The 62,124-nt window shown below is 38.5% G+C and overlaps 5 protein-coding genes across 6 annotated transcripts; 3 read left to right on the forward strand and 2 right to left on the reverse strand.

The window, feature by feature from the left end:
• Positions 1-1,225: 1,225 nt before the first annotated feature.
• On the reverse strand, positions 1,226-4,084 carry LOC109239968 (vacuolar-processing enzyme-like). Its single transcript, XM_019406583.1, has 8 exons — positions 3,677-4,084; positions 3,288-3,444; positions 2,985-3,067; positions 2,649-2,866; positions 2,477-2,525; positions 2,069-2,302; positions 1,718-1,924; positions 1,226-1,617 (listed from the first exon to the last, which is right to left on the reverse strand). The coding sequence occupies exons 1-8, from the start codon at positions 3,860-3,862 to the stop codon at positions 1,480-1,482; spliced, it is 1,272 nt and encodes a 423-aa protein (XP_019262128.1). The 5' UTR covers positions 3,863-4,084; the 3' UTR covers positions 1,226-1,479.
• A 6,798-nt stretch (positions 4,085-10,882) lies between these two features.
• Positions 10,883-11,935, forward strand: LOC109239965. Its single transcript, XM_019406580.1, has one exon. It carries the CDS (start codon positions 10,883-10,885, stop codon positions 11,933-11,935), a length of 1,053 nt encoding a protein of 350 aa, XP_019262125.1.
• Positions 11,936-14,783: 2,848 nt separating this feature from the next.
• On the forward strand, positions 14,784-15,614 carry LOC109239966 (uncharacterized mitochondrial protein AtMg00810-like). Its single transcript, XM_019406581.1, has one exon. It carries the CDS (start codon positions 14,784-14,786, stop codon positions 15,612-15,614), a length of 831 nt encoding a protein of 276 aa, XP_019262126.1.
• A 10,012-nt stretch (positions 15,615-25,626) lies between these two features.
• On the forward strand, positions 25,627-33,652 carry LOC109239974. Of its 2 annotated transcripts, none has more exons than XM_019406589.1 (5): positions 25,627-25,709; positions 28,186-28,455; positions 28,808-28,913; positions 32,154-32,297; positions 33,080-33,652. In XM_019406589.1, exons 2-5 carry the CDS (start codon positions 28,199-28,201, stop codon positions 33,338-33,340), a joined length of 768 nt encoding a protein of 255 aa, XP_019262134.1. In that variant the 5' UTR covers positions 25,627-25,709; positions 28,186-28,198; the 3' UTR covers positions 33,341-33,652. The 2 variants fall into 2 exon arrangements, with proteins under 2 accessions (XP_019262134.1, XP_019262135.1); XM_019406590.1 differs by lacking the exon at positions 25,627-25,709 and adding an exon at positions 25,941-26,154.
• A 108-nt stretch (positions 33,653-33,760) lies between these two features.
• Positions 33,761-35,498, reverse strand: LOC109239973 (probable protein phosphatase 2C 72). The gene is made up of 5 exons (XM_019406588.1): positions 35,276-35,498; positions 34,885-35,196; positions 34,675-34,792; positions 34,351-34,574; positions 33,761-34,238 (listed from the first exon to the last, which is right to left on the reverse strand). The coding sequence occupies exons 1-5, from the start codon at positions 35,444-35,446 to the stop codon at positions 34,044-34,046; spliced, it is 1,020 nt and encodes a 339-aa protein (XP_019262133.1). The 5' UTR covers positions 35,447-35,498; the 3' UTR covers positions 33,761-34,043.
• Between the last annotated feature and the right edge of the window lie 26,626 nt (positions 35,499-62,124).

Below are 62,124 nucleotides of genomic sequence, written 5' to 3' on the forward strand. Positions count from 1 at the left end.
ATCATGTTTAAGTAGCTACATATTATTTCCGTTAAAATTTTTTTAGAATGGTCAATGAAAATCTGACGATTACATATCGTGCAAAGCTAAATCCAGAAAATCTATCTTCTTCAGTTACCGCAAAGCATGAAACTAGCAAGTTCCAATCTCATATTCTATTGTAAAGGCTTATCTCAAACACTAACTACAGTGAAGAGCAAGAACTGTGGTATTGAAGAAGAAGAAGAAGAAGAAGAAGAAGAAGAAGAAGAAGAGGAGGAGGAGGAGGAGAAGGGGAGGAGAAAGGGAAGCTGAAGTTTTTTAAAAAGTGAGTACGGGTGCAAACAGAAAGACAAAGCGGCTACAGGTTAAAAGGGGGCGCCCAAATAGGGCGCCCCGTGCAATTTTTACGATAATATGGTTCTTATCTGTATTTGACTCGTTTTTAAAAAGTTCATTATTCAATCCATTTTTTAGTGGATAATATAAGTGGTTAACTGTTTTCTTTTAACCATTTTACCACCCTATATTATATGATTGGTTCCTATACAATTAATGCATATCCAATCAATAAGTTTGGATTAAGTAGACGTATTGAAGGCTGAGAAAGTTCATAATTGTGGTTGGTATACGCATTTCTGCTTATACTGAATTCTTCTTTTGCGGCTTCAGCGTAGTCTAAAGTTGTGGTGGGATGGAAGGCATTTTCGTATGAAAATAAGGCACTTGCAATGCCCGGTTGGGCATAATTAAGATAAAGTTATGGCAGTTGCAATTCCGAGTGTTCGTTGGCCGTTGTTATAGTTGAATAACATATGCAAGTTTTGTCAATCCATTATCCATCGAAACTTGTGAAAAGTTAAAAAGATGGATAGAACAGAGGTAGTAAAAAGTCTTGTCAGTCCAGCAAAACTTATGAACAATTAAATAATACAGATAAATTTGCTATTCGACAGAACTTGAGAGCAATTTGTACAAGTTATGCCCGCCCGTCATAACTTGTGAACAAGTCAAGTTTTGCACATTCAGTGGAACTTTGTAGACAATTCGTCTACTTATGAATAAGACAGGTTTTGTCAATTTGGCAAGATTTGTTTACCAAAGTTACGTGTCGAGGCTATTTACACAAATTTTTAAATTACTCCAATTGTTTCTGGCTTATGTTCCTACCTTTTCTCTTACCCTTTGTGATAATTACATGACGGTTTGTCAAATGTGAAAAAGGCAAAACATTCATACTTTCTCAATGACAATTCAAGACTTTTTGTGTCTTGGCTTATTTCTTCATTCATGATTTCGATTCAAATTCGTTCAGATAAAAAGGACAAGTTACATATCCGAACACTTCAGAAGTTCCTATTTGACTTATTAACCGAGACTGGACAAGATGTGCTTATATTCTCATTGTTGCTATCTATTCAAAGTGAAATGTTGCAGCCATGACAGAAACTGGCCAAACATATACTTATTGATCTCTTTGCCGAGAGTACCCTCTACTAATTAACCTGAACATGCTTGTGCAGTTGCAGCAACCATCTCCTCACTCTCAATTCCAGCATTGCATATGTTGGCGATACCACGTATATGTTTCTTCCCATACGCGGTTAATTTTCCACAATGTGCCTCGAATGTCTTGACCTATTCATGAGAAAAGACTTGTCACATTCTCAACAAACGAACTAACAGAGAAATTCAAGTAAAGTACCACAAAATATTAATAATTAGGCTGACTACTTACATAGGATTTAAGGCAATCCCAATTGTCAACAAGTGGTTGTCCAGCAGGTCGAACACTCTGCAGCACCTCATTACCTTTTTCGACTCCAAACAAAAGCTCTCCAAGACGTTTTACACTGTTGTCCACTTGATTTCTCATTGATATAGCTTCATTAAGCTTCCGATTAGCTTCAAATTCCTCGTTAGATCCTTCAGGAGCACCTTGGTACTGCCAACATTAAGAAAGAATGAATCATAATTTCTCTTTTTCTATCTTGAAATACGTGCAACACACATACCAAGTGACCAGTTAATATGAATCGGAATCAATCATGTGGGCAAGGAAGAAAATTCCACATCAGAAACAACATACTTTGGATGTCAAGTAGAAAAGTTCAGTGTCACGTTGGTTCACATTTTCTGAGGATGTCAAGAATGACGCGGCATCCATGGGACTGGGAGCAGATGCCATGGGACTGGGAGCTTGACTATGGCTTGTGGAAACAGAACCCATATACTGGAAAAGAGCATCAACACTTAACTCCATATCACCATATTGCATGACATGGGAACCATATGTTAGGTTGGCTGCAGTTCTATTTGCAATCTGAGCATGTCCATATAATGAAATCATTAGTTTTCCTTTAGAACAGGCAATACAAGAAAGCATAAATCAATATAGCATAAAGTATTTGAACCTGTGACAATATTATGATCTTCAAGTTTTTGAACAAGTTGCTTACAAATATACATTAGTTGAAAGTATTACTAGCTCTCTTACCCTGTCATACTGGTTATCCAACGTTGTAGTTTGTCGATCTTGGACATCACTGTTCAGAGGTGCAAACAACAATAAGTTTGGGCATAATTAATGAAGATGATTTTAAATGTCACCTTTTAAGTTTAAATCCTAAATCAGACTCTCAAGGGGACAAGAATAAAGTTGTGCATGCCTGTCTTCCATCCAAGCAACACTGTACAAGTCTCCCAAGCAAACACCGTCAAACTCGGGAGGAGGACACTCAACTAAACAAGCACCACGGCCTAAACCACAATACGTTCCCCAACTGTTTTCATCTGGTTTTGATGCAGTCGTGACATAGATATTTAGACCTTCGGGAAGAAGACCATCAAACATGCTTCCAGACTCGCAAGCTTCCAAGTAAAATACCTGAAAATTTAAAAACATCATCCAACATAAAATTAGACTACAAGTTTCACTGGAATAAAAAAATTCGTGCCAACGAAACGATGGCCTTAAATAGTAAAGACCGGCATAAGATAGTTACCATTTTAGAATATGTCCCAGAAGCATGCTTCTTTTTCAACACGTTAATCAGATCGTTCGCATAGACAATTCCAGTTGGCATTGCTGGTAGTTGTAATAAAAGCATGAAACAAATACTTCGATTAGTTTCCAAACACCAGGTGATATTGAAGATAACAAAATGAGTGAATGATAATCCAAAAAATTGGGAATTCCCACAAGTAAAACTTCAATTTAGTATGTGAATCCATTGTGACAACAAAATATTAAACTAGGCAAAAGTTATGCAGAAAACAAAGAGAAATAATGTGAAGAAGCTACTTACAAACAATCCCAGGACCACCATGATCAGTATAATAGATGAAAATATTGTCATTTGGGCCACTGTCCAAAATTTTCCCACTACCCCCAGTGATACCACTTTTGTTGGCAAGTATAACATTGAAAAAATTGTCAGCATTCACATCTTCACCTACATAATCCTGCCTCAAGCAAAAATAAGCCCTCATAAGCAATTAAACATTACGCCGAGGGTTTATCGGAAATAGCCTCTCTGCCCTATCGGGGTAGAGGTAAGGTTTGCGTACACACTATCCTCCCCAGACCCCACTTAGTGGGACTTTACTGGGTCGTCGTTGTTGTTGTAAGCAATTAAACATTATTATCTTGGGGAAAAGTTTCAAGGAATTTATCTCGAAAAAGAGAAATACTAACCTTAGGAACACCTTGATAAACATCTTGACCATGTGGATTATTGATGAGGACTCCAGGTCTAGGGTTCTCTGTATTGTCAGCAATATCATCGTACATGAATACGATGATGTTTTCATCTTTCAGACCTCCTTTCTTCAGTAATTGGTATGCGTGACATACATCAGCCTGAAAAATAAGAAATAACATTCATATTTCTCTGGCAAAATAGTTTTTGTTTTTAATCTTTCCTATGATTTACGTATACTTGTTTTTGTTCTGTTTTACTATCTTTTAACGTAAGTTGATACAAGCAAAAGGTTTAGGAATATCTGGTTATTTGAAATTATTTCGGAATGATTAGTCCGAAATAAAAGATCAAAGATGAGATTTTTTTTTAAAAACGTTTTTCATACATATGGGGGGAGGGGGGAGGGGAAGACAATTGGGAAAGAGGATTACAAAGCGAGGCAAAAGCTAAATTTTCCAAGAAAATAAATTACTCATAGAATGACTACCTTTGGATTTTTTTAGTTGGGACACTTCGTTGTCACTATTAGTTTTTTACCCCGGTAATTGAAGTTTAGAAAAAAAAAATTCCACCACAATTTTAAAGTTCACTCACCAGGATTTTTTTCGTAGCCAGAATTTTAAATCATGCAACAATTTTGGTGATCGTCAGGATTTTGCCACAAATCCTGACTAATCACTAGAATTTTTCAGTATTACGGTTGAAAATTCTGGTAATCATTATAATTTATGGTGCTTCTAAATTCTGGCGCTGAAAATTCTGGTGATCATCATAATTTTTTGTACTTCAAAATTCTAGCGAGTGCTTCACAATTCTGACGAGCGTATTTTAAAATTCTGACGTGGGGGATATTTTCTGAAATAAAAATTTAATGGGATCAAAATATAAATAATGGTTTAAAAAAGTCCATCCAATATAATTTTTTTTTTTTTTTGTTTGTGAGAAGTTTCTTATCCTTTCTACTCTACGTGGTTTTATACATGGTCATTTTGCCGTTTGCTATACAAAAATAAATGAGGAAGGTAGGAGCTCTATCGGTATAAGGTCTCAACTCTCACTCAAGTCTAAAAATAAGCACGTTTTAGTTCAAACTTGTGAAGGAATGTTTAACAATTTGTAAAGTAAGTGATAATGTTATTTAACCACCATAATGACAAGTATAACATTACAACGCTTTGGAAAATTAATTATATTAACAAAAATTAGATAATTTGGAGGAAATATAGTTGGTATCGATGATAATAACCTGGTGCCTGTAGTTCCACCATCCATTGGAGCCAGCAACTAGGACAGCCCATTTGGTCCCTGTCGATTTTTCTGTTAAGAATCGAGTGATACTTCGACCTTCAACACTAGCCCAAATTGAGAGAAGAACGAGGAATACGACACATCTAATCATTGTATATATTTTGAGGTTAACCAAGAAATTAAAACACTCAAATAGGAAGGGATTACTGAGTTGTATGAATTGGTGTATGAGAAATTAAATTTATAGGAGTTCAAACTCCTCTAAGCCAACACTAGAGACATAGACAACGTAGATTTCAAAGGTTTAAAGAGCAAATAACTATAGGAATTCACGAAAGATGTACATGTCTAGACATTGACAAATATTGCAATATATTTATTCTCCTTCTTTTACATGAAACCTATCTAGTATATATTCTAGTTCACTTATGACAAGCTAAGTTTTCATGTCATTACGGCGATATATACTTATGTTTTCTTTTATTTTATTTTGGCGAAATACATAAACGGCCCCTTCAAGTTGTCCTCAACGGTCAAACAAACACTTCAAGTGACCCATTTACCATTTTGACACTTCAAGTGCCTATTAAGAGTATCAATTAAATACCCGAGTCCAACAAACTGTGCGAGTGAATTACACTTGCCAGTGACATGGAAAATAAACCAATTAAAAAATGACACGTATAATGTATAATAAAAACTTCACACATATAATTTAAAAAAACAATTAAAGAAAAAGAACCCTCTGTGTCACCCATCTTCTTCCTTGTTTCAAAGAGAAAATCCATTATCATAGTCTTACAGTAAAGATAGATTCCTAACATAAATTCCAACCACCATTGATTAATTAGAGTACAATCTAAATTTCCAATTTCCCTGGAGGATAGCACGGTAAGAAGAAGGTTTAACATCCCTTTTTTCAATTTCCGGCGCAGTTTCTGTTGACATGTGATTTTTTACCCTCCCCGAAATTTTACCCATTTTAGCATGTAAATATTTAGTTTAGGCCTAATATCGCCATTTCAACTAATTTTTACTATTTTACTTAATTTTATTACAAGAAAATAAAAAATTACAAAAAATAGGTTTATTAATATTTTATAGTCATTTTTAATCTTAAAAAAAATTACCAAAATAGTACCCTATCTTTATTTTTATAATCTTGAAAACAAAAAAAAAAATAATTTTATGTTTTATAGTTTAGTTCAATTAATTAAAATTAGTCTTATATTTTTATATTATAATTGTACATAATTTTAGAAGAAAGAATTAGTTTTAGGTTGGTTTATCCCGTTTTTATAAATCTTATAGTCCATTTTTTAGTCTTTGGCCCAAAATTCCTAACCCATAGTTCCTAGGCCCATACCCCTAACCTAATCCCTACCCTATATAATACTACCTACACCACAAACACACCCTACACACTAAAAATATACAATCAGGCAATACACAACAAGAAAAAGACGCCGACAATCTGAAAACAAACTGATCAGCGCCGCAATACCAGGAGACTCCCCCCCCCCTTTTTCCCCGCGTCATCTTCTCCAAATGACCCCCGATCTCTTCATCGACGATAAACACCAACAGACCCCATAACCCTCTTCACTCACACCCCTTCCCTATCGGTTCTGCCCCCTTTTTCAACCAAACGAGCAGCAACCATTTACTCCTCCCCATTTCTGATCTTCGTTCCACATTCTAGAGCAGTGCCGCTGAAGCTCGTCCCAAAGCGATCGTAGCTTCAGCCATGAAACTTCGTCCAACAGCTATGAAATCTGTTTGAAACCTCCGCGAAACAGTCCGGAAAGTAGCATCCAAACAGAGCAAATCAGAGGTGCCGATTCGAGGTCCGTTTGTTTTGAATTTTGTCGCGGTTCCGGCGAGCTTTGAGGTCTGGATCGTAGTTCTGTTCGAGTATTCCATTTTTGACCCGGTTGACAGTGATTAATTCCACTTCTACAAAGTTCAATGTGAGATTATTTCTTTCATTTTGTTTTGTTTTGCTACAATGTATGAATGCTTGGTTCTGTTACAATGTTTAGGAATGTTTTGTTTCTGATACAGTGTGTATTGTATTAATGTGTTGTTATTTTGATTTTGTTGAATATTTTCGATGGGTGTGGTCCGTTCTTCTTTTGGACTACTGCTATTTCAGTCGATCTTCTTGTCCTCGTTTATTTGTTCTGCGTTTTAAAGCTTTTGATTAAAACCTGCATGTTTGGGAGCTGTAGTTTGGCGATCTCATGAGCATATAGTGTTATCTCTTGTTATTAAATTTGTCCCTTAAAGTTGAACGAGAAATTAATGAAACAATACTGTTAAGTTCATTAAGCCTTGGATTTTTTAAGTTGAATTAATAGAAGTTGGGTTTAATGGTGGTTTGATAGTGGATAGTGGCATGATTTGTTAGTGGCTATGGGTACGGTTCCTGTGGCATGGTTACGATATGTGAATCTCAATCGGGGTGCATTTCATGTAACCCGATTGGAACAACTTCGAATAATAAAATCCTTTGGAAATTAGAAATCGAGATGTGCCATTTAGCAAACTTCCATGGCCTCCCGCAAAGTTAACAACGCGTAGTTGCTTTAGGCGCATGTTTAATAAAATTACTTTCCTAAACTCGGGTGCACATTTATGTGACCCAAATCCAAATCTCAACGAAGTCGAAATGTGCCAAAAATCACGGGCATACTGGTGCGACGTGGCTTGAGATACATTTTCACGACGTTGCAAGTCTTATTAAAATATAATAATAAAAGCTGTTTTAAATTTAAAAAGCACATAAGTTAAAACATGTATTAAAATCAGATTTTTAGCCAATTATAATAATTTAACGACCGTGCTAGAACCACGGGATCCGGGGGTGCCTAACACCTTCCCTCGGGTCAACAGAATTCCTTATTCAGAATTTCTGGTTCGCAGACTCCAATTGGGAAGTCGAAATTTTCCTCGATTTGGGATTCAAGTTAAACCGGTGACTTGGGACACCAAAAGTCAATCCTATCCCAAGTGGCGACTCTAAAAGGCAATAAATAATCTCATTTCGAATAATGTCACTTTAAATGGAAAAACTCCCTTATACATTTATCCTTCGGGGTAGGTGTGTAAAAAAGGAGGTGTGACAGTTTCCTGTGAAGTAAGGACCTTCCTTTTTTAATTTTGCTGATAACCTATGAAGAGAAAAAATGAAGAACGGACAGTAACAAAAGCGGGAAAACCAGACACAAACAAAGCCGAAGAGTTTAGATGTGGTGCTTCGCCGGAATGTTGCTACCATGGCGAACACCGGAGCTACGCCATCTTCTTTGCCACAAAACAGAAACCTCATATTTTTCGATCAATTTTCAGTAAAAAATTGATAATCAGACGAATCACAACCAAGAAGATCTGAAGTCAAACCCAAATACGGCCTCCTACCATGAACCCAATGGGTGGTTTCCGGCGAACCTAGCTGGTAGGGACAACGAAAGGGCACAATTTGGGTTTCAGATCAATGCCCAAAAGATATTTTGATATTATAAAATGATAATATACCGTGGGACCCACTTACAAATTTTAATTCAATCCTAAAATCAAGAAAGAAAAAGTCTGATGAAAAACTCACGCGCCCAAATGTAACTAAAATATACGTAACTTGCCATGTCAGTGTGAAGTGTATACGAGATGCATTTAACAGGCACTTGAAGTGTCAAAATGGTAAATGGGTCACTTGAAGTGTTTGTTTGACCGTTAAGGACAACTTCAAATGGCAGTTTATATATTTCGCCTTTTATTTTTTGTGTTTAGTGTAGTGATACACATAAATGACCAGTATCAAGTTTAACACAATGATAATACCATTACTGGTCAACCGCAAAAGGCAATTAAAATAGATAATAATTAGAATTAGCTTAATTTTAGGCGTATCTATGAAACAAACAAAGTACAACAGTATACATACAAGATATTAGTTGCTAACTAATTGTTGCCATGTCATATTACTTCAGTGCAAGGTTCCAACTAATGTAGCAAAAAAGTTTTCCTCTTCTACTTTCTCGTCCTTTAATATATATTCATGAGCTCACTCCACCTAGATTATTTTTTTTAGGTGCCGTAAATATTTCAAAAAACAAGGATACCATATCTTAAAATGCAATTATATCCCTTTAATTAAAAGCAATCATGTGTCTTGTACTCCATGTATTTTTCTTCTTGTGTTTAATGAATGTTTCTTAGTGAAATCCTTTGTTTTCATAAAATGAAATGCCAGCTAGCGATAACTATGAGGTTAAGAAGGAGTCTATGATTCAAGACAAACAATTCGTATAGTTTTTGAAGTCAAATCAACATTTTGTCTACGGAAAGTCTTATGGTATACAAGGACAGTGACTTTTTCTTCCTTGAATTTAACAAGTTTGTTCTTATTGCATAAGCCACTTTAGGAGGGTGTTTGGCTAAGCTTATAAGCTGGTCAAACTGGTTTATAAGTACTTTTTGGCTTATCTACGCGTTTGGTAAAATTAAAAGTGCTTATAAGTTAAGTGCTTATAAGCCAAAAGCCATAAGTTGGTCTCCCCCAACTTATCAAATTTCAGCTTATAAGCACTTTAAGTTTGACCAAAATATTTACTATTCTATCCTTAAAATACTTCTTTTTAAAACAAAACTCTTCGTATACCCAGTTCTTCAGCTGCATATTATTAGTTTCAGCACTTTTATCCAAACACGTAACTGTTTATTTTTTAAATCAGTTTCAGCACTTTTAAGTGCTGAAACTGATTTAAAAATAAACAGTTACGTGTTTGGATAAAAGTGCTGAAACTCCGTTTGGCTTAGCTGATTTAGAGTTGCTGATAAGCATTAGGTGCTGAAAAGCACTTTTAAGTGCTGAAGCTGATTTAAAAAATAAACAGTTACGTGTTTGGATAAAAGTGCTGAAACTAATAATATGCAGATGAAGAATTGGGTATACGAAGAGTTTTGTTTTAAAAAGAAGTATTTTAGGGATAGAATAGTAAATATTTTGGTCAAACTTAAACTGCTTATAAGCTGAAATTTGATAAGTTGGGGGAGACTAACTTATGGCTTTTGACTTATTTTTTTGGCTTATAAGCACTTAACTTATAAGCACTTTTAATTTTAACAAACGCGTAGATAAACCAAAAAGTACTTATAAGCCAATTTGACCAGCTTATAAGCTTAGCCAAACACCCTCTAAATCTATGAGACGTAAGCCCCCTTTAAATGTTTCAATTTCCTTTTTTATTATATATAATTTTTCAAAAGCTGCAAACTGACCAGTGACCTCTCCCTCCACCACCTTTATTGAGATAATAAAAGTACAACTCTATAATACAAAACTTTGATCATGAAGTTAAAATATTACAATGAAAATAACGAGTAATGCACGAAATATATAAGAATTAAGTTCTCACTAAGAGCAAATCTGTTTTGTGCTGTAACATTATTGAGAATAGTTGATGTAATACTATTTTATATTTATAAATGTGTAGTTGTAGTTGAGTTAGTTAACTAGGCAGCTGGGTTAGTTAACTGAGTAGTTAAGTTGAAGTTAGTGGAATATTTGAGTTAGTTTTCATAGTTAGCAGCCACATTATTTTCTTCTCCTCTTACACGTGTATATAATACGATTTGGACATGAGATAATACAGCTTTTAGTCTTCATTTCCAAATTCTCTCATTTCCATAATGTTCTGTGAAAACTCTTCCTAGCTCATCACTGGAGGTCCATGGATAATTGACCTCCAATTTCGACATGGTATCAGAGAGGAGCTCTTAATGTTCGATCCGACTTCGATTTGCATCTCAATTTTTCATTCCTCTTCTTCACTTCTTTCAACCGATTTGCAATCGCAGATCGAAATTTGTTTTCATTTCCTCTTTCTGCTGATTCACGAGCTCTCAATCCTCAATCAATTTCACACCTCTAATATCCTCTGCATCATCTCATGGCTGGAGACAAAGAAACACAAGATATCGCTGCAGTTTTGGATTCAACTAATCCACTATACATGCATCCATCGGAAAGTGCTGGAACAGTTTTGGTACCAGTAGCATTTGACAGCACCGGATACAGATCCTGGAGGAGAGGTGTTCTTAGAGCCCTCTCTATGGAGAACAAGGTCGGATTTATCACCAGAAAGTGTAAGAAACCTAATGCCGGAGAGGCGAGCTATGATCAATGGGCGAGGTGCGATGACATGGTGACGTCATGGATTCTAAACTCGCTCTCAAAGGACTTGGCTGATGGCTTACAATATGTGAGTGACGCAAAGGAACTATGGCAAGAGCTCGAGGACAGGTATGATCAGACCAACGGAGCGAAACTCTATCAGTTGCAAAAGGAAATTAATGACCTAAATCAAGGAACCCTAGACATAACTAGATATTACACCAAAATGAAAAAGCTATGGGAGGTGCTTAATACCTTGAGTGCACATGCCCAGTGTAGATGCCAGTGCACATATGGTGCCAAGGCAAATATGTATAAAGCAGAACAGGATCGAAGGTTAATTCAATTTCTAATGGGGCTCAATGAAGTTTACACAGTTGTCAGGGGAAGTATCCTGATGATGAACCCTTTGCTTAGTATTGCACAGGCATTTTCTATTCTTATCCAAGAGGAAAAGCAGAGAGAAATTAGGCCAAATAATCACCTAATCATGGAGTCCACTTCTCTAAATGTCAATGGGCCAGGAAATAACAGATTTAGGACCAATTATAACCCACAGGGCAACACTGTAGGACAGAACTCTTATAGACCTGCATTTCCACCAAATAGGTCCAAGTTGTTCTGTGATTACTATAAGAAGCGGGGACATACCAAAGAAAAATGCTATAAATTGCATGGATTTCCACAAGACTTCAAATTTACAAGGGGAAGAAATGCTGGATCTGCCACAAATGTACATGGTCGGTGTGAGGAAATACAAGTATGCAACAATGAAGATGCTGAGAGCAGGAATCAAAATCAGAACCTTCAGAACCTGACAAGAGAATAATACAACCAGTTGCTGAATTTGCTGGAAAACTTCAAGGTCAATAGTGCAACAGAGGATCCAAACATGATCACAAGTGGAGCTGTTAACTTTGCAGGTATTCTAGCTTGCTGTACTTATAAAGAGATAGCTGAAACAACTATGTGTAAATGTTCAAGTTCAATTGCTGATTTGTGGATACTAGATAGTGGAGCTACAAACCACATGACATATAGAAAATCTTTCCTCACTAACATTAGGACCTTACCTTATCCCTTCCTTGTTACTTTACCCAATGGATATAAGGTGAAAGTGACAAAAATTGGTGATGCTTTACTCAGTCCTAAGTTGACTTTAGTTCGAGTCTTATATGTACCTAGTTTCAAATACAACCTTATCTCAATTCATTCTTTAACAGTGCATCTTGATTGAATGGTTAATTTCAAAAAGTACCTTTGTCTAATGCAGGCCCCTTCAATGAAGAGGCCTCTGGAGATTGGTAAGGCAAGAAGTGGTTTGTACTTCCTTTGCTCAAAATGTCACAACTGTTCAAACTTGAGTCCATCTATTATTTCTAGTCAGTCTCATTCTTGTATTTCCATTCCTGACAAGAATGCTAGTAGTAAGAAGGATCACATTCAACCATCACATTCATTATCAACTGTAAATAATGTCCACTCATGCAATAAAACTGATCATTTTAGTTCAATTTCCTCTTCTGTTTGTTCTGCATCCTCTGGAAGTAATGTTGATTATTTGTGGCACAATAGGCTAGGACATGTACCTTTTGTAAAAATGAGAAAAATACCTACTCTACCAGTCAGGTTTGCCCCAAACAGCCCTTTATTTGCTCAATCTGTCCAATGGCCAGACAGACTAGATTGCCATTTCCTGAAAGAACCACCTCATCCACTAAGATATTTGAATTGCTACATGTGGACTGGGGGCCCTATCACACACCAACACATAACAATTACAAATACTTTCTTACCATGGTTGATGATTTCAGTAGATCAACCTGGACTCACCTCCTAAGCTGCAAAAGCAATACCTTCCATGCCATTAAAGGTTTTCTATCCCTGATTGAAAATCAGTTTGACACCACTGTTAAGATCATTAGATCTGATAATGGTCTAGAATTTGTCAACAATGAAAATATGACCTTCTTTCAGGAAAAGGGAATCATTCATCAGAAAACTTGTCATACACACCACAACAGAATGGTGTGGTGGAAAGAAAGCACAAATACTTACTTGAGACAGCAAGAGCCCTCCTTTACCAGTCCAAACTACCTATTAGGTACTGGGGAGAATGCATCCTAACAGCCACCTTCATAGTAAACAGACTTCCATCCAATGTCCTCAACAATAAAAGTCCCTATGAACTCCTATACAATAAGAAGCCCAAATACTCACAACTCAAGAGTTTTGGGTGTTTATGCTACCCCTGTACACAGAAAACCCACAGAGATAAGTTTGAGCCAAGAGCCACTCCTCATGTGTTTGTAGGTTATCCATTTGATACTAAGGGTTACAGGGTCCTAGACTTAGCCACAAAGAAAATATACATATCCAGAGATGTAGTGTTTCATGAAATCATTTTTCCCTTTGCAATTTCTCCTGAGCATTCTAGCTTTCCCTCAGTGTTACATCTATTAAATTCCAGTTCACCCAATTGCCATTCTACCTCTAGGAACCTAAATGTTTATGGAATGCATGATAAGGATGTACCAATTTCTGCCAGTGATAGACCTGCAGTTGATACTATTCCCACTCATCCACTTAGTTCACCATTGGCCTCACCTAGTTCAGCAACACCCAACCAGTCCAACAGTCCTACTTTCCAACAACAATCTACACAAACACAGACTACCAGTCCTCAAATCACTGAAGCTAACAGCCTCCAAATAATACCAGCCCTCCAATTACTGAACCTAACAACCTCCAAATGAAACCCCTAAATCCCAGAAGGTCAGGCAGAACACATACTACCCCTGCACACCTCAAGGACTATGTGTATTCCTTACCAACACTACAACCCCAAAACACAGAACCTGATCTTCATACCAGTACCACATCCTTCAATGCAATCTGCAATAACAAACACCATGTTTCATTTAATGTTTTACAACTTGAAAGTCAGCAATTAATTAGAAACATTTCACATGATTGTGAGCCATCCTTTTATGAGGAAGCATCTATGAATCCTGCTTGGCAAATGGCAATGACACAGGAGTTTGAAGCACTATATGCTAACCATACTTAGGATCTAGTTAAGTTACCTGCAGGAAAGAAGACTATACGCTGCAAGTGGGTATACAAGATCAAACATAGGCAGATGGGAGTGTGGAAAGGTTCAAAGCAGGGCTGGTAGTGAAGGGTTACATACAAGAAGCAGGGATTGACTACACAGAAACCTTCTCACCAGTGGTAAAAATGACCACAGTTAGAACATTAATCAGTATTGCAGTAAAAAGAGGATGGAATCTCTATCAATTAGATATCAACAATGCATTTCTGCATGGAGACCTGCATGAAGAGGTGTATATGGAGGTACCACAAGGTTTAATAGTACCTACTGGAATCTAGCATGCAGACTTAGGAAGTCACTATATGGTCTAAAACAAGCTAGCAGACAGTGGTATGACAAATTGACAGAATCCCTACATTTCAGGGGTTTCAAGCACTCAGACAGTGATCACTCATTGTTCTACAAGAAGCTGGGAAATTCAGCAGTTTTTGTAGCTGTTTATGTAGATGATTGAATTTTAACTGGTACCAATCTGGAGGAAATCACAGAACTGAAGACCTTTCTACACAATCAATTCAAGATAAAAGACCTTGGGAAATTGCACTACTTTTTGGGATTAGAAATGCTATACAAGGATGATGGAGTGCTAATCTGTCAGAGGAAGTTCACCATGGATCTGCTGAGAGAGTATGACTGTTTGGCATACTCTCCTATCAGTTCCCCTCTTGATTCTACTATCAAATTGAGCAAAGATGAAGGAACTCTCTTGCCTGATCCAGGATACTACAGGAAATTAGTTGGGAAGCTGAATTTCTTGACAAACACAAGACTGGACATATCCTATAGTGTCCAGCATCTGAGCCAATTCATGCAAGCACCAAGAGAACCTCATCTTAAAGCAGCTGTTCATGTGCTTAGATACCTGAAGAAAGACCCCACTTTGGGTATCTTCCTGTCAAATGATCCTAGATATAATGTAAATGCTTATTGTGACTCAGATTGGGCTGCTTGCCCTGACTCAAGAAAATATGTGAGTGGGTACATTGTGCTGCTTGGAGACAGTCCTATAAGTTGGAAATCAAAGAAACAAACTACTGTTTCATTGTCCTCTGATGAGGCAGAGTATAGGTCGATTAGAAAAGTTGTGGGAGAATTAGTGTGGATAAGGAGATTACTGGAAGAATTGACAGTCATATGTGCAGACCCTATAACTGTATTTTGTGACAGTCAAGCTGCTGTTCATATTGCAAGAAACCCTGTGTTTCATGAGAGGACAAAACATATAGAGGTAGATTGTCATTTTGTCCGGGATAAGATACAAGAAACGCTGATTGAACTGCAACATGTTTCCACCTCTGCTCAATTGGCTGACATCCTCACAAAGGATCTCACAGGAGTGAAGCACTCTGATCTTCTCAGCAAGTTGGCTGTGACTTCCTCACCTCCAACTTGAGGGGGGTATTGAGAATAGTTGATGTAATACTATTATATTTATAAATGTGTAGTTGTAGCTGAGTTAGTTAACTAGGCAGCTGGGTTAGTTAACTGAGTAGTTAAGTTGAAGTTAGTGAAATATTTGAGTTAGTTTTCATAGTTAGCAGCCACATTATTTTCTTCTCCTCTTACACGTGTATATAATATATTTTGGACATGAGATAATACAACTTTTAGTCTTCATTTTCAAATTCTCTCATTTCTAGAATGTTCTGTGAAAACTCTACCTAGCTCATCAATGGAGGTCCATGGATAATTGACCTCCAATTTCGACAAACATAACATGGTAATTAGGCCGGACTAATTAACCTTCAGCCATAGGTTTTATAAGGTTATTTTCACTTTACTAAACAAGGTTGGTGCATTGTGGCCCATTTTCAGAACATACTTAATGTTAAATACGTGTGATCATCCCATTGAAAAACTTAAACTTTTTTGAACACAACTTTTAATTACTTAGCTATATCTGTGGAACTTCAGCATTAGAAAAAGATTAGGGAAATCAGCTGTATGATTTGGCGTCAAAGAAGAAAGGATACACCATAAGTAGTTAAAGGGTCATATTAGATATTGAAGAATTTAGCGAAAGTTACGTATTTAGTCGCTTGGTCAAAAATATTAATAACCCCCAGCTGTTATAAAATATAATTATAGTGGATGTTCATAACCACCAAATGAATAATACCCACTACTCTTCTCCATTATCTCCATAACTCCCACTACTCTAATACTTATGGAGTTATGGTTGTAACTTCCACACCTCCCCCATGATCTTCCAGCATGATCTCAAATGCTTAATGGCATATTTATGAAATTCTTTTGGTATACCTCTATGTAGTACTATAAATAGAGGATGAGAAGTCATTTTGTAACACACTTGAAACACTTGAAAGAAATAAGAAGCTCTCATCTCTTGCTCTCTACATTCTTGTCTATTTTCTTGTTTCATATTGTTATTTTGATTTAGTTTCTTAATACATTATCAGCACGAGTCTCTAAACTATTATGAGCTCGAGTTTGATTTTTCTAATTTGATTCTACACTGACAGTTGTCTGGTGTCGTTATGACGTGCCCATTTTTGCCAATAGAAGAAAAGGTAAACATTATGCTTTGTTTTTCTTCATATCAGGCGAGTAAGCAATAAATATTTTTTGTTAGAAACTATCAAATATTTAACGTACTGTGAGTGCTACTTATTACTGTAATAGCAAGGAAAAAATATATTTTGGTCATACTGATTAGAAGCATAAATCATCTTAAAGAAAACAAGAAATACTTCACATCTTTATCTAGGTTGATCAATTATTTCTTTGAAATTCGGAAAACAAACCAGCTATTGAGAAAGTATACTTCATAACTTATGGTCGTATCATGGAATAAGCAAGCATCGATTAGTATGACTACTAGAAGAGGTATTTTTGAGTATCCATGGCCTACTTGATGTTTGCTACTGGCTCACCATTTTAAGTATTTTGTATGAATAATGCAGAAGCTACAGCTGGTAAGTTATTACCTATAGTGTCACTTTTCAGGTAATATAAATGATGAATTTATGTATTTGTACTATATTGTGTTGTTACCTATATGTTTTACTTTTGAAAAATTGATTTACTAATTGCTTGGTTGAAGTGAGTGAAGGAAAGTCTGTGGCGTTAAATAAAATCAAATTTGCTTTCTTAAAATCTAATAGAAGTTAGAAGAAATGTTCTGACCACAAACAGTTGTATTTCATATGTCTATATTTCATATAGATGCTACAAATAATTAATAAAACCTTACGCTGATTTGAGATTTGTACACTTATTTAAGAAAGTAAAATTGATTTGATAAGTTGCAACTTAGCTGTGTATAACTTTCTTGGCATGTGATTAAAATTAAGGCTTGAGAGTGAATCTCAATATTGTTTAGCCTATTATGCCATTGATTGAGGGTAAAGCGGTAAATCCAGTCCACTGCACCATGAGAATAAGACATCGGGTTTTGAATCCTGATGCTCCATGATTGTAAGAGTTGAGTTCGAGTTCCAACTTATTATAGCTTATATGTCGTTATATGGGTAAGACATTGGGTTTGAATCCCAGTGCACCATACTGATGATATAATGATGACTGAGGCAAATAAATATTATGCTTTTGATAAAAAGCATGAAGTTTGTCCCACTTGATTTGCTCCGTTCTTGAAGTGAATGTGATAGCGGTGCATAATAAGTCTAAATGAAGACAAGTGGTTGACCAATGAACATGGCCGTGCAAAAGATCAAACTAATAATAGTCATCATCATGGTAATTGTAAAAAGGAGAACAATAAGGGTTCTCGAAATAATCCTTCAAAGGTGAAGGAAATATGTATCGACGTGGTCTGTTAATACGAGACACGCTCATATGAGTATAGTCCATTACTTGAAATTGTGACTTGTGATAAGCATTGTAAATGCAGACTCATTCCTGAAAGTGAATGTGAAAATATATACTTCATGTGATAAAGATTATGCATAATAATGTGCTTATGTATGGTTGGATAAATACCACAACTCACCTCTAAGGGAGGTTTGAGAGAAATAAAGATAATGAATTTTATAATGTGGTTACATACTATGTCATTGGTCACGTATATGTGTACGCCAAAAATATTTTGCCGTGCCTTATAAAAAGTTATTAAAGGCAAAAGTAAAACAAGAACGGATTTTGCTTATGTGATTTTGACCATGATAATTATTATGATATAATTTTTCCGTGAAGGAGACATTCACCATATGGATGGTGTGAAAAAAGATCATATAGTACAAAATTAATGAAGAGCTCCGGAAGAACTAATTGGTTACTATCCGGATGAATGAAATTGTTCATGACACTATATTGTAGTAAGCCTCAAAAGAAATTTTTTGAGTTTCAAATATATTAGCCAAAGTGGTGGGCATTTGAGACTATAAATGAAAGGAAGATTGAATAACTTCATATTACTATAATCACACTGGGTAAATATAAAAGGTTATCCGATTTTTCTTCTATTTGTACTACACAAATATAAGCATGATGATGGAATCACATGCCATAGTAAATTAGATGTTTACTAAAATAAATATCAGTTGGCATACCGGTTGGCAATCCTGGTTCAATTATGATGTGAAAATTGAATGAGAATTCACGTTGGCATATATTGAAGAAATATAATATTCTTCAAGAATTCTCTTGTGTTGCTTATTCTCATGATATACCAGCTAAGGTTGGGATTGAATTCCTTGATTTCTCGAACGAATAAAAGGCGATATATATATGGGCCCAGTCACCTGCCATGTGGACCGTTTACTATTATATGATTTTAATAGATGCATCTATTGTATGTTCACATGTGCGTTGGTTATCAACTTGCAATTTGGCTTTTGCAAGGTTGCTTGCTCAAATTATTAGAGCACAATTCCAGAATGTAAATTGTGATGATAATGCTGGTTTAAATCCAAGTTGGTTTAGTAGAAATTGTATGACTCCAATTATAGCTAAACCATTGGTTATGAGAACAATACTCCAAATAGAAATTTTGTATGAAGTGTATTATTTAATATACAACAGCACTTGTACGCATCTAGCCAACAAGTTGTGATACATTCTCCCCATCACAATTGGTTCAAGGTCAGGAACCAAATATTTTCATCTAGAAATGTGGATGTACTATATGATTTAATTGTGCCACCACAATGCACAAAGATTGATCCCCAAAGAAGGTTGGGGATATGTGTTGGTGATCCCAACATTAGGGGGAGAAAATGAGCAGCTGAAAAAAGTAATACATGGAATGAATTATTATGAGTACACTTAGATCCTCATACAAGAAAATATGAACTTGAAGTTCAAGTGATAATTCATTTGCAAAATATTGCCATGCGCATTTGCTGACCCAAAACTAAATGTCATATTTCAGCTACTAATGCTCCAAATAAAATAAAGTCTATAATGGACATAGTCTATGGAACGCATGAAGCGTAATAGACTAATCGGTTCCAAAGATAAAACTCCTTAAAGAAGGAGAGAAGCAAATGTTCAAGAAGGTCATAATAAGGAGGCAAGTGCTTTATAAGAGCACCATGATATATCACTTCATAAGACCTCATGGGAGAGACTCAGGTACCTGAAAATAATGAGATAAAGAATTCTCAATAAGTTATGTCTTTATTGGGTAACAATGGAACCGATATAAAATGATCGTCAACGATATTATTGATATAATGTAGCGCTCAATATTATTAATATTGACGAGGATCTTGAGCTCAAATCTGTCATGGAATTTGGACAGACAAATGATTGGCCAAATGAAAAATACACAATGAAAATTGACTTCACCAAAAAAATATGAAATTGGACGGATAGTCCATTGTGCAAAAAGTGAAATGAAAAATTAAGTCGATAGACATAAAGACAACTTGTGGCACAATATTTTCGTAAATCTTGGTATTAGTTATATGGAGACATGTTCTACTGTGGTGAATAGAGTCATTTCAGATTTTGGTCTGACAATACATTTGATATGCATATAATGAAAATCCTTGAAGGATTTAAATTGTTCTGAAGCATATTAAGGTTCCCAAGAAATTTATTAAATAAAACTTCGGCAAATCCTTATGTAGATTAGAGCGACCATGACGTACATGATTTGTTTTTGTGTCTAGTGCAATTGGTGCACTAATATATTTGGCTAGAACCATGAGTATAACCGGCCGGTCGTTTCATGAGTTACAGCCCCGCTTCCCCCATTTCTGCTTCTTTATGTGTTGTTCAGCTATATTTCATCATATCGTGTTGGTTGTTCTGTGTTCGGAGTGGTCTTGTGGTGGAATGAGACACTTAGTCTCTAATTTTGAAGCTTAAGTTGGAAAAAGTCAACCGAATGTTGACTTATGTGTAGAAGATCTCGGATGTGAATTCTGATGGTTCGGATAGCTTTGTTAGGAGATTTTGGACTTAGGAGCGTGTTCGGAAGGTAATTTGGAGGTCCGTGGTAGATTTAGGCTTGAATTGGCGAAATTAGAAATTTGGCATTTTCCGATCGGCAGTGGAAATCTTGATATCGGGGTCGGAATGAAATTCCGAAAATTGGAGTAGGTCCGTTGTGTCATTTTTGACGTGTGTGCAAAATTTCAGGTCATTTGGATGAGGTTTGATAGGTTTTGGCATCGTTTGCGGAATTCGGAAGTTTAGAAATCCTTAGGCTTGGATCCGAGGGTGATATGGTGTTTTGATGTTGTTTTGAGTGTTCCGAAGGTTGGAATAAGTTTGAATGGTGATATGTGACTTGTTGCATGTTTGGTTGAGGTCCCGAGGGCCTCGGGATGGATTTGGGTGGTTGACGGAAAGTTTGGCTTTGAGTTGTTGCTGCAGATTTTGCTGCTTTTGTCATTTCCGCACCTACGGAATGGGGACTGCAGGTGCGAGGTCGCAGATACGGTAAGGAGATTGCAGGTGCGTGTTTTGGCCATCAGGAGAAGAACCGCAGATGCAGTTATTTGGACGCATCTGCGGCACCGCAAGTGCGGTGACTGGGCACAGATGCGGTCCTGGTCCTTTAAGTGATTTTCGCAGGTGCGCACCTGGGACCGCAGGTGCGGAATGCCTGGGGCAGAAAGTATAAATAGACCCCTTCGCGAAATTTTTGCCCATTTCTACCATTTTTGAAGTCGGGATTGAAGCTTTTGAGGGATTTTGAAGAGGGATTCAAGGGGAAACACGTTGAGGTAATGTTTTTGGACCTAAAACTCGACTCTATGGTGATTTTCAGTTGATTAAACATGAAATTTGTGAGATTTAAGGGTGAAAATTGGGGAATTAGGGCTTGGAACTTGAGAGTTAAAATTGGGCGATTGAGGGGTCAAATGAAGTTAGATTTTGGTAAATTTGGTGTGTATGGACTCGTGAGAGGATAAGGATTCTGGTTTTGTAATTTTTGTCGGATTTCGAGGCGTGGGCCAGGGGGTCGAGTTTGGCCAATTTTGGAATTTTGATTTAAGTTGATAATTTTCGCATGAGCTTTGTTCCTTTAGCGTGTATTAATAATGTAATACTGATTTTGGTTAGATTCGGAGCATTTGGAGGCCGAGTCGAGAGGCAAAGGCATCGCGGGTTAGAGTTTGGTCTGGTTTGAGGTAAGTAATGATTGTAATTGTTGTCCTGAGGTTATGAAACCCCGAGTTCACTTCGGTTCACTATTTTGAGGTGACGCACATGCTAGATGACGAGCGTGAGGGCGTGCACCGCTGGGGATTGTGACTTGGTCCGTCCCGTAGAAACTATTAAGTTGCATATTTGACTGAAACTACTTGATACTATCGTATGTAAGAAAGTATTACTATGTGCTTGGGCTGAATGCCATATTTGGGCCTCGTGCCAAGCTGTTTGGACCCTTAGGGGATTTTTACTACTATTTCTCGCTGTTTTAATTTAGTATCTGTACTCAGTCATGCTATGCTTTTTACTAATTTCATAACTCAGTCCTATTTATTCCGTTGTTATATAAAATGATATTTTTGGGCTGAGCATCCTTTTTTACTATTAGCCTGAGTGGCTTGAGAGGTTTCTGACTGAGTAAGGCCGAGGGCCTGTGTTGTGAGGATATCATGGGACCGGCTGCGCGTCGCAGCATGTTGTACTATTTTGTGATATATGAAAGGCCGAGTGCCTGATTTATTATGCCACGAGATGGCTTGTGATAACGCTTGGGCTGTAGGAGCCCCTCCGGAGTCTGTACATCCCCGGTGAGTGCGGGTACCCAGAGTGAGTGATATGATGTTGCCCGAGGGGCTGTTCTTGATTCATGTTGTGCCCGGGGGGCTGACTATGAGTGATTGTGAGGTTGCCTGAGGGGCTGGTTCTGACTGATGTTATGCCCGAGGGGCGGTTTATGATATATGTTTTGCCCGAGGGGCTATATATAATTTTATCATTTTACTCTAAACTTCATTGCATCTCTGTTGAAACTGTTAGACAGACATTTTTCAAAGGATTTTTACTGAAATTGGATTTTAACGAGATAATTGATTTCTATACTGTTTTGGAAACGTACTGTACTTACTATGGTGCTATGACATGGATTTATGTGTTTTCTTACTGCTCAGTCTTTATTTACTTTTATTACTTACTGAGTTGGCGAACTCACATTACTCCCTGCACCTTATGTGCAGATCCAGGAGTTTCGGGACTTGATAGCGAGCGCTGATCCATCATCCATCGCGGATACCCGGAGTCGGCAAGGTAGCTGCATGGCGATCGCAGCCTTGCTCTTCACCCTCTTATCTTCCTTAGACTGTTTTAGTATTTTATTTCCAGACTGTGATAGTCTTCGTCGTATTTAGACAGACCTTAGTAGATGCTCGTGACTTGTGACACCCCGATGTCGGACTTATGTTTCTTCCGCACTTGTTATTTAGACTCATGTTATGGGATTTTATTTAATTAATAGTTTAAAACGTCTTAATTTTTGAAATATTGGTTTGATTTGGGATTGTGTCGGCTCGCCTAGTTTCATGATAGGCGCCATTACGACCGGGTCGGTTTTGGGGTCGTGACAAAAGCTTCGGCAAATCCTTATGTAGATTAGAGCGATCATGGCGTACATGATTTGTTTTTGTGTCTAATGCAATTGGTGCACTAATATATCTGGCTAGAACCATAAGTATAACAATATGTTAGCGAGATATAGTTTTATTCCTATGTGAAGATATTGGAATACAATTAGTGTTATATTTCAAAAGGAATACTTGATGTAGATTTGTTTATTCTAACAAATATTGCCAAGATTTTGTTGGTTATGCAAATGCAAGCATTTTCCTAAAGTTCGTTCTTCAAACAATTTATTTGCATGTGAGAGTACTGCCATATTATCATTTTACAAGACAGTTAATTGTTGATACTTATTCAAGTCATGCCACTATAAGCAACTGATAAAGCAAGGGACTCAAAACACAACAGACGTGTGATTTTTTCTTTGAAGAGAAGATTCCAATAATACTGGAGATAATGTTGTTTGCTTATCTCAATTGGAAGAAGGATATATTGAAGGCAACAAAATAAAGCACATTTCACCAAAGTTATTTTCAGACATGATCTTCGACAGTTGGTGATATAGACGTTCAACAAATTTATTTGATTGATAATTTGGTGGATCTGTTCAATGAATCATTACCAACCCCAACATTTGAGAAGCTGATATACGAGATTGGAATGCGTCAATTCCGAAAAGTAAAGTGATGTTTTCATCAGGGGGAGTAAGATACGCGCTGTACTCTTTTTTCCTTAGCTGAGGTTTTATCCCATTGGGTTTTCCTAGCAAGGTTTTTAACGAGGCAGCAAACAATGCGTATTACAAGATATGTGTACTCTTTTTCCTTCACTAAGATTTTTTTCCACGGGGTTTTTTTTAGTAAAGTTTTAACAAGACACATTATTATGCACATCCAAGGGGAAGTGTTATAAAATATAATTATAGTGGATGTCCATAACCACCAAATGAGTAATACCCACTACTCTTCTCCATTATCTCTATAACTCCCACTATTCTAATACTTATGGAGTTATGGTTGTAACTCCCACACCTCCCCCATGATCTTCCACCATGATCTCAAATGCTTAATGGCATATTTATGAAATTCTTTTGGTATACCTATATGTAGTACTATAAATAGATGATGAGAAGTCATTTTGTAGCACACTTGAAACACTTGAAAGAAATAAAAAGCTCTCATTTCTTGCTCTCTACATTCTTGTCTATTTTCTTGTTTCATATTGTTATTTTGATTTAGTTTCTTAATATATACTAAGAGCGTGTTTAGCCAAACTTTTGGGAGGTTAAAAGTACTTTTTTTAGTTTTGTGAGGTGTTCAGCCAAGACGAAGAAGTGCTTATGAGCAGCAGCATAAGCAACTTTTCTGCTTTTGAGAAGAAGCTACAAAATCTAGCTTCTTCCAAGAAGCAGAAGCAAAAATTAATTTTTTTGAAGACAAGAAATATCCTTACCATAAATTTATATTTTCTAAATTATCACTCATTAATTTAGCCTTTTTTCTTATTCTTTTTATTTATTATGTATTTCTATGCTCCTTCTCGTATTAATCATTGTGCCTTTAAATTTTCTGCTTTATTTACAGTGACTTCTCATATTCTTTTGTAGCATACAAAAATTATATGAGTTCTAGTTTGTAGTTTTATTTCTACCTCTTTTTATCATGCATACATATGCTCCCTCCGGTCCAAAATAAGTGATTTTTTGGCCTTTTTTTTGTGGTTCAAAATAAGTGATTTTTTCAGATTTCAAGAATGAATTAATTATTTTTTTCCTATATTGTCCTTGGAGTAAATAGTGTTGGAGTATGTGTTAGGAGTGTTTATGTGAGATAGTAAAGGTTAATATGGTCAATTTCATTGCTAATTAATGCTAAAAGATGAATTTCTTAATCTGTGTGAAAACATTCAAAAAATCACTTATTTTGTACCGGAGGGAGTATTATTAACAGAATGCAATACTATTTAGTTTGTTGTTATCTCAACAATAAATAGTGTTGTTCATATAGCGGACAATTTCTTCGGATGACAGATTTAAGTTAATTACTCAAGAATTTATTGCCAGTTTAGCAATCTACGGACAGTCCTACAAGTTGGGGGAAGTGCATAAATAACATTCTTAGGGCTGCTATTTATGGATTAGCTAGTACTTATTTTATCCTAAAAATTTAAACTAAAAATCTTAATTTCAGAAAGTTTAGGAAAGTAAACTGAAAAAGTAAAATTCTGGACACATTAGCTAATTACTACAGCCCTTTGGAGCGTCTCATTTCTATCAGAGGCATCAATACGACAGTACTGTAAATTCAGATATATTTAGGCCTAAATTAGTACTGGGCCCATGAAACTATTGACTTACCAAATCCAGCCTATTAATGGGCCTAGCCCAACACCTGATCGGTTCAACAAGCCCAAAAGGAAGCCCAGGTGGAAGTATATAAACCTCTGCTCACCAACCTCTAGAACTCATTGCTCAGACGCTCATCACAAGCAGTGTTATACGTACTCAAAGGTTTGTTTCCCTTTCTCCTGAACCCTACCTGTTTCATCTCAATTTCCTCTGTTTCTACATGATTTCTCTTAGTCAGTATAATGTATAAAGGGATGGCAATGGGGCGGTGCGGGTGCGAGGCGGGGCGGGTTTGAACGTTAGCGGGTGCGGGTTTGAGACTTTGCGGTTGCGGGTCGGGTCGCGGGTGTGGATTTAATTTTAAAAGGCTAAATATTAAAACCCTAGTCCCAATTTCACTCAGACTTAAAACGGGTCATCTCTCTCAGACGCAGAGACGCTCCTTAGTCCTCTCGTCTCTCGCAGTCTATATGGAGCAGCTTCTTAGTGAATAGGTACTCGTCCCTCGTCCACACCGAATTTCTAGACCCAATTCGACGCCCCCACTGAATTTCTCCTAGTTAAGATTAACTCTGATCCTAATATTTTTGGCATTCGATCTGGCTAGGTACGTTTTGATCAATTTCTCCTCTGTGTACAGTTGATTTTCATCCTAGTTCTGTTCTTTGCTCTATTTCTCTATCTGGGTCCTCTTTTGTCAACGGCATTACAAACTCCAATAGGCATTAAGTAAAGCACGTTAACATTGAGAGGGTAAACATATTATTATGTATCTTTTAGTATGTGACGGAGCTAGTTAAAATCAACCAAAAACTGGAACTATAGATATGCATATTAGAGTATAAAGGTTTCCTTGTGATCATACATCTTTTCCGTAGATAAAACTATGACAAATGTAAGACTGAGAATACAGCAAAAAAAAAATTTGCAGGGCGGGGCGGGTTTAAATCCTATGCAGGGCAGGGCAGGGCAGGGCCGGTTTAAATTGTGCGGGTTCAGACATAACCCGCCCTGCACCCGCCCCGCCCCGCACCGCCTGCCATTCCTAAATGCATTTGTACCATCTGCAGTTTTTCTAGGGTTTATAATTTGGAAGCATGAATCGAAAAATCAAAAGACTAAGTACTTGTTTTTCTCTCTGTTTGTGAGTTCATTCCAACTTGATAATAGTCAAATCAATAGATGAATTTATTTGTGTTTGTTTTTGTCATAAATTGAATGAACAATAGATAATTACTGCACCTTCATTTGATTTTAATTTTTAATGTGTATTGCGTTCATTGCATGATTTTCTTTGGAGTGTATCTCTTCCCGGAGAATATTTTGAAGCTTTGAGCAAGTTATGGGAGACTCGATCATTCATTACTATAGTTCATTCTGTTTTATTTTTCTTCTCCTTTTTTTTTCTTCCTATTCTGAGTGTTTCATTTGCAAGAGGAACACCTGTTTTGGAATCTAGTAATTTTTGAGACTCAGAAATAGGGTGTGGAACAGTACAGACATAGAGGATTCGTGTAGCTAAGTCTAACTAGTTTGGGATCGATGAATAGTATATTGATTGATTTAGAAATCGGTCTGTAAAGAAAGAGAAAAACAAAATAAAATTGTTAGAGAAGGAATTTTTAGAATGGAGAGGAAGAAAATGAAAATAGGAATGCTCTGAACTGTTATAGTTGCACATTGAAGATAAAAATATAACTCCAGTAATCTCCATAGTCCATTATTACTAACTTCCGGATAGGACTATAGATAGCTGAGGAAAAGAGAACTAGAGAGGGTGAATAAATAATTTGCTAAAGCTTCAGCTCGAAATGGCTTATCATGCTTACAATTTATGTTTATTGACTCCAATCTGTCTTGACTCTTGACAGATCTTTTTCAAACAGGAATAACAAGGTTTTGGATACTTCATGCGGATTCCTCAGTAGAAACTACCAAAAGAGTAGAAACACTAGTCCCATAAAAATCTAGTGTTATCACAAAAATTTCTCTCAGATTTCAATTTTATTGTTTTTATTCTGAGAAAGAAGAAATTCTAAGTTGGATAGATAGTTGGAAGACTTTAGGGAGGTCCAAAGCATACTTGTAATTAGTATAATTAACAAATTTATCTGAATAAGTAAAATTCATATGAGTTGTCTGAACATAAATTAGAAATACTAGTCTTGGCTTGGGGCCATGCAGCATAGTTTGGCTCTTATCTGGGTGCAAGAGCAGGGGGCCACAGATTAAGCTTCTTACTTAAAAAGCTGGTGTAACCATGTAAAACAGTGCTGCTGAAACAGAGTACACTTTCAAAATTAAAGTGGAACAAATTGAGCTTTCCTTTGGCGGTTACTGGACATTTAAATGATTGATTATTTTATCACATCTTATAATTTTCTAGGTGGTTATCCTTGGTTGCTATACAGTTTTTCAACTAATTCTCATTACATGTTTTAAGTATTTTGGAGTGTTATATGGATTGCTATAGTGCCAAGCGAATACTTTCCGCCTTGCCTTCTGCTGCTTGTGTTGATATACCTCTATCACATTCACATATTAGTCCCACTGCATTGCAGCATACTTCACTACCCTTATGCATGTAACATCCTTTTTGGCATTGTAGAGGGATAACATTTCTTTAAATCTCTTGCAGGCTTTATAATTTGATGGATCTAGAGGATAGCATTTTAGATTTCTCAGATGAAGAGGAGAGCTTCGAGGATGATGATGTTAAAATGAATGATATTGAGGAAGGAGAATTGGTTGAGAGGATTTCTAAGACTGGATTAGAGGAAAGTGGTGATGCATGTGCTAGTTCGAATAATCCTGTTTCAGGCAATAAAAATCAGAGACGCAAGAAAAACAAGAGGAAGAACAAGCGTAAGAGAGGTTTTTCAGGTCCAAAGGTCACAGATATTAACAGGTTTGTTACGCTAACCATACTCATTATACCTTTAAAAGAGGGAAAAAGAAGCTTTGTTTTGCTTATCACCATATGTATATTATGTTTATTTCCATACAGAAAGCATTATTGAGCTTGATCTATGTTGATGAAGGGAAGATAATTATCTTTTTAGTTGGATACCACATAACTGATGCATGGATGTATTTTGTTTTCTAATCTAGCCATATATAAGTTGTGTCAAAGGCTAACCTTTTGGTCAAAGTTGTTGCTTCATTTTGTATATACTAGTCTTTTACAAGAATTAGCATCTTTATTATTTGTTGTCGAAATGTAGCAGGCTTTGACTTTCTCTTTGAATTTTTGTCTTCAGATTTGTATTGGATGTCTGTAAACGCTTGAGAGAACGGAAATCTTATCTCATATGGACTGCGGTTGGTTGCCTTGGAGTATCTGCTTTGAGTGATCTTGTCAAAGAGGTATGCTTTTTGTTCTTTATGCTTGTTTTCTTAAATGATGATTTTTGATGAGTGGTTTAACCCATTAGTTTACTTTTGAATTTAGACAAGTAGGGTGAGCATAACTTCACCAATCTGCCCACCCCCCAAAAAATACTAAATAAGTCAATTTAATTTTTATTGTCACACATACCCCGAAGTTGGATTTCTTGAGTTGGTAAGGTCTAATATGGTTGATGAATCACCTCACAACTGCTTGCCTTCCCTTCATATTCGCTGAAGCTTATGACATCCATCTTAGTACTCATAAAGATGATCTTTTATTTATTTCTTTAGCTACCAGAGATTGGGCATTCTATAATTTATCTACCCCTTGATCTCGGGTGAGAAAGAATTACTCAGTGTTGCTAAGAGGTGAGAGATGGGCCTGACTTTCTAACACGATTTATTCAAGGTCTACTGCTTTTTGTAGTTTCTGATGCTCAATGTTGTTGTCCTACACTCGCAGATGCCTCGTGTTGAAGCCATTTTCACTGCTTTCGGTACCATGGACCTCTCTTCCAAGATAGCTTCTGGCTAAACTACTTTGTGGTGTTCTATTTAGGTTGATTCTAATGGTTTGCCTGTTTGCTGTTCTACCCTATGGTATGCACATGGCAATGCAATATGCAGAAAATTTGCATCTTCTTCTTCTTTCTCTTTTCCCTCCTTTATTTTTCTTGTCGGAGTTAGAGAGGTGGTGGAGGAGTGTAGAAAGTAGAGTTGGAGGATAGCAAAATGGTCAACGAGGAAGGGGGATGACGGCTTAAGGATTAGGTGGAGGCGCTTTCCCAATGTTGAATTTACTAGTTATTCCTATTTGTCCCAATGTGCTGAACGACTCCGCAAAAATAAAGGCTCTGAGCTTCAGTGATGAAATTGAATGTGTGTTGATTTGACAAAATGTCGTAATTAATTGGTTACCTTTTCCCCAAGTCAGTTAGAACCTTTTGCTTGCTGCCTCCCTTTTTATTTTGATTGGATTTTGACAGAAAGAGTTGCCTGGTTAGAAAATTGCTAGAGCATCAGTGTGTGGGAATTGCTTTAATTTATCTAAACTTAACGAGCACTCACAAGGAGATGATCAAAGTAGCGCTGTATGGTATTAATTATGGAGATGAAGTTTCTGGTTGATTGGATGTTTTCTTATTTATATTGAATGAACTTGCTGGAAACCCATCTTTTTGTCTAGGTTTCTGGTTTAGTGTACTTATAAGATTCATTGTTTTTTTTCAAAGTAATAATTATAAATAAGAGCATTGGAGAGAGATTGTCTACCTTTGGGTTTGTTGGAGTATGTGGTAGATATTTTACCTGATTTGTATGCTACAAAAATATTAAAAATCACTCATTAAACAGAAGTTGAAGGGAGTTTGCAGTGGGTTATCTTTTTCAAACAAGAGTTTGCATCGGGGTATGTTGGAAGAGAAATCTTATATCATGTGAAATATAAACCAGCAAATAAGTGTGAGGCCATCTGGAGTTATGGATCACCCTAGTTCTTGCTTACTCTCTCTTTTTCCCCTACCAGTTCACCATTTCTTTCCTATTTACTCTCTTGTTTAAGAGTTTCAGGGACTACACTTTTAGCCCCTTTCTAGGAAAGATGTCAGTAAATCTCTTTGTATATCTTTATCCCTGCTTATTCTTCCACTCTAATTCTGTTCTTTTAAGTTCGTCATCCCTGCACCTGGCAATCATTTCGTTTGTAGTCTTTACATGGTCATAAGCAGAGAGAACCCCCCTTGGCAATCTATTGGTTTTAGCTCATTTCCTAGTTTTTCTATCCTGAATTTTCTATCCTCTTTTCACTCCCTCATTAGTCTATATATATTTATCTCTCTTCCAAGGTAAAAAAAAGATTAAACAGAAAAGGGAAAAGGAAAAAAGAAAAGATCAAAGCAAAGGCTAATATGAAAACAGACTAAGCAGTGGTTTCTCCAACACAAAATCACAGTCACCGAACAGAAATTTGAGTTCAAAGCAAGGTCAACTGCTTAGGCATATACAAGAAATCCAGACTTAAACCTTCGGTGCAATTTGATGAGCTTTTGCTATTGATATTGGTACAACATACTAGACCATAATAAAAATGAAGAAGGTGCGGAAATGGCAAATTTCTATGAGTGAATTTATGAAAGATAAAGGAGGATCGGCAAGGGTGGAAAAGAGAAACAGGAGAGGATGGATAAGGAGGACAATTGGCAAGGGTGGAGGTAAGAGAAACAGGAGAAGATGGGTAAGGAAGAAACTGATTATTGAGAGCCACAGTCCATGTCTATGAAAGGAAAGGCCTCATACAAGTTTTGTTGGTGTGTGACACCCTTAATTTCTCATATTGGAATGAGTCGGAGACTCTTTTCTGTGAATATCCTGCAAAAGTGTAAAATATCATTGTTCAAATTTTTAATTCTCTAGTTAAAGCTGTATTTTTCATTATAGCATTTGGACATAGATTTGGTTGGAACTTAAAAAAAATAGTTTTTGAAGATGAAATGGAAAATAGTTTTTGGGCATGCATTTTACTTGAAAAGAAGTTGAAGTTTTGTGAGTAGTAAACTTCAAAAACTTGAAAAGCTAGTCGAAACCACTTTTTGGAACTTGAAAAATTCATCTTCGAAAACTGCCCAAAACTGGTCACTTCTTATGACCAAACAATGTTTTCAAAATGTTTTAAAAAAAAAAGTGAAAACAACCTATGGCTAAACGGGAGAGGGTAAATTATTCTATTCAATCGTCAGTTGGACATGTTTGGTTGAACTTAGCTAGCAGCGAATTGCTGGTATATGGCTGTTGCATGTGAGTACTAGGTTGGTATGATTCCTTGGGGGTTCTCATGGTTATGAGGGTCTGGTGAGTATGTTTTTTGCAAAGGTTTTTTTTTTGGTTAAGTGAACAAGTTAGGCCCGAATAGAACTAAGTTCTGGATTTTGGCAGATGCAGAGCTTCTGAGTGTTATGATTGGAATTTGCTCCGGAGCCTGTTTGCTTATGAAGATGATATTTGCCTGTCCAGGAAAAAAAACCTTAAGTGGACCTTTTGTTAATGAAGGATTGCATGTATGTGTTAATGTTTATTGTTCTCTGGCCAATGAGTTATACGGTCATCATGCCCCTTTTCCTGCATATCTAGTGCGCAATTAAAGCGAAAATTTCTAATTTTCTCATAAATTTTAAGTTCCAAGTTCAATTGTGAGTCAGTTAATGATGCTGAAATTTACAGGTGGATGCAATTCAGAATTGTGGTGGCCAGAAGACTGCTGATGGCAGGCGTTTCCGAACAGGCGGTGGGATATTATGGAGCATCCTTAAAGTGCGAGATCCAAATGCATACAAAGAGATAATGAAGAAAGGGCAGGAGTTTGAGGTGGGTTATAATTCTTTAGGGTTTATCTTGTTCATAGTTATTCCCTGTGCATGTGGCAATTTTGTGGCCCAACCTGGAAAGATCATGAGTTCCATCATCAGGTTCAGTAAACATGAATATTTTCGACTGTGATGAAGAGTTTGCTCTACCTACTCTCAAATTAAAGAAAAGATATAGCAGGTAACCTTGAAGAGAAGAAAGAACCTTTAATAACCTTGAAGAAAAGAAATAACCTTTAATACCAATCAAAAAAAGAAAGAACCTTTAATAAAGGCTACATGGAGGTGTTTGTAAGGTTTACTTTCTTATTTGGTAAGTTAAGATGAGATATATCTTTATATATTGTTTGACTCCACTCTATATTATTTAGTTCAAGTCAAATATTATGAAAAAAACCAATGTATCTCTGCTCGTTGCACTACTGTAATGCTCTAATTTTCAAACTGCATATTTGGTCATGTTAGTAATTTAAGAAAAATGTTTGAATGTTAAGTGATTACTTCTGTTGTGCTCTAGTATCACTTCCTCGAAATTAAAATGCACAGTTGTTGGGGAAAGCCTCCAGCCCTTGGATAGCCATGGTTATTCTTGTTGCGAGGACTATATTTATCTTACCTAGTGTTTTTGCTATTTCTCGTAATTCTAGTGATCTTTCATTGATAGCATGCTGTATTTGTAAGCAATTGCATATATAATTTAAACCGTCAGTCTGCTGGTTGCTTCTCCTATTATGCATCTATATACCAGTGTCATTAAGAGCTTCATTTCAAAAATAATTGCAGAAGCAATTTAAGCAGGCTAAGCTCAAGCAAGAACCACTCCCAAATAATGAAGCTTCTTTTGAGAGATCTAGCCAGAGCACTATGGGAGACAAGACTATAGCTAATTCTAACGATGTTTTGCTGCAACAAGGTCCTGTTGAGCAGTCAAATAGTGGAGCCAAACGTACATCTGTTCATGACAGAATAAGGGTGCCCATCACGTATGATGATATATTTGAAGGAATTGATGAAGGAAGGGAATCAAGGGATCCATTGGCTTAAGACCTTTTGAAAATAGCTCATATGATATTGTGGAATGAGGCGGTCTGAAATATAACTCAATGCGAGTTGCATATGACTATCAGCTTAGACTAGGGGACTGAAATGAATCAACTTGATTTTTGATAAAGCCTTGTATGGCGTTTCAAGTTGAATTCACTTATGAACTCCTAGATCCCGTGGAACTGTTCCCTTTCATTTTGTTCATTCTTAATCAGAGTAAATACATATCTTTGCTGTGGCCCGAAATTGTTCCAAGTCAAATTAAAATTTCGAAATTTCCTTGAAGAATGGAAAGAAGTCGTTGCTTGCTAACATTAAGGATTGATTTTGTCTGATTCTTTTGAATGAAACTTGTGAAATCATGGGCGTAAGTGTTGCCTGGTGCCTGAGACCTCTTGGGTATTGTTGATAACCAAGTAATAATATGGTGAGCAATGCTCAATTCTTTTGTTGGTTCCTCTTTATCCTTATTTCTCAACCTGGAAACAGGTCTTATCTAATATGTCTATGCACACACTCGCAACTTGCAACTCGCAAGAGATTAAGTCTTCCTACATTGGACTCCAAATTATTGATCACAGATTTGAAAATCTGGTTGATTGTTCTTAACTATATTGCTAAATTTCAACAGCAGAACCCAAAATTATAGTAGCTCAAGTACAGGGAACTTCTGTATAGCTGTGGCTTTTGCAGTCTGCCATAGTCAAGTACTATTTTGCAGTGATGCACGTTGTTGCAAGAATAGGCAGATTGCAGTGCAATCATCTCTCTTGGTATTAGGAAATTTCTGCTTCCAGGCATCTATGGAAGCCTCTATCACTGCCTTCGCGGCTGCTGCTCCATCCTTCGTTGAACACACTATGGAAACGACTTGGTCATTACTAAGCACATCCCATACCTAATGTTACAATGAAAACAGGATATGTCAAGTTTTATAGAAACAGAGAAATGGTGACTCGATTTGAAAGACGAGAAACCAAACAGAAACTACATAGTCAGTATCGGCTTACCCCATCGGATGCTAGAACAAGAAACTGATCATTGGGAGAAAGATGGTGATAGGAGACATCAGGCCTGGAGATAATACCATAGTTTTTGAGCATGAAATCTCCGAAAGCTCTAGACATGGCGAGTCCAGGAGCGTCTTCATTTGGTAACCACACTCTCTGTATATGTGCCTCTTTTTCCAGTGCAAGCACTCTTCCTCCGCAATTCCTTATTCTTTCTGCTTCAGCTGCATCAAAGAATTTTTTAACTTGGTGTTAGTATGCACATTTTTGGAACTGAACTGTGACTTTAGTATCATGTCAAATAGTCAGGAAAAAAAGTCCTACAAGGCAGGCTAGGCTTCAAATCAGTAGTTAACTGAACAGCCTCAATTGTTCCCTCTTCTGTCTTTCTTCCTAATACAGCTCGAGAATCGCCAAGATTAGCTATAATCAAGTCATCATCCTGTTAATATATAAGCAGTTAGAACAACAAAATTGCCTTAATTCGAACGAAGTTCAAGATTACTGAATGATCATAGAAGACTTTCTCATTACCTGTCTTATAGCAACAACAGCAGTTGTTCCACTACAAGAAAAGTCCAATTTCTCAAGACTTTTAATATCTTTATCCACCACCTTAAAGGAGCTGAGACAAGCCTTTTTCCACTTGTTAAAATTCTTGTTCTTCACTGATTCGGCGTTAACAACTTTCACTGTTTGTATTGGAGAAGTGATCTTTGGCAGAGAAAGTGTATGTTTCAGAAGCAAAGATGGCAACTTATTCATAACTAATTTGCTGACTATCTGTCCATTCTTTCCATGTCCATCAAAAACTCCACTGAATGCTCCATTTTCTACACCAAACCCCTGCCAGAAAAGGAAAGTTTCCATTTTTAGGAATAAAACTCAGGCAAACATGCAAATAAAAGAGGGAGTAATGAGAAACCTGATAGAGAATAGCAGAATCTTGATTGAGTCCTTTGCTTCCTTGATGTGAATAAACTGAACCAATTTGTTGGTATCCATTGTTGTTGTTGTCTTCATACTGAACCACATTTTCATGGCCATAATCAATAGCATGAACCCCAAAAGATTCACTGGATATGCAGATACCCATTTCGTCAACTTCTCTTTTCTTTTGTTTTTTCCTACTTTAAAAACTGAAAGAGAATCCTGTATTTAAAGAAATTTTAAGACTTTTCAAAGTGGATTAATAAATTGTGAAATAACAGTTGTGGCTCCCAAGGAATAGAGAAACTCATTCAGATTCAATAATTCACTGGATTGTTTATTGTAATGTATTATTCTAGATTACCCCAAGATTCACTTTAAGGGCCATCCGAGTTGTACACTCGTAGGATCAACATACGCAAGCTTTAATTATTAAATAAAGGTTAGACTTTTCTCCAATGGCTGTCACAAAAACAACCTGTAGAAAATTGTTATTGTAGTCAGCTCCATGTAGCACTTTTGTTTTAATTTTTGATACAAATTGGTTACAAAAGAATATTGAGTAAATTTTAGCTCATCATCTTAAACACTTTGTTACAGTGGGAAAGGCATGTAGATGGTTGACATTAATAACTACTCAAACTAACTACAGGAAACTGTGACCAAAGGCACAATTATTTAACCTGTATTGTTCTTAAATGCTACTTGCATACTTGCAACATAGAGATATTGGATAGAAATTTTTAAAAGCATGACCATGAAGAAAGCAGTACATTTTTTATAAACAGAATGTTATACTAAGATAATCTTCTCCCCAATAAAGTAGTGATCCTATTATCTCCCAGTTTGATCATTCTTCCATCATTTGCAGCTTTTTTCTTCTTGACTTATTCAGGTAGTAGTCACATTCTTGCTTATAGTCAATCAGATTTATGATCTTAATTTCCAGAAGAAGCGTGTTATGGTTATGTCGCTATATAGAAAAGGGGGTGGCCGGGTGGGCTTCCGGCGGCTTTTTCTGTGAATATAATCGATTTTTATGAATATAATAAATCAAAATTCCATTTCCCCGCCGTTGCCGAGTCCCTAGTGAGAAGGGAAGTCTTGGCGTAACTGGTAAAGTTGCTGCAATATGACCAGGAGATGACGGGTTCGAGCCGTGAAAACAACGTCTTGCAACAGGGTAAGTTTGCGTACAATAGACTCTTATGGTCCGGCCTTTCTCCAGACCCGCGCATAGCAGGAGCTTAGTACCCCGGGTTGCTGAGTCCCTAGCGATTTCCCGGGGATGTATTGCGTGGTCCTTTATTATGGAGAATAAGATTTAACTTGAGGCGTGTCAAAGACACTGTCTTTAAGGATATTCGCCCATACCATGATAATATTATTACGCGTATCCCCCAGGATTCAACAAGCTCTTCTAGTATAACTAGAAACAGAAACAACAAAGATTGTATAAAAGAAAACCCAGCACAAAAGAAAAGGAGAGAAAAGTTTTTACTTTTTTCACACTTTTTTCATACATCAAAATGATCACAAAGCTCTATATATATATATATATATATATATATATATATATATATATATATATATAGTCCACAAACAATATGAACATCTGATGAAAATTTAAGCCATGAAGGCTTAATGTAATAGACGTTAAGAAATTTTATAGCCATTAAGATTAAGGCTACTCAATATGCCAAACGGTTGTAACCAAAAGTAACGTTCAAATCTCATTAAATAGCCAAATTAATTTTGTCCCAATTGAATACAAAATTAAACTAATTTTCTGTTACAAATATATTTAAAGTAATTACTATAATAATGACTTATTAATATAATAGTAAGAAAATGAATCTAAACATAGTTTTAGAATATTTCTTTTTGAGATATCAAAAGTATTTTTCTATCAATCACCCACATACCTCAAATAGAATATTAAAAAAATAATGAAATAATAAAATAATTTGCTGGGTTTTCACAAATGAGCATAATGCGTCGAATCTGGTGTCTCTTGGAGAACCAAACCTAGATAAAATAAGATTAAATTTACAGAACAATTGGTGAAATTCAAAACTTCTATGAACCAAGAATTCTTTTGTAAGTTTAGTGTCTAATCTATCATATTACACCCGCACACACTTTGTTGTTTATTGCGGTTTTGCGCTAATAGGCCATGCGCGCGCCCGGTTTTTATGAGTGCTCTAGAAAATTTTGCCATAAATTTCATAGGAGCGGCCCCACTCCACACTCATATAGGTCCATCCATCAAGTGTATTCTGCAGCACAATACACCGCCTATAAAATGCTATGGGTTATTGGATTAAGAGTTTAATAACTTGGCTTCCCATTCCTTGCAGTCTTGCACTATTTACACACACCATAGGAAGGGACATAATTTAATAGTGCATATTTTAATCAATTAATGATTTGTTATTACCTATATGAACCTACTTCATGGGATCTCCAATCACATAGGTTGGGTTACCATTCATTGTTGATATAACTCAAATTGCCAATAGTCCCACCCTCGATGTTTCAGATATTAATTTTCTTCCCAAAGGTTTAATCAGAGGATTAGCCAAATGCACTTCTGACTTCAATTAATCTATGGAAATAAGTTCATCTTTCAGCAACTGCTCTATCACATTATGTCTCAGTCGGATATGTCTACTATTCCCATTGAAGGATTTATTTTTAGCAATTGCTATTGCAGCCTGGCAATCACAATGTATCAAGATAGAAGGTGTCGGTTTTATTCCTAGTGGAATACTTGCCAAAAGGTTCTTTAACCACTCGGCCTCATTGCTAGCCAATTCCAATGCCACAAAACTCAGATTTCATGGCAGATCTAGCTATTGTTGTTTGTTTAGCTGATTTTCATGCCACAGGACCTCCACCGAGGGTGAACACATAATCACTAGTGAATTTTGTCTCATCTGAATCAGAGATCCAGTTAGCATCACTATATCCTTCTAATACAGTGGGAAATCCACTATATTTGATACCATAATTCATGGTGCCTCTCAAATATTTCATTACTCTTACTAATGCATTCCAATGATCATGACTCAGGTTTTGATTTTATCTACTCAATCTACACACAACATATGCAATATCGGGATGAGATAATACCTCCATATTCTCCACAATCAAATGGTGTAGCAGGAAGGAAAAATAGGACCTTAAAGGAAATGATGAATAGCATGCTTGTTAGTTCTGGTGCCCTGGATAATATTTGGGGTGAAGCCATATTATCTGCTAGTCATTTACAAAATATGATTCCCTATAAGAAAATGGGTAAAACTCAAAGGCTATCCGCCTAACTTGAAATATTTGAAAGTGTGGGTGCCTTGCAAAAGTTATGTTACCCGATCCTAAGAAAAGGAAAATAGGGTCTAAAATATCTGATTGTATGTTTATTGAGTATGCTGAAAGTAGTGCAGCATATAGATTTTTAGTAGTCAAAAGTGATGTGCTTGAACAAAATGCTATTGTTGAAACAAAAAATGCTGAATTTTTTGAAAATATTTTTCCTTTAAAATTTGAGAATATTTCTGATGCTCCTACTATTCCAAGTGATAATATTTCACATGTTACGATTATATATTGGATTATGGAGAATACTACTTATGTAATTCTGATTGGCTGACGTACGATAATATCTTTCACATGATATATTTTTGCGTAACATTATATCTAAGTGTCAAGTACGCGTAATTGAACTGATACCTCTTATTCTTTTATGCTTATTCTCGTAAGAATATTATAGGCAGATAAACTTTGACGTTAAGAATATACATATAATTTCTTTCTAATTTTATTAGTGTTTCGGGCTGTGCGTTATTTACTAATATCGATTTGTAACTTGTTATAATTTATGTGCATTTTGTATTATGAAAGAAAATGCATGTTAACTCTTTAGTCTTATAAGTGATGCTTTTGTAGTTTTCTTTATCTTGAATGTTTTGAATTTCCTCTCTTAAACTTTTAAAGAGGCAATATATTATTTGTTTTGAGCAGTGATAAAACTTAATTTTCTAATGCATCAATATTTTACAGTTTATTTATGTTGCTAGAGATCATAAGTGAACTATTGAGTGATTCTAAATCTGACTTTATCAAAATGGTTATTATACATATATCTAAAAGAACTCATATATGTATATTATTGTCTACTATTTTTTCCGCCCTTGCCTCGCTGAAATGATTTTCTAATGTCAATATGGAAGAGCCTTACAAAATTTGTGATTCTTGTGTCGACAATATATATATTGGAGAGCCAAAGCATATTGCATTTTGGTGAAAATACTTTATGATCTAAAAATAAACTTTGCTTATCTCTTGGTCATTTGGGTGAATGTTGAATAATGACTGATTTTGTAACGACCCGACTGGTCATTTTGCTTTCTAGAATCCCGTTCCCCTAAATAAGACTTTCTGTACCTGCTTTTACTGAATTATGACTTGCGGGGATGGTTGGTTCGGGATTTGGAAGAGTTTGGGTTGAAATCAGAACACTTGGTCCCTTAAGGTTGGCTTAAAAGGCCAAGTTTGACTTCGGTCAACATTTCGAGTAAACGACCTCGGAATCGGGATTTGAAGGTTCCAACAGGTTCGTATGATGATTTTGGACTTGGGCGTATGTCCGGATCGAGTTTTGGGTGACCGGGAGCGTTTTGGCACCTAATAGCGAAAGTTGATTCCTTAAGGATTTTGAAGTTCTTTAAATTTGGTTTGGGGAGGATTTTTGTGATACCAAGGTCCGAACGGATTTCCGAGACTGGGAATAGTTACATAATGTCATTTAAGACTTGCATGCAAAATTTGGTATCATTCCGAGCAGTATAAGTACGTTTTGGCACATTAGAAGTAGATTGAAGAACTTGGAGTTCATAAGTTTGATTCAATTTGTTTTAGGGTGTGATTCTTAGATTTAATGTTGTTTCGGGCGTTCCGAGGGTTCGAGCGAGTCCGTTTTAGGATTCCAAACTTCTCGGTATGTTCGGGCGGGGTCCCGGGGGCCCCGAGCGTCAATCGAACGAGGCCCGAGCTAAGTTAAAAAATTTGAGAAGGAGTTGAAGCTCCAGTTGCTGTCATAACCGCACCTGCGGTTGGCCAGCCGTAGGTGCGAGCCCGCAGAAGCGGCTAAATCATCGCAGATGCGACCCAAGGGGAGGAGCCCAGGTTCCGCAGATGCGGCTCCTCTTCCGTAGAAGCAGAACCGCAGAAGCGGTCACCCGACCGCATATGCGGCCCCAGCTGGCCTGGCCCAATTCAGCAGAAGTGGACGATCTCCCGCAGAAGTGAGATAGCAGATGCGGTCCCCTCACCGCAGATGCGGAAATCGCTGAAGGCAGTTGCCTTCATTTAATGCGGGAGTTTGTCATTTTTGACACATTTACTCCATTCTTGGGTGATTTGGGAGCTTCAAAAGGGGAGATTTCAACCTAGCTTTGTGGGGTAAGTTATTTCTACTTAATGTGAGTTTAATACCTAGTTTATGGGTAGATTACAACATGTAAATTTAGTGGAAATTATGGGTTTAGAGTAAAACCTAGGGTTTTGATAAAAATGAGATTCAACCATGAATTTTGTTATGGAATGTAGTAGAAATCATATATTCTTGATCCTAAGGTTATGGGTAACGACTTTCTTCGAAAATTTCCGGAATCCGGGCACGTGGGCCAGGGATGAATTTTACGTACCTTGCATTTAGGGTTGGGAAATTACTTTAATAGTTAGAATATGAACTCTTGAGCATATATTGACTAGTTCTTACACCATTTGAATAGTTTTGGATCGTTCGGCTCCGATTTGAGGGTTTGAGCACGTTCTTGAATTTGGAAGTAAGCTTTGGGGCAAGGTAAGTCTCCTTTCTAACCTTCTACGAGGGAATTAACCCCATAGGTGAATTAAGTAAATGTATGTAACTATCTGTGGGGGCTACGTACGTACGTGGTGACGAGAGTCCGTACGTAGCTACTATTATGCTAATTGTCCGGGTAGTTTAGGACCCCTCATGCTATACTTGCAAATGCTTGCATCCTTACTTGTTGCTAAGATCACTTAAGTCATGATGGAAATTGGTAAACAAATTTAGACGGCTATACTCACTTACTTGAGAATTTGTATGAATTACTTGACTATTAATGGACAATGTGTGCTTCCTCGATAATAAATTGTTATTTGTGGATTGGGCCGAGCGCCTCGGTAGTAAATAGATGCATCTATGGTTCGTGCCATTCGACCCTCTGGCAGTGCACAGTTTAATATTATATCGAACTGGACCGTACGACCTCGGCACAATGTGCGCATGATATTTATGTGGAACTTTCCGTGATTTACACTGCTTAAATGCTTGAAATGTAACTTATTACATGATATGACTGAAATTGATATGTTGTTTAAGAAAGAATATCTTATTTCTCCTTGTTCTTGGACTGTCACTGTATTCATGCTATTCATGCTTAGCGTAACACTTAAACTGTATTATTATTGACCCTAGTAGGTGTCAGGTCGACCCCTCGTCACTACTTCTTCGAGGTTAGACTGGATACTTGCTGGGTACATGTTGTTTATGTACTCATACTACACTTCTGTACTTAACTGTACAAGATCCGAGGCAGGTGCATCAAGCTACCCGTCCGGCGCGCCTTCTTAACACCTGATCGAGATCTCACGGTGAGCTGCCCCCTTCTGAGTCGTCCAGCAGCATGCCGGATGTCTCTCCTTAGTAGGATAGTTATATTTTTGTGCATTCTACTAGTTGCCCTCGTACTTATGACACTAGATCCTGGTACACACATTAGTAGACTATTACTTTTGGGTTGTATTTCTATTATTATGATTCCCTTTAGTCTTCCCCGATTTAGTTGCCTTATAAATTTGTTAATTATCGACTGTTTTACATTTAAGTTAAGTAAATGTTGGGATTTTTATTAAAATAAATGAGAACTCACTAGTTGATTAGGGTTGGCTTGCCTAATAACGGTGTTGGGCACCATCATGTCCAATAGTGGAATTTGGATTGTGACAGATTTTTTTCATATAGCTCTGAGTTATTTATTTGGGATCAAATATTATTGGAAATAATAATTGTTTTGTGGGGGCACACTAAGCCATTATATATTTTTCAATGTAGAATAGGATTCGAGAGAAATAATAATCCTGCAAAGTCAAAAATAATTTTGACTAAGCGGATGATATAATTGTTGTGGTCATTTCTCAAGCGAATCTTATGGCTAATGCAACAGATTGGATGTTAGACTCTTCTGCTACTAAGCATATTTATGCTAATAAAGTTAATTTTGTGTCCTACACCCAAGTTGAAGAACAAGAAGAATGATTTATTTATTTTGGTGATTCAAGAACTACTCAAGTTCTTAGAATGAAATTTTTTTTTTTTAAACTCACTTCTGAAAAATATTGGCATAATTAGTTGGGTGATTCATAACTCTAATATTCGGGCATATTTGGTTCCCGTAGAATTGTTAGAAAAAGTTGGAGTGGAAATTTTCTTTGAGAATTATGAGGTTGCATCAAATAAAAATAATTTTATATGGGCAGTGAGTATTGTAATCTTGATTTGTTAATGTTTCTTACTAATTTTAAAATAAATGACGAAAATGCTAGTAGTTGTACTTAAAATAAGTGTTTATGATGACATAATGTCGGTAGCTATACGTAATTGTTTGAGTGAGACTATATGCTGTTATTTATAAGATGAAATATCTTATATATGAGAAGTTGGTAATACTTCTTATAAGTTATAAAAAATATTATCCCCTACATTAAAAGTTTTGAAAATGTGGGGGTCACGGTATTTTACTTTGGATTTCTTAAATATTTGGGCGAAGAAATTGTTGAATTATGACCCATTTCTTATTTAAGATATTTTTGTAGAAGTTAAAGTTGCTTCTATGTTTAGAAAATTTTACTTTGGTATTTGAATGTGAAAGATACCAAAAGAAAATAATTTCTAATATATGTTGAATATTTCAAAAGGTACTTGTATGGAAGTCAAGTTTCTTTTCATGCGAGTTACTTGAGAAGTACTATGAGTTAGTATTTTGTATGTGGATTTTTACTGTATCAGAAGGATACAGTGATGATATTGAATCTCTGATTCAAATGAGTAAAAATTCACTAGTGATTATGTGAACACCTTTTGGGGGGTGTTGTGGTATTGAAATTGCCTGGCAATGAGGTTGATAAGCAACCTCTTGGCGAGTATTCCACTAGAAATTAAACAGATAATATTTGTGTCGATGAATTGTGATTGACAAAGCGCAATAGCCATTTTAAGAAAATAAATCTTTTAATGGGAAGATTGGACACATTTTCTTAAGATATAACATGATAAAGCAATTGCTTAGAGATGAGAATTTTTTCATATATATAATCTGTAGTCAAAAGAGGATTTGACCGATCCTTTGACTTATAAGTGAAACATCAAGGGGTTGAGACTTTTGCCAATTTGAAATATATCAATGTGACGACCCAAAGGGTCATCACTTGTTTTCTTATTCATTCTGTGCTTCCGAGGTATTGAAAACCATATTTAGGTTCGCCTTGATTTGCGTGCGTAGTCCGGGCGCGTAACCGAAAAGCTTAAATATGAAATTCTGTGAAAAATGCTAAGTTTTGATATTAAAATGAATAAATTTAACTTCGGTCAACATTTTAGGTAAACAGAGCCGTGATTTGACTATCCCGGAGGGTCCGTAGGAAAATATGGGACTTGGGCGTATGCCCGGAATCGAATTCCGAGGTCCCAAGCCCGAGAAATGAATTTTTGTGTGAAATTATTTTCTGGAAATAATTAAGGAAATTGGAAATGAAATTTGATTAGAAGACTATGGTATCGGACCCGTATTTTGGTTCCGGCGCCCGGTACAAGTCTTATATATATGATATAAGCACTTTCTATAAAGTTTGGTTGAAAACGAACGTCGTTTGACGTGTTTCAGACTTAAAATGGAAATTTGATGTTTTATGAAATTTGGAAGAAATCATGGATTTTGAGGCTTAATTCGATGTACATGATGTTTTTTTGGCGATTTGATCGCACGGATAAGTCCGTAGGATGTTATTGAGGTTGTGTGTATGTTTGGTTTGGAGCCCTAAGGGCTCGGGTGAGTTTTGGATAGGCCACGGGGTGAAATTTTGGACTTAAGGAATTGCAGGCCTGCAGGCTTCGCATTTCCCAAACTTTTCTCGCAATTTCCAACACTAATGCTAGGCAAGCCCGACCAATTAAATACTCTCAACCCAAATACGCAATCCGTTAACAAATAATACGATTAAAATAGCAAATATCAAGGTTCCAATCCGAAACTAAATAAAATAGTATGGAAAATAATAACGAATATCCAAACATTCCCCAATAGATCTGGAGTCACGAGTCTAGAACCTCTAGATGCAATGGAGTAATATATATATATCCATAGTGATAAAGAAGTATAGAATATGAAAGAAATAAATGAAATAAAGGGGAGGAGTCGGGTCCTGCGGACGTCAGGCAGCTACCTTGACAACTCCTGAAGATAAAATCCAAGAAGACAGCAAACAGCTCCACTAAGTCTCCGGAGCACCTGAATCTGCACACATGGTGCAGGGAGTAAAGTGAGTACTTCCAACTCAGTGAGTAATAAACATATATAATGGCTGAAAGTAAGAAATTCCGAAATATTACAATATAAAGCTATGATCAGCGATTCAGCACATAAAACGGTGGAACAACAACAATACCAGGACAAGTAAGACAAATAGGTATAAATGCATGAATGCAATGCAATGCACATGACCGCTGCGGCGCGCAGCCCGATCCATTTGGGTACCCGCGCTCACTGTGGGGGTTCAGACTCCGGAGGGGCTCCTACAGCCCAAGCGCAATATCATCGTAACATTCGCTGCGGCGTGCAGCCCGATCCACACTCAGTCCAGATATATATATGCATGCAAGCCACTCGGGCACAGTCAAATTGTTCATTTTTAGTTTCAATTATTAGGAATTATAGAGCTAAGTGTTTAAACCTTTATTTATTTACTAAATATTTCGAGGCAGTGTCTAACTCAGGACTGATATCATGAAATATGCTAAGCATCATGGAAGCAGTGATAAGGATCCCTGAAGGATGCACATGATAGGCACAAAGCCCCAAACATATTCATAAAATCCAAGTAGGATGATTACCAAACAATTTCTAGTCAAGAACACAGTACGAACATCAATCGGAACGGACTAGGTCACAATCCCCAGTCACAATCGACCCCGCACTCGTCATAGAGTACGTGTCTCGCCTCAATATAGCGTCACAATGTGATATACCGGGGTTTCAAACCCTCAGGTCATCATCTACATCTATTACTCACCTCAAGCCGGCCACAAGTCTAGCTCGCTTTTCCTTTGCCTTTCGAATCAACCTCTTCGCACGCCGAATCTGATTAAAACCACAACGAATACATTACAATAGGCTAAAGAAACATAACCCAATCGAAAAGACTCGAAAAACACCAAAATTCACTAAGTTGGCAAAACCCGAGCCCCGGGCCCACTTCTCGAAAAATTACGAAATTTACATCACTGGATTCCTCGTCTCGCCACGAGTCTAGACATACCAATTTTACCAAAATCGGAGTTCAAATGCCCTTTCAAAATCCGTTTTTACATCACAACTTTTCAAGCCCTAGCTTGACCCGTTTTTGATGAATTTTTCCAAAATTTACATGTAATTTCTACCATAAACTCGAATATTTAGACCAAGGAACTTACCTCCAATTGATTCTCAGTCAAAGCCCTCGAAAATTCTCGCTCAAAGCTCTCAAAACCGCTTAAAAATGGTAGAAACCAACTCTTGTTCGCGGATGAAATTTAATATTTTAAACCCTTCTGCAACAGTTGTTTTTCGCTTCTACGGTCCCGCTTCCGCTTATGCGGGACCGCTTCTGCGGTCAGAAGTCCGCTTAAGCAGTTTTCATTAAAACCGCCCTTTTCGCTTATGCGACTCCAGATGCGCTTCTGCGGTTCTCTCAACAACCGCTTCTGCGGTAAAATATCCGCTTATGCGGACCCGCTGAAGCGACCATCCTTCCGCTTTTGCGGAAATTCCCTAACCCAGGCCTGACCGCTTCTGCGGTCGCTCACCCGCTTCTGTGGAACCGCTTCTGCGGTCCATTTCCGCAGAAGCGGAAATATCAGATGACAGCAGCAACAGACCTGCAACACTCCTCAAAACTCTCGTTCAACCACCCGAATTCACCCCGAGGCTCCCGGGACCTCAACCAAAAATACCAATACATCCTAAAACCTCATTCAAACTTGTTCTCATCCTCAAAACACATCAAACAACGCTAAAACCATCAAATCACATCGAATTCAAGCCTAAGTTTCTTAAAAACTTCCGAATTACGCATTCGATCAAAAACCCGACCAAAACACCTCCGAATGACCTGAAATTTTGCACACATATCCAAAATCACCTAACGGAGCTACTGCAACTCTCGGAATTCCATTCCGACCCTCGGATCAAAATCTCACCTATCCACCGGAATTTGCCAAAATGCCAACTTTGCCAATTCAAGCCTAATCCTACTCCGGACCTCCAAAATCACTTCCGATCGCACTCCTAAGTCACAGATCACCTCCCGAAGCTAACCCAATCACCGGAATTCACATCCGAGCCTTCTAACTAATAAGTCATCGTTCGTTTGACTTTTCCAAACCAAACCTTCCTTAAAGAGACTAAGTGTCTCATTTCCTATCCAAACCAATTCAATTCAACTCTAACTCACCCGTTACTGATAATAAAATATGAAAGAGCAATAAATGGGGGAAACGGGGCTGCAATACATGAGACGACGGGTTGGGTCGTCACACCAGGATTGTTCGCATTTCCTAAGCTTTGTTCGCAATTACCAGGCTTCGCATTTCCCAAACTTTTCTCGCAATTCCCAGGATTGTTCGCATTTCCCAAACTTTGTTCGCAATTCCCAGTTCGCAATTCCCAAACTTTTTTTTGCAATTACCAGTTCGCAATTCCCAAACTTTGTTCGCAATTCCCATATCTGCAACCTGCATTTTTCATACTTAGTCGAATTTTGAACCATTTTCACCATTCTTTCAAAACCCAAATACACTTAGGCGATTTTCCAAGAACAGGACTTCTTCCAAATCATTTGTAAGTTGATTTTTACTCATTTCTTTCAATCATTAACATCATTTAACATGTTTTCAACTTAAAATCAATAATTTTCATGGGTGAAATTGGGGGTTTTGGGTAGAACCTAGGTTTTTCTAAAATTGGGGATTTGGACCTCAATTTGAGGTCCGATTTCAAAACAAATCACATATTTGGGTTCGTGGGGGAATAGTTAACCGGGTTTTGGTTCGAACCTCGAGTTTTGACCACGTGGTCCCGAGGGCGATTTTTGACTTTTTGGGTAAAACTTTGGAAAACTCATTTTTCATGCATTGGGGTTGATTAATTTAGCACTTATTGATGTAATTAAGTAATTTGTGATTAGATAGAGCGAATTGACGGTGGAATCAAGGGATAAAGCTATAATTGAGACTTGAGTTGTGTTCAAGGCATCGAGGTAAGTGTTTGGTCTAACCTTAGCTTGAGGGATTAGGAGTTGAGTCCTATTTGCTATGTGATAATTGTTGAGTACGACGTATAGGCATGGTGACGAGTATCTATATGTTGGTTTCAAGTATGACCGTGAGTCTTATATTGTGATTTTCATGATTTAGTTGTATTCTTCATGCTTTGGTGATGATTTCTAGTTGTTGTGAAAAGTTTGTGGAAGGAATTGAGACCTTTGAACATTTTGGAGCATTGGCTCGAGTTATATTATGAATTGTGAAAGTATATGAGATGATTGAACTCTTTGGAGCATTGGCTCAAGTGGTAAAGTAAGTTATGAAGTACAAGTGAAAGATAGAGAAAGAGTTATTGAAATGTTCCCTTGCCGGGATTGAATTATTTAATTGTTGTTCCCTTGCCGGGATTTAATTATTTACTTGTTGCTCCCTTGCCACGATTTAATTGTTATATCGTTGTTCCCTTTCCGGGATTCCTATATGTTCTTGTTTATTTCCCTTGCCCTTGTTTGTGATTGTTGTTTGGGTGAGGAAGAGTGTTAAAGCACGAAGGGTGATGCCGTGCATTGTTTGCTATTGTGAGGAAAGAGTGTAAAGCACAAAGGGTGATGCCGTGCCGCACGATGTACCATTTCGTGCCAATTCTATTGATTATATGTGAGGAAAGAGAGTAAAAGCACGAAGGGTGATGCCATGCACATTTGGTTTATATCGTTTAATACTTCCGCTAAATTACAAATTCCGCTGTTGTTTAATTATTTATTTCCTGTTAATTAAATTGGTAGAAATGGATTTTAAACAAAAACATTTATGGATTCTAGATGTGTGGCTTGCCTAGCTTGTATGAGTAGGCGCCATCACGATCCCCGATGGTGGGAAATCCGGGTCATGACAATCAACAATGATGGTAACCCAACCTATGTGATTGGAGATCCCATGAAGTAGGTTCATATGGGTAATAACAAGTCATTAGTTGATCAAACATGCACTATCAAATTATGTCTCTTCCTATAGTGTGTGTGTATATAGTGCAAGACTCCAAGGAATGTGAGGCTGAGTTATTAAACTCTTAATCCAATAATCCATAGCCTTTTATAGGTGGTGCAAAATACACTTGATGGATGGACCTATATGAGTGTGGAGCGGGGCCGCTCTTATGAAATTTGTGGCAAAATTTCTAGAGCACTCATGAAAACCAGGCGCGCGCATGACCTTTTTAGCGCAAAACCGCGATAGCGACAAATATTGTGTGAGTATAATGTGATTGATAAGACCCTGAGCTTACAAAAGAATTTTTGGTTCATAAAAGTTCTAAACTTCACCAATTGTTCTGTAAGTTTAATCTTATTTTTTCTAGGTCTGGTTCATAGTCTACGAGACACCAGATTCGATGCATTATACTCATATGTAGAAAATCCAGCAAAATACTCTATCCTTCTATTCCTTTTGAGATAGTGGTGGATTGTTAGAAAAATATTAGATATAATATCTCAAAAGAAAGTGTCTGAATTCATATTTCTAAAACTGTCTAAATTTATTTTGTTGGCCATTTAGTGTCTTTATTATTTTATATAATAATGGGTCATTATTCCGTATTTGTAACTGTTGGACCATTACACACTCAAACCGGGTGAAATATCCTTAAGATTGTTGTAAATCTTATGGAAAATACTTGATCACGAAACCTGTAGGGAATTCTTCAAAACTTTTAAGGTAGGGGGTAATATTTTTCATAACTTATAATAAGTATTACCAACTTCTCATATATAAGAAATTTCATCTTATAAATAACAACATATAGACTCACTCAAACAATTATGTATAGCTACTGACATTATGTCATCATAAATACTTTTTTTAAGTAAGTACAACTACTAGCATTTTCGACATTTATTTTAAAATTAGTAAGAAACATTCAAATCAAGATTAATATACTCACTGCCCATAAAAAAAATTATTTTTATGATGCAACCACATCATTCTCAAAGAAAATTTTTACTCCAACTTTTTCTAACAATTCTACAGGAACCAAATTTGCCCGAATATTAGAGTTATGGATCACCCAACTAATGCCAGTATTTTTCAGAAGTGAGTTTAAAAAGAAATTTTTTATTCTAAGAACTTGAATAGTTCTTGAATCACCAAAATAAATAAATCATTCTTCTTGTTCTTCAACTTGGATGTAGGACACAAAATTAACTTTATTAGCACAAATCTGCTTAGTAGCACAAGAGTCTAACATTCAATCTGTTGCATTAGCCTGTAACGACCCGACCGGTCGTTTTGAGGGTTATAGCCCCGTTTCCCCATTTCCTGCTTCTTTTGTATTCTACAACTATATTATGACTCACCGGGTTAGTTGGTTTGGGTACGGAATGATTTTGGGAGTGGATTGAGACACTTAGTCTCTTAGCTGAAAGCTTAAGATAGATAAGTTGACCGGATATTGACTTATGTGTAAACGACCTCGAATTTGAATTTGATGGTTCCGTTATCTCCGTTAGGTGATTTTGGACTTAGGAGCGCGTCCGGAGTGTGATTTGGAGGCCCGTAGTAGAATTAGGCTTCAATAAGCGAAAGTTGGAATTTTGGCGATTTTGGCCGGCAGTGGAAATTTTAATATTGGGGTTGGACTGGATTTCCGGAAGTTGAAGTAGGTTTGTGGTGTCATTTTTGACTTGTGTGCAAAATTTAAGGTCATTCAAACGTGATTTGATAGGTTTTGACGTCGTTTGTGGAATTTGGAAGTATAGAAGTTCCTTAGGCTTGCATCCGTGTGTAATTCGTGTTTTGATGTTGTCCGATGTGATTTAATGATTTGGCTAAGTTCGTATGATGTTATGGGATGTGTTGGTATGTTGCGTTGAGGTCCCGAGGGCCTCGGGTTGATTTCGAGTGATTTACGGAACATGTTTGGAAATTGGAAGGTTGCTGAAGTTGAACTCAGCTGTCATAATCGCACCTGCGGAATGGGAGACGCAGGTGCGAGCCCGCAGAAGCGGAGAACGAGCTGCAGAAGCGGCCAAGGTTGAGGTGCGCAGAGGACGTAGGTGCGATGGCATTCCCGCACCTGCGGAGGTCGCAGAAGCGGACCCAAGGCCGCAAGTGCGAGGTTGATCCACAGAAGCGTGATGGTTTCCGCACCCGCGGAAGCGCAGATGCGGTCTTGAGGCCACTGGAGCGAGGTAAGGATTTTAAGTGAAATCCGCACATGCGATGGAATTTCTGTAGGTGCGGCATCGCAGAAGCGACACGTGGACCGCAGGTGCGGTATTGCTGGGCAGAAACATATATAAAGCGGGACTTTGAGACTTTTCACCATTCTCACATTTTGGAACTCGGATTTTGGAGGATTTTGAAGTGATTGCTGAGATAAGGTCCTTGTGCTTATTTATATTCAATAATGGTGTTTCTCCACTGATTTTACACCTAGTTGGTGAGTTTTTGAGGTGAAATTTGGGAGATTAGGGCTTGAGAATTGGAGAATGAATTTTTGGGTTTTGGAGGGGCAAATGATGTCGGATTTTTCTCGTGAGTGAATGGGCTTTCGGGTTTTGTGACTTTTGCCGGGTTTCAAGATGTGGGACCGGGGGGGGGGGGTTTGAGCCGATTTTGGATTTTGGCTATAATTTGGTATTTTTCTTGTGGAATTGATTCCTTTAGCCTATATTGATCGTATTGTATTGTTTGTGGCTAGATTCGAGACGTTTGGAGGCCGATTTGAGAGGCAAAGGCATCGCAGAGTAGGATTTTGCTTGGATTGAGGTAAGTAACAGTTGTAAATCTGGTCCTGAGGGTATGAAACCCCGGATTTTTGTGTCGTATGAATATTTTGGAGGTGACACACATGCTAGGTGACGGGCGTGTGGGCGTGCACCGAAGGGTTTGTGACTTTGTCCGTCCCTTGAATCGAATAACCTACTGTTTACTACGTGTTCCTCTGTTTTTATGGAAATTAACTGTCCTTCATGTTAGAAATCATGTTTTAGGCCCTGTGATATCACTGTTGGGACCTGTAGAGATCGTGTACTTGCTGAATTAATTGCTAATTGTTGTTTTGTACTCAGTCATAGCTTTTCTTGCTTATTATGCCTCCATATCTCACTGTTCATTGTTGATACATGTTATTATCTCTGTTTGGGTTGCTTTATATGATTTTTGAAAGTACGAGATGAGATTTTCTGAGTTGGCCCGTCATACTATTTTGTTGGTTCCCACAGACAGGGAGAGGATCAGGAGGTTCGTTGATGGCCTCACATATCAGCTGCGGATTCTAATGACTTGGGAGAGTGTGTTTGGTGCTTCTTTTGAGGAGGTTGTTGACATTGCTCGGAAGATAGAGTCGGTTCGCCGCCAAGAGCGAGCTGAGAGGGAGGCCAAGAGGCCTCGTGGATCAGGGAGTTTTTCTGGCATTCCTTTTGGGGGTCAATTCCACCACGGCAGGGGTTGTCCCTATAGACATGCTTAGACGACCCGACCAGTTCATCGTGGTGCGTCAGTCAGCCACAACCCTCACATTGCTCACTCAGGCCAGTCTTCATTCAGTGCCCTACCAGCACAGAGTCCTCACCATACCTCGTCTGCTCGGTTTTCTACGGGTAGTTCCACGGGGTATCAGGAGCAGCAGTTCTGTCAGAGGAGAGGTTGTTTCGAGTGCGGGGATCTTGGTCATATCAAGAGAGATTGCTCTAGGTTGTTGAGTGGGACTCCGCAGCAGAGTTCTCGGCCGATGGCATCAGCACCAGTAGCTACACCACGCGCCCAGTCAGCTCGGGGTGGAGCTCAGTCAGCCAGGGGTCGCCCGAGAGGGGGAGGCCGATCAGGCGAAGGTCAGGCCCATTTCTATGCACCTCCTACCAGACCAGATGCTATTGCTTCAGATGTTGTGATCACAGGTATTATCTCAGTGTGTCACCGAGATGCTTCATTATTATTTGACCCTGGCTCTACTTATTCATATGTGTCTTCGTATTTCGCTCATTATTTGGATATGCCCCGTGAGTCTCTAGTTTCATCTGTCCATGTATCTACACCGGTGGGCGATACTATTATTGTGGACCGTGTATACCGGTCGTGTGTAGTGACTATTAGGGGATTAAAGACTAGAGTTGATCTGTTGCTGCTTAGTATGGTTGACTTTGATGTGATATTGGGCATGGATTGGTTGTCTCCGTGTCATGCTATTCTGGACTGTCATGCCAAGACGGTGACGTTGGCTATGCCAGGGTTGCCACAAATTAAGTGGCGAGGTTCATTGGATTATGTTCCCAGTAGAGTGATTTCGTTCTTGAAGGTCCAGCGGATGGTTGGGAAGGGTTGTCTTTCTTATTTGGCCTTTGTGAGGGATGTCAGCTCAGAGACTTCTACTATTGATTCTGTTCCGGTGGTGCGAGATTTTTCGGATGTGTTTCCTGCAGACCTGCCAGGCATGCCACCAGACAGGGATATTGACTTCGGTATTGATTTGGTGCCAGGCACTCAGCCCATTTCTATTCCACCATACGGCATGGCACCGACTGAGTTGAAGGAGCAGCTTCAGGAACTCCTTGAGAAGGGGTTTATTAGGCCTAGTATGTCACCTTGGGGTGCACCGGTTCTATTTGTGAAGAAGAATGATGGCACCATGAGAATGTGCATTGATTAGCGGTAGTTGAACAAAGTCACTATCAAGAACAAGTATCCTTTGCCGCGCATTGATGATTTGTTTGACCAGCTTTATGGAGCGAGGGTGTTCTTCAAGATTGATTTGAGGTCAGGGTATCACCAATTGAAGATTCGGTACTCGGACATTCTTAAGACAACTTTCATGACCCGTTATGGTCATTATGAGTTTCTCGTGATGTCTTTTGAGCTGACCAATGCCCCAGCAGCGTTCATGCATTTGATGAACATCGTGTTTCGGCCTTATCTCGACTCGTTCGTTATTGTATTCATTGATGATATCCTGGTGTACTCTCGTAGCCAAGAGGAGCACGCCGAGCGTTTGCGGATTATGTTGCAGCAGTTGAGGGAGGAGAAACTTTATGCTATGTTCTCCAAGTGTGAGTTCTGGCTCAATTAAATGGCGTTCTTGGGACACGTGGTGTGCAATGAGGGTATTCAAGTTGATCCGAAGAAGATAGAGACGGTTCAGAGTTGGCCCAGGCCGTCCTCAACTACAGAGATTCGGAGCTTTCTTGGGTTAGCTGGTTATTACCGTCGGTTCGTTCAGGGTTTCTCGTCTATTACATCGCCCTTGACCAAATTGACCCAAAAGGGTGCTCCGTTCAGGTGGTCGGATGAGTGTGAGGTAAGCTTTTAGAAGCTCAAGACTGCCTTGACCACAACTCCAGTGTTAGTTCTGCCATCAGCTTCTACTTCTTATACTGTATATTGTGATGCTTCTCAGGTCGGCATTGGGTGTGTTTTGATGCAGAAGGGTAGATGATTGCTTATACTTCGCGTCAGTTGAAGCCCCATGAGAAGAACTACCCTGTTCATGATTTGGAGTTGGCTGCCATTGTTCACGCATTGAAGATTTGGAGGCACTATCTCTATGGTGTGTCTTGTGAGGTGTTTACTGATCATCATAGCCTCCAGCACTTGATCAAGCAGAAGGATCTCAATTTGAGGCAGCGAAGATGGTTGGAGCTGCTGAAGGACTATGATATTACCATTTGTACCATCCAGGAAAGGCCAATGTGGTGGCCGATGCCTTGAGTAGAAAGGCAGTGAGTATGGGTAGTCTTGCATTCCTTCCTGTTGGTGAGAGACCTCTTGTAGTTGATGTTCAGGCCTTGGACAATCGGCACGTGAGATTGGATATTTCGGAGCCTAGCCGGGTTCTAGCTTGTGTGGTTTTTCGGTCTTCCTTATTCGATCGCATCATAGAGCGCCAGTATGATGATCCTCATTTGCTTGTCCTCAAGGACAGAGTTCAGCACGATGATACCATGGATGGGACTATTGGTGATGATGGGGTATTGAGAATGCAGGGCCGGATATGTGTGCCCAATGTGGATGGGATACGGGAGTTGATTCTTGAGGAGGCCCATAGTTCGCGGTATTATATCCATCTGGGTGCCACGAAGATGTATTAGGATTTGAGGTAGCACTGTTGGTGGAGGAGAATGAAGAAAGATATAGTTGGATTTGTAGCTCGGTGTCTCAACTGTCAGTAGGTGAAATATGAGCATCAAAGACCGGGCGGCTTGCTTCAGAAGATAGAGATTCCAGAGTGGAAGTGGGAGCGGATCACTTGGGCTCCCTTGGACTTCGAGGAAGTTCGATGCTATTTGGGTAATTGTGGATTGGCTGACCAAGTCCGCGCACTTCATTCCTGTGAGCACTACCTATTCTTCAGAGCGGTTGACTGAGATTCACATTAGAGAGATTGTTTGCCTTCATGGGGTACCAGTTTCTATCATTTCAGACAGAGGCACGCAGTTTACATCGCAGTTCTGGAGGGCCGTGCAGCGAGAGTTGGGCACTCAGGTTGAGTTGAGCACAACATTTCACCCTCAGACGAACGGATAGTCCTAGCGCACTATTGAGATATTGGAGGACATGCTACGCTCTTGTGTCATTGATTTTGGGGGTTCATGGGACCAGTTTCTGCCACTCACGGAGTTTTCTTACAACAATAGTTATCAGTCGAGTATTCGGATGGCTTCGTATGAGGCTTTATATGGGAGGCGTGTAGATCTCCAGTGGGTTGGTTCGAGCCGGGTGAGGCTAGGCTTATGGGTGCATTTTTGATTCAGGATGCATTGGTCAAGGTGAAAATGATTCAGGAGCGGCTTCGTACGGCGCAGTCGAGACAAACGAGTTATGCCGACAGAAAGGTCCGTGATGTGTCTTACATGGTTGGGGAGAAGGTCTTGCTGAAGGTTTCACCCATGAAGGGTGTTATGAGATTTGGGAAGAAGGTCAAGTTGAGCCCTCGGTTTATTGGGCCGTTTGAGGTGCTTCGGAGGATTGGGGAGGTGGCCTATTGATCGCTGCCGACTCAACACTACACTAAGGTAGGAAGAGCGGGTTGCAACAGCTTTTACCCGAATAGTGGTTCGGGATCGAATTTCCACAGAGAGCTAGTAATGGAGTTGTATTGTCTGTCTAGTCTAGAATTACAGTTGTGCTTCTAATATCACTTCAAACATCCTTGGTTTTGATTTTTATATCTACTATTATAAGACTAATGATTGAAGCTAAATTATGCTACGGGAATATTGCTAAGTTGTAATTAATATAGAGAAAGGCACTAGGGTCGTGACATTGCCTAGGTGGCTAATTAACGGGTAGATGCTACTAAGGATAGATTGACATGTTTGGGGCTTATGCTATAACCGTTGCATAATTGTACCCATTCTCACACCTCTCGGTAGAGAGAATGATTTTGCCCAATTGACTCTCTCGAGACCAATTGAGTAGGCCAATTAGACCAAACAACTAGGGTTCAAGTAGGGTGATTACTCTCTCGAGGTTTAACCCATTAATTGGGACTACCATTTCTCATGGGTCCATCCCAATTCCTTGTTGGGTCAATTTTGGGGTTATAGACTCTCTTTCTCAAGAAGAGTTAAACCCACCAAGCTAGAATCAGTGTTTGCAACCACCAATCTTTAATTAAAACCTAAAATTAACCCAAATAGCAAACACTCCAATATCAATCTAGCCTTAGATGGAAACACCCATTAATTACCCACACTAGGGTTTGAGCCACAACCCTAGCTAGTGAGTTTAGCTACTTCATGCTAGATGCAAAATTAAAGAAATAGATGAAGAAGTAAGCATATTAATTAATTGCAAGGTAAGAAAATACAATATTGAAGAGTAAGAATTGCCAAAAAGCTAAACTAGGCGTTCTCACGAGCTCAGCAGCTTCGGAAAAACAAAACTTAACCTAAAACAGAAAAAGGTTCTATTTATACTGGGCTGGAAAAATTGGACAAAATACCCCTGCGCGGGGTCAGCGCGGACCGCGCAAACATGACTGCGGCCGCGCTGGCTCTTGAATTCTTGGCTTCTGCTTCCCTGAAGTTGAGGACGCGGACCGCGTAAAAATGTAGCGCGGCCCGCGGTGGACATTGGCGCGGCGCACAGAATTGAGCGCGGGCCGCATTTGCTTGGAAAGGGTCAAACTAGGCTCTCTAAATCTCTGCTCCGCGGACCGCGTAAAAGTGTAGCATGGCGCGGAGCCTGACCGCGGACCGCGTTGTATTAAACCGCGGCCGCGTAGCCTCCCTTGAATTTTTCCATTCTCTGAACCTCCTAGTGCGGCCGCGTTCACAGTTGCGCAATCCGCACTAGGGCTCTTTTCCTCAACTTCCTTGGTCTTTGGACACTTGAGCAGGTTTCACTCCTTTCTGAGCTGATATTTGACTTTGTCGCTTTGTCGATTCAAACCTGCAATCAAGTGCAACTTGTGAGCGTTTTGAGACCATTTTTGGTATTTTATGACAAAAGCGTAGGCAAGTATGGGCATAAAACACGTTAAAATCCTAACTTATCAACTCCCCCAAACTTAAGCCTTTAGCTTGTCCTCAAGCAAACAAATAAGACCCACCCTCTTAAAGGAAAATCCACATAATTCCAGCCATCCTAAGGCAATCTCAACAAGCATCAATTGGGACTAACAATTGCCCTCAATACGAATGATCATTAACACATTTAACTTTTGAAATACCATGGATCAAGTGTGACGCAAGAGCATCAAGAGTTGACACATTTCATCAAAGAGCTTGTCTCAATTACTTTGGTCACTGTGTGGAACTCAACTCACACGTCCTCAACTCTCCCTAGCTAGCGAACCTCACCTTTTAGAGTATTAACACACAAATCGAGGTTGATGGAGTTTCACTCATCTCTCTCAAGAAGAAGGTCATAAGTCCGGCTTTAGGTACCAATATGCTCTTGCCCCTTATGTAGTATCCACTAATGTAGGTTTCCTTTAACTCAAGCATCCTAATAGGGCTTTTGTGGAGTCATTATGAAGGCTTTTGGGTAAGGGTTAGGACATGTTTTTATTAAATGGGTTCAATCTTCCTTAAGCACTTCTTTTGATTCATTATGGCAACAAATCTTTTGACTCTTTTGAGTATGTCACTTCTTTTCAAGGGGTTAGAGAGACACATTGTCACTCTTTCTCATGCAATTCACGACATTTCTCTTTCTACTTTTTCCACACCTTTTTTTCTTTTCACTTTTGTTTCCTTTGGACTCCCTTTAATCCTTGTTCACATTTGAACTTTCTTTTTGTCTTTTTGCTTTTCTTGATTTTCATTGCCTCCCCTTTTTCTTTTGCTTTTGTATACTTACTACCACTTTATTTCCTTTCTTGTCTCTCCCCCCAAACTTAGACATTTGCCATTTACTCAAGGGAGATTTGGGTTCCAAAGAGAGGGCAATCATTTAGAACGGTATCGGCTTGTAGCTTGTTCTTGAAAGAAAGGTTTAAGGCTCAGAGGGTTAAGATAGTATCTTTAGTAGGCTATGGAATTGTTCAGCTTTAACATTCGGATTTCAAGGAGAGCTATAATCACTTTCAAGTCAAATTCACCTAGGATTTCGGCCTCAACAAACATTCAGGGCAAGTTCTAGACCATTGGCTCGGGACTTGGACTCACAATTAGATTCCTCACCACACATACTAAGGGATTGCTAAAGACATCGAGTCGAGGGCCCACAATGACCTTAGTTACGATTTAAGCACACAATGGTCCGAAAAGACCACATGATGATTTATTGCTCAACGCAAGAGTCTCAAGGCCAAGACTTTCACCATCCTAAACACAACATTATGTCTTTGACCATGGGATCAAAGGCAAATGTGCTAGGCCCAAGTGAAGCTTTGCTTGAGATGCCCTTAACTACGACTATCAAAAACAAAAGAAAAATCAAAGAAACGGACTCAAACCCTTAAGAAGGTAGTCACTCCATCCATCATCGGGAAGAGCATCCCGGTTCACACAATATTCCACCCTTGGAAAGAACCGTGGCCTTAAGAAAACCAAGGGCTTATTGGAAACGCCAAAAACGAAACAAAAGGCTACGAGCCTAACTATAAAGCTAAAAACAAAATTTTTTTGCGAAAAAGAAACTAGAATGAATATTTACAATGGGGAATTAGAATATACAAACGGGGGATGAATATATACAAGATGTAACTTAACTTTATATACAGACCAAAATAGAAGATAAAAAGTACTGAATGTAAAGTTATATACATACCAAATAGAAAATCAACCAAAAGGAATAAAAACTGAGTCAAATATGTACAGTCATCCAGATAGTCAACAAAAAAGTAGGGCGCACCCCCACGAATAAGAGCTGGCATTGTCCCCAATGCCAACTACCAAAATAAGCATCAAACAAAAAGAAAGTCATAGCAAAGGATATCGAGGCTCCCTAAGCCTGATCCGTCTGCATGGGGTCAGATGTGGTCCCCAAGTCCTCCGTATGTGTGAGAGCCTCAGACTGGCTCCCGGCCTCCTGCTGCTCAACTGCTGGGACTGGAGCGTGCTCCTGGACCGGCTGTATAACAGGTGTATCCTGAGGCAAAATGGATGAGGCCTCCTGTGGGACTGCCACCTCAATAACTGCATCCGCTGTGCTGGGGAGCTTCCTCTTCTTCCTAGGCTGCCTGGGTACCTGCTCCTGCTCTGGCTGTGGCACTGGTGCTGCTGGAGGGGCTGGATCTCCAAATAACAAGTCTAAAGGCATCTGATCTGCCAATAGCTTGTCCACATCTTTCCTCAGCTCCTTCACAGACTCATTGGAAGCCCGTGACCTCCGCATCTTCCTGTGCTCCTTGGCAAGCTCCTTCAGAGCCTTGCCATGTGACTCCACTGCTGCAGATAGGGTAGCCTGAGTCTTCAAAATCTTTTCCTGGTTCTCCAGGGGCTTCTTCAAGGTATCCTCAATGGACTGAGGAATCTGAACTGGCTGAGGTGCTGCCTGGGTCTGAATAGTGGAAGACAAGGTGGACAACTTGGATGTCGCTGCTGACATCTAGTTGTTCAGGCTAGCCAGAGTCTGGCTCAGCTGATGGGCAGTGAATGGATGAGTCCTGGAAGATGGCACACTCGGGCCTGTGGAAGTACTGGGACTAGCAGAAGAAGAAGGTCCTGGAGGCAAGTCCCCAATTGTAGTGGCAGCAGGTGTAGCAGAAGGCTCGGCAGAAGGCTCTACCGCAACTGGCTCCTCAGACTGGCCAACTGGGGCAGAGGAAGGTGGATTATAATTCTTAGATTTAGGGTTGTCCGGACCCTGCATTCTGTACCAAGAGTAAGGAGCTACCGGCTTTGTCTTGACATCATATCTCCTCTTCTCCACCTCTAGATCCCGGAAATACATCGATAGGGTGTTTGGAAAAGGATAATTCCTGTCATGCTCTTGCCCCACCGCAGAGATCACACGAGACATCACATTGCCCACGTTGATCGGGTACTGATAAGTTAGGATTTTAACATGATTATACCCCTACTTGCTATTGCTTTTGTTATGAATTGCCACAAAACGATCCCAAAATGCTTACAAGTTGCGCTTGATTGCAGGTTTGAGCGACAAGATGACAAATGTCAAAGATCGGCTCAAAACGGAGTGAAACCTGCCAAGTGTCCAAGACCAATTGAAGTGGGGAACAAGAAGACCTAGCGCGGACAACACTGTTTTGCCACGCGGCCGCGCTAGGAGATTCAGAGACTGGTTCATTCAAGGGCATCCTGCGCAGTCCGCGCTCCTTTTTATGCGGTCCGCGTAGATGAGATTCAGAGAGATGGTGTTTTTGCCGAAGTACTGCCACGCGGCCGCGCTCCATTTATACGCAGTCCGCGCCCGTCCTGAAACGCGGCCGCGCTACATTTCTGCGCGGTCCGCGGTCCCAACTTCAGAGAACAGAGTTCAAGAGTCCAAGAGCTAATGCGGTCGCGCTCCCTTTTTGCGCGGTCCGCGCCTACCCCGCAGGGGCATTTTTGTCCAGATTTTCTAGCTCGGTATAAATAGATCTTTTTAGCATTTTTAGGTTATGTTTTAGCTACTGAACAAGAGCTGCGCTCGTGAGAAGTATTTTGTAGCCTATTTTGGCAATTTTACTCTTGAATATCATAGATTTTAAGTAGTAATCAATTATTATGTTCATTTCATCATTTATTTCTACTGTTTCTACTTTAATTATGTCTAGCTAAACCCATTAGCTAGGGTTGTGGCTCAACCCTAGTGTGGGTAGTTAATGGGTGTTGCATTCTAGGGTGAGATTGAGATTGGGTATTTGTTATTTGGGTTGATTTAGCATTTCAATCTAGAATTTGTGGTTGCAAACATGAATTCAAGCTTAGTGGGTCTAACTCTTCTTGAGAGAGAGAGTCATATGACCCTAAAAGTTAACCCAACAAGGAATTGGGATGGACCCATGAGAATGGTAGTCCCAATTAACGGGTTAAACCTCGAAAGAGTAACTACCCTACTTGAGCCCTAGTTGCCCGGTCTAATTGGCCTACCTAATTGGTCTCGAGAGAGTCAATTGGGCAAAATCGTTCTCTCTACCGAGAGGTGTGAGAACGAGTGCAATTGTGCAACGGCTATAGCACTAAACCCAGATTTATCAATCTCCCCTTAGTAGCTTCTACCCGTTAGCTAGCCACCTAGGTAGTGTCACAACCCTAGTGCCTTTTTCCTATATTAAGCACAACTTAGCAATATTTCCTTAGCATAATTTAGCTTTAATCCTTAGATTACAATAGTAGTTTTAAATATAAAAACCCCCAAAAATGTTAGGAGTGCAATTAGAAGTACAAACGCATTTCTAAACTAAACCGGCAATGCAACTCCATTCCAAGCTCCCTGTGGAAATTCGACCCCGATAAACTATTCGGGTATTAGTTATTGCTACCCACTCTTACTACCATTGTGTAGTGTTGAGACGGCCGCGATCAACTTTTTGGCGCCGTTGCCGGGGAGCTTACGGTGTTGACTATCGGTTTAGTTAGTTTTGTGTTTTGCTTCTCTTTCCTTCTTGTTTACTAATTCTGTTGTGTCAATCATTCAGGTACTATGGCTCTCAATGCAAACGACCCTCTTGGCAACGTGAACGCGGGGGAGGAGGTAGAGGATCTTGAGCCCGACGAGGTTATACCACCTCAAGTTCCACGTCGAGGCCGTCCGGCCCATGCAAATGACAACAATCCTATTCCAGACCCTCCTCCGCCACCGCCAAGAGCGGTCCCAAGAGTTCTTCCTAATCAAGGGTACGCGAGAGCCAT

Source organism: Nicotiana attenuata, unplaced genomic scaffold (genome assembly GCF_001879085.1).
Source record: "Nicotiana attenuata strain UT unplaced genomic scaffold, NIATTr2, whole genome shotgun sequence".
NCBI classification, from domain to species: domain Eukaryota; kingdom Viridiplantae; phylum Streptophyta; class Magnoliopsida; order Solanales; family Solanaceae; genus Nicotiana; species Nicotiana attenuata.

What these genes read in the sequence shown, in the direction of transcription:
- LOC109239973 (XM_019406588.1), bottom strand. Translation starts at nt 35,446, where the DNA reads ATGGGTATCTGCATATCCAGTGAATCTTTTGGGGTTCATGCTATTGAT. An exon ending in ATTCTGCTATTCTCTATCAG is followed by an intron (nt 35,197 to 35,275) that starts GTTTCTCATTAC and finishes CTTTTCTGGCAG; the next exon opens with GGGTTTGGTGTAGAAAATGG. An exon ending in CTGTTGTTGCTATAAGACAG is followed by an intron (nt 34,793 to 34,884) that starts GTAATGAGAAAG and finishes ATATATTAACAG; the next exon opens with GATGATGACTTGATTATAGC.
- LOC109239965 (XM_019406580.1), top strand. Translation starts at nt 10,883, where the DNA reads ATGGCTGGAGACAAAGAAACACAAGATATCGCTGCAGTTTTGGATTCA.
- LOC109239974 (XM_019406589.1), top strand. Translation starts at nt 28,199, where the DNA reads ATGGATCTAGAGGATAGCATTTTAGATTTCTCAGATGAAGAGGAGAGC. An exon ending in AAGGTCACAGATATTAACAG is followed by an intron (nt 28,456 to 28,807) that starts GTTTGTTACGCT and finishes TTTTGTCTTCAG; the next exon opens with ATTTGTATTGGATGTCTGTA. An exon ending in AGAAAGGGCAGGAGTTTGAG is followed by an intron (nt 32,298 to 33,079) that starts GTGGGTTATAAT and finishes AAATAATTGCAG; the next exon opens with AAGCAATTTAAGCAGGCTAA.
- LOC109239966 (XM_019406581.1), top strand. Translation starts at nt 14,784, where the DNA reads ATGCTATACAAGGATGATGGAGTGCTAATCTGTCAGAGGAAGTTCACC.
- LOC109239968 (XM_019406583.1), bottom strand. Translation starts at nt 3,862, where the DNA reads ATGTTATTTCTTATTTTTCAGGCTGATGTATGTCACGCATACCAATTA. An exon ending in TTTATCAAGGTGTTCCTAAG is followed by an intron (nt 3,445 to 3,676) that starts GTTAGTATTTCT and finishes TGCTTGAGGCAG; the next exon opens with GATTATGTAGGTGAAGATGT. An exon ending in TGGATAACCAGTATGACAGG is followed by an intron (nt 2,303 to 2,476) that starts GTAAGAGAGCTA and finishes GGACATGCTCAG; the next exon opens with ATTGCAAATAGAACTGCAGC.